Source organism: Oryctolagus cuniculus, chromosome 12 (assembly GCF_964237555.1).
Source record: "Oryctolagus cuniculus chromosome 12, mOryCun1.1, whole genome shotgun sequence".
Lineage (NCBI taxonomy): Eukaryota > Metazoa > Chordata > Mammalia > Lagomorpha > Leporidae > Oryctolagus > Oryctolagus cuniculus.
This window is the reverse complement of record NC_091443.1, coordinates 5,276,830-5,348,918: the sequence shown is the minus strand read 5'-3', so window position 1 is coordinate 5,348,918 and position 72,089 is coordinate 5,276,830. Positions and strand designations below refer to the sequence as shown.

At 40.6% G+C, this 72,089-nt stretch overlaps 2 long non-coding RNA genes across 2 annotated transcripts; both read right to left on the bottom strand.

The window, feature by feature from the left end:
• Positions 1–17,653: 17,653 nt before the first annotated feature.
• Positions 17,654–19,923, bottom strand: LOC138844521 (uncharacterized). Its single transcript, XR_011380415.1, has 2 exons — positions 19,804–19,923; positions 17,654–18,119 (listed from the first exon to the last, which is right to left on the bottom strand). It is a non-coding gene; the product is annotated as an uncharacterized lncRNA (long non-coding RNA).
• Positions 19,924–39,673: 19,750 nt separating this feature from the next.
• Positions 39,674–52,107, bottom strand: LOC108178853 (uncharacterized). Its single transcript, XR_011380414.1, has 4 exons — positions 51,990–52,107; positions 48,306–48,474; positions 46,699–46,795; positions 39,674–43,473 (listed from the first exon to the last, which is right to left on the bottom strand). It is a non-coding gene; the product is annotated as an uncharacterized lncRNA (long non-coding RNA).
• Between the last annotated feature and the right edge of the window lie 19,982 nt (positions 52,108–72,089).

The window sequence follows — 72,089 nt, the reverse complement described above, 5'->3', positions numbered from 1 at the left end:
ATGAATATTGAACTGGCCCATTCTGTTTGTTGAAAAATGTGTCTTATTTTTCTGTTGAATTATCATTTTTGTCAAAACTTTACACATGCATAAATTTATTTCTGGATTCTTTATTTTCTACTCTGTTCTATTGATCTATGTATCTAGTCATTCTGTTATTGTTATTAAGATGGAAGCTACTATCATTGTTTTTTTCACATAAGTATATAGTCCTATATAACCACTTTCTCTAAGCACTATTTCTTAAAATCTTTAATATGTTAGTGCTTCATATTTATTCAGTTAATAATATTTTCTTATTTCCATATTAACTTCCTTATTTACCAATGGGTAGGCTAGGAAGTGTGTTTTAACTATATATATATATTGGCATTTTTCTATATATACTATTAGTAATTTCTAGTTTACTTACCACATAATTTTAATTCTTTTAAATTTGTTGAGAATTATTTTGTGTCCCAGTATATAATCTCTTTTGCTTCAAATGTTCCAAATTTCCTTGAACACTTTTTCCTATTTTAGATGGAATATTTATAATTTTCAGCTAGGTTGATTTGTTGATAATGATATTAAAATATCCTATATTTTTACTGAATTTCTGTCTACCTGTTGATTATTGAGATAGGATTGGTAAATTTTTCAAAAATAATTTCATAATTTCTATTTCTGCATTAAAGGCTATAGCTTTTGCTTTATATGCTTTGAAACACAATTAACATCCTACACAGTAATAGAATTAAAAGACAAATAATGTGAAAACTAGTTCTGAAAATAATGCATTTAAGCATTTCAAAGTATTTTAAGTCAATCAGAAGAAAATAAAACTATATTGCTTATCCAGTGGAAAAATAAATAAAGCATATAACCAGATTGCTGAGAGAAGAAATACCAACAGCCAATAAACTTACAATAGTGTCCAATATGGTAATCAAACCAAAAATTAATTTACTACTTTATTCTCATCACATTATGAATGAAGATGAGATAATATGAAGTGATAACATAAATGTGGTGAAATCAGCAGACACATAAATTGCTAGTAATTAGATTGGTATACTCTTTATGGGAAACAATTTAATAATATTCTTAAAAACATTCTGAATTTGGTAGGAAATACCTATAAATATAAACAAAAAATATCTCTGTAGCCATGTAACCTAGCTATGAAATTGAGAGTTTTCTGGTCACTTACAGCACCGTTCCTTATAACCTAGTGTGACATGCCCCTCGTAAAGCTGGGACCAGGAAAATCTCCTGATCTCGCATTAAGTTGATAAAGAGGCCCCAGTCATTTAAAACATGCTCAGCAATGTTTGTTGATGTGAACACAGATAGGCAGTCCCATTTCAAGACCAGGAAGAACGGACCTCAGCAAAGCTGCATGCCTCCGCGGCCTTCCTCCAGCCACAGCTCCGAAGGCATCTCCAGCTGCACAGCTCTTGATTCAAAGCACATGTTGCCGCAACACCAAGGCGTTTTTAAGTTTACTGAAAAGTTGTTCAGGAAGTTCAGACAATTCCTTGATAGATCTGCCTCGAACTCCATATTCCCCTATTTACATTTTAGTAGAGTGCTATAGTTATTATCATTGATAAATCAACATGGGTACAATATTATTAACTAAAGTCCATAAATTACAGAAGGATTCTTTGTGCTATGCATTGTACAGGTATTGATAAATCGATAATGGCAAATATCCCCTATTACAGTATGTAGAACACTTTCACTGCCTTAACTATACTTTACACTCCATCTTTTCTTTCTCCCTTTCTCCAACCCTGACAATCATTGACCTTTTACTGTCTCTAAAGTTTTACATTTTCAAAATGTCATATAGTTACCATTATGCAATATGTAGTCTTTTCCCATTGGTTTCTTTCTTTTAGCAATATGCTTACAAGCTTCCTTCATATCTTCTCATGTCTGGGTAGCTTAATTCATTTCATCACTGATTAATCTCCCACCCTATGGATATACCACAAAGTTTATCCATTCACCTCTTGGTGACATCGTAGTTAATCCCCAAATTGTCAGTTCTGAATAAAACTGACATAAACATTCATGTACTAATTTTTATGCAGATGCAGATTTTCAAGTCATGTGGGTAATTACCACAAAGCTTGATTGCTAGATCATACAGTGAAAGTATGTTTAATTTTAAGAAAGTGTCAAGCCAGTATCATGGCATAGTAAATTAAGCCACTGCCTGCAATGCAGGCACTCATTTTGAGCCTGGAAACGCAATGGAAGATGCCTAAGTGGTTGGGGCGCTGCACCCAAGCTGGAGATCTGAAAGAAGCTCCTGGCTCCTGGCTTTGGCTTGGTCTGGCCCAGCCACAGCCATAGTGGCCATCTGGGGAATAAACCAGAGGATGGAAAATCTGTCTCTCCCTCTCTGTGTAACTCTGCCTTTTAAATAAATAAATAAAACTTTAAAAAAAAAAAACTATCAAACTCTCTTACAAAGAGATGTCTCATTTTGCATTCTCACCACCAACAAATGAGTGTTCGTTTTTTCTGCATCCCCCTCAATTTTGTTGTCAAGCATTTTGGATTTTAATGATTCTAATACAAATGTGGAAGCATGTCATTATCAATTTGATTTGCAATTCTCTAATGAAATATTATTTGAGCATTGTTTCATATGTTTATTTGCCATCTGTGTATCCTCTTTGGTGGGGTGTCTGTTTCCAATTTAAATTTTTAAATTACTTTTTAATTTGTTTGAGAGGGAGAGAGAGAGAATTCCCATCTTGTGGTTCACTCCCTCTTTGCTCGCAACCGCTAGGGCCAGAGCCAAAAGTGGGGAACACGATGCTGGTGCTGTGTGAGAGACAAGAAAGGAACCTGATTACTTGGTCATCACTACTTCCCCACAGGATCTGCATTAGCAGGAATCAGGAGCCAGAGCCGGGAATGGAACCGAGACATTCTCAAACGAGACACCGGTGTCTTGGCTGCTAGGAAAAAATGCCTGTTTCCTTCTTTGCCTCTTTTAAAAATTAGACTGTTTATTTTCTTGTTGTTGAGTCTTCAGAATTATTTATATATGTTGGACAATGGTCTATTATCAGATATTTTTACAAAGATTCTTTTGCAGATTGTGATTTGTGATTTCATTCTCTTAAGATTGTCTTTGGAAGAGCAGTTTTACTTCCTAATGATTTCTAAATTATCAGTGTTTTCTCTTTTATGAAATGTGCTTTTGATTTTGTACCTAAAACATGATCAAAACATCCAGTGTCCCTTAGTTTTTCTCTTGTGCTGTCTTTTATTAACCTTAAAGTTTTGCATTTTATATTTCAATCTACTTTTGTGAGATGTAAAATCTGAGTCACTTTCATTCATTCTTTCTGTTTGTTTCTTTTTGTGGATGTCCAGTGTTCCAGCACCGTTTGTTTAAATGAGTATCCTTTCTTCACTGACTTGTGATCATGACTTTGTCAGAGGTCAGTTGACTATATTTTCATGAGTCTATGTCTGGACTCTATATTGTGTTCCACTAAACTATGTCTATGTACCTTCTTTAATACCAGTGTCTAGGTTACTGTAGCTGTACAGTAAACCTTGAAGCTAGGTGGTATCAGTCCTCCAGCTTTATTCTTCTTCTTTAATACTCTGTTGATTAGTTGGAGTCTTTTGTCTTTGCATTTAAACTTCAGAACTAGGTTGTTAATGTTCATAAATAGAAGAAGCTTAATGGGACTTTACTGATAATCCATTGAATTGTAGATTAAGTTGGAAAGAAATGATGTCTTAATTATATTGAATTTTCCTAGCCATGAACATAAATTATCTATTTATTTAGGTCTTTTTTGATGTCTTTCGTGATAGTTTTATACTTTTCCTCATATAGAACTTCTATAATTTTGCTAGGTTTACACATAATCATTTCATTATTTTTTCTTTTGCGTATTGTTTTTAATTTGAAATTCCAATTATTTAACACTTATACCCAGAAAAGGCTAATGGATTTGGTTGAAATGTATTGTTCATTTGTCTATACTGTGCATAGAGGATGGAATGAGAAGTGGGCGTTGTCCTGTGCACCTCCCAGGTGTACCAGTGGAGGAGCTGAACCCGGAAATGAAGACTCCGTGGTGTTTTTTGCCATCAATGATCCTTCCAGGCAGAATGCATGTCTGCGGTGATTTAATACCCAATAATTTTGTAAAATTGACCCTTAATTTTTGACAGCTATTGTTAGAGCCCATCAGGTGAATATTTGCATCATCAAACAAAATGTAATTGCTTTTAAGGAGACACCTTTCCATGACCCTGAAAGCATTTGCTAGGATAAGCTGACCCTTGTGGTCTCAGGGCACCTCTCCTTGCCATGTGTGAAACCACCCAGGTCTGAACCAGCAGTAACCACAAGACTTAGGGGGAAAGTCAATGCACTGACAGCATTTGAAGAATGCAGTCTCATCACTGGCATATTTAGCCAAAGTGAGATTTATTTCTCCAATCCATGGGTGTCTGCCTCAAGCAATGTGTTCATTCTTCTTACCAGGATCCTTTCACTGGAGGAGCAGAAAGAACTCAGCCAATTGTAGGCTGAGTTTTCTTACACGTAACTGGCAACCATTAGGCTTTTGGCACACCTAAGCCGGAGAGTGTGGTCTGTAAAGTTAGTAAGAAAATTCTCCCAAACACTGGATAACGCTAGCCCACCTGGGGCAGCACATACACACCATGAAATGTAGTTTTAGGAAGAAAAAAGAATGCAGTAAAATGAAATCAATTCTTCAAAACTGAGGTATTGCCAAAATAATATAAAAATTCAAAACTTTCTTGTATTTATGCTTCCTGTTTACGGCATAATCCTCAGGATAAGTGGTCGGTGCTACACATTAAAGAATGAACCAATAGCATTTTTTCCTGAAGCTTTATTATGAACCTGAGCATCCTCTATTGATTTTTACTCATACTAATTCCCACCAGGTGGGTTTCCATGCATTTAAGAGTCTAATGGATGTCTTCCCAACAGTAATCTTACAGTTTTCTAGTAACTGAGTTCATTTACAAAATTTCTCTTGTAGTTTCTGTTCACAACAATATTTTGAATAGCTCAAAGGCACTTGGAATCATGGTCAGCACTTAGAGACAAAGATAAAGCAATGTTCCCAACCTTAGTGTGCTCAAATCTTGGCAGACCTAACTTCTCAGGCTCACCTGTTGTAATTCCTCCAGCCTCACACTCACCAGTGCAATGGTAGAAGCAGGCAATTGCTAAACGGTCCCAAGTTCTCTGAACATATTCATGTATTAAAAAAATAAACACAAAGTAAAGTATACATGTTCTCTGTTATGGTGCACATTTAACGAGATAAAAGTGGCATTTACCAGTTGCTAAATTTATGATTTCAGTGGTCTTTCAAAACATTATGTATCTTCCATTAGGTTTGTTTAAAAATTCACTGAATAGAAATGGAAAATTTACAGATTATTCCTAAATTTCCAAAAAGATTATATTGTTCACCAAACTATTTTTATAATTAGCAACAATTTGAAATTTCATGATCTCATGGGTAAGATGTGATCTTTACATATAAATAATGATATATTTAAATGTAGAGTAGTGTTTTTACCTATAGGTAAATTATCTTACTAAGATAATCGAATCTGGTTGTCTATGCAATGATGGTTGACTGATGTGCACATCCTGACTACATGTCAAATGGATTCACAATATGGACTGAAACAGGCTTTTCCACAGTTCTGAGCTTTGCCGCATGCAGAGAATAGCTCAATTTTCCAAGACCAAACTGAGAATATTAAGGTAAATGTCATAGGTCTAATTTAGTCAATTATCTACTACCCACTCAGTAAGCCACATTCAGAGTAGGATCAGGCAGGACAGATGTAGGTGCTAAAGATTTACCTCTGAAAAGGAGCACCAGGAAGGAGGGATTGTGATGAAATGAACACACAGCTAGAAAACAATGACTTCATTCCCCAAGGAAGGCAGGGATGGAGCTTTCCAGTCTGCCTAGGATATTCCTTTCATTTACTTCATTGACATAGAACAATTAACTTCTCTATGTGGAAAGTGTGACAATTCAATACACATAGGCAAGGCATAATGATCAAAGTAGGGAAATTAGAATTCTCATCTCCTAAAAATGCATAATTTCTTTGTATTGGGAACAAATTCATCTCTTCTAATTCTTTATAAAATATCTAATAAATTATTACGAATTATAGTCACCCTAATACGGATGAACATGAGAACTTATTTCTCAGTCATGACTGTATTTTGGTATAGGCTATCTAATCCCCCAATGTCCCATCCCCCAATGTCCCTTCCATAGCCTTTTAAGGAAATTCTTTATGTATGTGTTTATTATGGAAGACAGAGGGACAGAGAGGGAAGTGAAGATGAGGGTGGAAGGCAGAGATCTCCTAAGCCCTGGTTCACTTCCCAGATGGCTCTTGCAGCTCCAGATAGAAGCCAGGAGCCAGGAATTCCATTCTCATATCCGACATGGGTGACAGGGGCTTAATCACTTGAGCCCTCATCTGCATTCTTCCCAGACACATTAGCAGGCAGCTGGATCAGAAGCAGCATAGCCAGTGTCGAGCCACCACTGCTATGGGATGCTGGTGTCACAAGTGGTGTCTGGACCAGCTGTGCCACAGTGCTGCCAGCCCCTCCACAGCCTTTTCACCTTCCATTCCAGGAGATTGCTATTGTACGCCTAATGCTTTCTGTAGTTGCTGACGACGCCACTTTAACTCTTGAAGACTATGCAATCATTTGAACAAACTCTTTTTGCTATGTTTAAGATTCAGTTACATAAACTTATTTGTACTAAATCTGTGGTTCATTTTGTCTCTAAGTGATTATTAATAACTTGCCATGTAATGAGGCTGTTTTTAAGATTGTGGTCTATCAAGTGCATAAGGAATACCTGTAGATATGGGTAGGCAGATGAAAATTTAGATGATCAACAAAATATAAAACAACTTCCTCCTAAATTATCCATGTATAAGTTGAGATTAAACAATATGCCTAGTTATTTAAAACATTTAAAGCTTATGGTTGACCAGATGAAGCAAGGAGATGTTATAGCGCTGATCTAAAGCACTGTGATTGTCACTGATCTTTTAGGCTTCAGGGATGGACTTTCTAAGATGTGTTTTCAAACTTCATTGTCATGGATATCCCTTATTGAAAACAACTTTCATTAAAATAAAGGGTTTCAGTGAAGAGTTTCAGAGGATGCCTTAGTTTTGGGAATAAGTAGAATTTTATCCTGTTGTTACTCTTCAAGGTCAGCATACTCTGATTTTAGAAGAGAAGGTTTAGTTAATGAAAGATGAGCAATTCGTATGAAAGCTCTAGACTCAGAATGTGTTAAACATAAGGGAAATGTAAGAATGTACACCTTAGAAAATTGCTCTGCAATCTTTTAGAGAGGTGTTGGCAGCTTTTTAATGGGTGCTAAAGACAGAAGTCTCAGAGTCCTCCCATCCCAGGCATTGCACGCTGTCATTTATGAAGACCTGAGCTAAAAAGATACCGAAGCTCACTGTGAAAAACTGACTCCTTGACCACGGTACTGTACATATTCCATTCTTCCTGTATGTCTTTGCTGAAATGTAGAGAGGGGAGACCCAGATATGCAAATTGGAACCAAAATATAAACAGGGATCAATCCCAGGGCACAATCTTCAGAAGAATGAAAATGCCAGGAAGAAAAGAAGTTTATGAACTCCATGTTCGGTGGAAGCAAGCTACAAAAGAGTTTAGCTGTCCTTCTAGAAAACAAAAATTAATTTGCTTTGGCCAAATTAAAATTAATTAAAATTATGCAATGTTGCCCTTGTGTTAATTTTAACGGTGAGGTTGTTGTGATTTAAGGCTACAATTAGTTCTAGTGTTTGAAAGAGAAGCTCTGTAATCGAGACAGGACATTTTAATAATCCTGGTTATAAACATTTAATACATCATCTTTAGGGACTCACAAACACATTGTAATTAACTTTTACAACTGAAATAAATCAGATTGCATTAGCATATTGCAAAGGAAAAAATCATTTGCATGATTGAAAACAGCTTCAGAAAATTATGTATAACAGGCTTCGTGCAAGCACCAGAACAACTTTTACCAGGTTTCCTCTATGGGGAATATTTTTAAAAAGTGCAGATCAGAATTCTGCTAATAATTACAACTTTTTCCATAAAAGGAAATATCCTGATTCTGAAGAAATAGCAACAGTCATTCCGTGGTCAATGGGACCATGTCCAACTTTGCCGTAAGCTAATTAGGAAATATCCAAATAGAAGTGTGATGTACTTTCTCTGTAACCACTACTGTGCTATGAACAAGTAATTCTTTCAGAAGAAAACAACTTTTATTTATGTGTTATTTATGTTTCTAGTGCTAAAGTCATTAGTGGGAGGAGGGACGCTACGAATGGGTTCACAAGAGGCGCTGTGGCCAGCACCCAATCTGCTTCCTTAGAATGCCAGCCACTTCTTCAACGCGAGGTTGTGATTGAAAGAATGGCCACCTGTATGTTCTCTTCAGACTGAGCAAAGGAAAGAAGGTCACACTGGCTGTTAGTTTTATCAAAAAAAATCAGGTTACACAGTTGGACTTTTCATCCTTCGGTCAGTCGAGGGACCTACAGAGTCGTCACCATTGTCTGGGTGTTGTTGAAATGGCAGATTATGTGCTCATACTCCCTGAGTTTGAGTCCTTGTCCCATCTCTTAATCACTGTGTCATATTAGGTTCCCTGCCTCAGTTTCCACTTGTGAAACGAAGAAAATAAAGTGTGTAGTCAAAAGTGTTTCTGAGGATTAAAAAATGCATGCCATTTATTGTAGACTGGTGTCTGAAATACAGCACTGAATAAATTCTAGTGTCTAACCTGGAAGCTATTGTATCTGTGCACTACTCTTAGGTCAAAGCCTGAGAGAAGAAAAGTAGTATAGTTGGGAGATTCTGAGTTTTCTTCATAGAATTTAATCAGGACTTTTCCCAAATACTCAATTTGGCTCCCAGCCTTCCATTCATTTATTCAATCAGTATTTTACCTCTTCTATGTGAAAAAAAATACAGCAATTTTTTGAAAAGTGGAAATATGTGAGGCATTAATGTTGAAACCAGATCTGCAATAAATTATGGTGTCAAAGTGTCACCCGCTTATAATAATGGATGCAACCAAGTTCAGTTTCTAAGTATTCAGGTACAGTTACTCTCCATCCCTGATCTGTCCTTTTTTCTCCATCTTCCACTCCATGCCCAAAAAGAAAACAAACAACAAGAAGAAAAAAAAAAGCCAAATAGAAAAGGAGAAAAGTCAACATTAGTGGATCCATCTTTGGTCAGAAGCAAAGGGACCAGCATATGAGTAGCGAGGATGCTCTGACTTGCATTGAAGTTTGATGCCCAGTACAGTTTTGGAAACAGCCCGCCTTCTTGGTAGATCAGGTTAATGCTTAAAATATTGCTAAAAATGACACCATTGTGGAAGAAGCTGAGTCCTGGGTGCAGATTGCTAAAAGGCAGGGCCAGTTTGTCAGTGTTAAATCAAAAGAGAGATGGACAGTTGGGTTTTCCTAGGCAGGTTTGCAAAAGGGTGGGTAGTAATTTCTTTTCAAAGAAATATTGGATGCAGATTTTTGTTTAATTCCAATTCTAGAATTGTACAATGAGTGAACTGGAGAGACAATTTATTCTTTTAAGTTCTCCCACTGGAAGCTTCATTTTGAAGGGAGACAAGGGACTTCACATTCTGCTCCTGGTTTTGAGGACCAGCTTGGACGCTTCCACTGGGAATCCTCTCTTTTCTCCTGAGGCTAGCTTATTGACTTAAGAGAGAAGTAGCTTAATTAACAGAAGGAATAAAGCCTATTGCATAATTAACCAGACATTTACCTAAAATCAATAATCTAATTGCCACACCTACATAGGGGATAGTGGTTATCCTACTGAAAACAATTCATTTATATCTGCATGTTAACAAGGTGATTGGTAGTTTGTTTTAGAGACTAACTCGATTTGTAAAGTGATAATTTATTGAACAATCAATTAATCTTTTTAGTAATGCAAACATAAACAAGCATTAGAGAGCCACCAGTGTGTCTACTCAGGAAAGGTCAAATTCAGCAGAATCTCATCTTCAATTCCTTCTCAATCAGCCCTAAGATTTGTAGAGAGTGAACAGTATTTTATTTTAAAACTATCCCTTTGGAGGTATTTCTTTCACAGGGGAGTAATAGCATTCAATACAATTGTAAAGCACTCATTTAGACAGTATCCTGTCTTTACAATGGATTCCTAATCTAAATTATTTCCCTAATTGCAGACACACATGAGTCTGTCATAAGTTGTTTTGATACACCCAGCTATGGATAAACCCTCTGGTCATGTAACGCAACAATGTGAAGAATTGTTTCATATCTATGAGAATGAATTTATTTTGCTTATCAGAAAATAGGAGTCAATGTCAAAAAGCTTTAATGTTTATGTTTAATTAAGTGTCCCCAGTCTGCGTCCGGCTGAAGTTTATTTTGACCTTGCACAAATGGATATGAGGTTTCCCAAGACTTAAGGCACTATATGCTTATGATTTCTTAAAACACATTTCATTTCCTAAAATATTGTCATAGTTTAATCTGAATTACCTTGTGATTACCTTCAAATTTCACTACCACTTAAATTTTAACTTTTTTTTTTTTTTTGACAGGCAGAGTGGACAGTGAGAAAGAGAGAGAGAGAGAGAAAGGTCTTCCTTTTGCCGTTGGTTCACCCTCCAATGGCCGCCACGGCTGGCGCGCTGTGGCTGGCGCACCGCACTGATCTGAAGCCAGGAGCCAGGTGCTTCTCCTGGTCTCCCATGGGGTGCAGGGCCCAAGCACTTGGGCCATCCTCCACTGCACTCCCTGGCCACAGCAGAGAGCTGGCCTGGAAGAGGGGCAACCAGGAAAGAATCCGGCGCCCTGACTGGGACTAGAACCCGGTGTGCCGGCGCTGCTAGGTGGAGGATTAGCCCAGTGAGCCGCGGCGCCGGCCAAATTTTAACATTTTGCCAAGATATTGCAATCCACTGGAAACATAAATCCTATGAAAATTATGATAATAATCTGATAATTGATGGGAGGACAACTTAAGTATCCATAGGAACCCATAAGACTTTAACTTTTGAAGAATTTACAAACTTCAATAATTGAGAGTATTTGCTGAAAGTCATAGGTGGAGGGTGATTTTGTAAAATTACAATATACTAAGATGATTAAGTTAAAATAAGATTGTAGGTTTGAGACCAGAATTTCTTAACATAGAGTTCCAGTATAGAAATTCTTTACCTGGTATTCTAGAGTAATTGGGCCATGAAATTGGTTGAACAAAATTTGCACCTTTATTTTCACTAATTTCTTTTTTTAACTTTTTTTTTTTTTATTTTTGACAGGCAGAGTGGACAGTGAGAGAGAGAGACAGAGAGAGAAAGGTCTTCCTTTGCCGTTGGTTCACCCTCCAATGGCTGCCGCTGCAGCCGGCGCACCGCGCTGATCCGATGGCAGGAGCCAGGATCCAGGTGCTTTTCCTGGTCTCCCATGGGGTGCAGGGCCCACGCACCTGGGCCATCCTCCACTGCACTCCCTGGCCATAGCAGAGAGCTGGCCTGGAAGAGGGGCAACCGGGACAGAATCCGGCGCCCCAACCGGGACTAGAACCCGGTGTGCCGGCGCCGCAAGGTGGAGGATTAGCCTATTGAGCCACGGCGCCGGCCCCACTAACTTCTTTTTTTTAACTTTTTTTAACTTCTTTTTTTCATTTCTAACTTAAACTTCCTTTCATTATAAATTTGGACAGCATACTATAGCAGTACTAACAATACCTGTGATTTGTCACCAAGTGCTACAACAAAGTTTATATTACTTTACATGGCCACAGATACTTCAAAATATAAATATGTAGCTGCTTTTGACATGATGGCAATTATTAGGCCTGATACAGGTCTAATTATTTAATGTGTGAATAAAGAAACATATTATAGTATCATGGATTTCTATTTTATAATTTCAATAATTATGATTTAGCATGTGTTTTACATTATTCACTTAGAATTATTTTTTCTAAGGTACATTTATAGGCTTCTTCAGATTTCCAAAGGAATGGGCAGATTCCTCTGGAAAGACCATTACCCCAGAGTAGGTATGGAGTAGGAACAACACCAGGCCACCCTGTCGCTCCCCCTCTTCGCGGAGGAACGACACAGGACCCTGCGCTGTTCTTTTGTCTGTTCGGCCCTTCCTGGGTTTGCTGCTGGTTCTTCCCAGGTTGGCTACTGACCCTTCCACCTCCGTGGAAGGGCGGTTCCCCCTGACACTTTCCCCACTTCCGCGGGGGAGCGGCACACCGCCGGCCGGCTCTCTCGGGGGCTGCTCAGATGTTCCTCAGGTGTTCCTGGTGCATGTTGTCTCTCTCCTCCTTTATAGTCCTCTTCCACCAATCCCAACTCTGCTACCCACAGGCCAAGTACGCTGCTCTCCTCCAATCAGGAGCAAGATCAGCTCCTGCAGCTCAGTCAATCAAATTGGCGAGAGGCAGCTGTGTAGAAGCTGTTTACTCCCTTCTCAGCGCCATATTGTGGGAGAGCAGATGCATAGAATAAGTCTTAATTCCAGTAACTTAGTCTAGTCCGAGTTGCTCCCCACACACCCCTCTCTGGAGCGCATAGGCCCCACACTGTTCATGGGTCACAAGTTCACACCCCTGAGTGTGGTTTCAGACCTCAAATCCCCCTGAACAAAACACTATCACCAAACAGTAAGGCACCCATTACCAACTTACAATTGCTCAGCCTATCCTGCTTGTGGAAAACCCTAGGGTAGAATCTTCTAAAAATAATGATCCTAACGAAGTGTTCATTTCTTGAGTGCCTGGTTCTTTACATATGCTATTTCACAGAGCTTTACCACATTCATGTGAGCTGGTTATTCTCACTGTTTAATAACACAGAAACTAGCTTAGAAGTTGGCCTATTCCCAAGCCAGGTACCCTCATGACCTAAATACCTCCCAAAGGCCCATTTCTCACTCTTGTTACACAGGGGAGTCGGTTCCTACATGTGAATTTTGGGAGACACAAACATTCAGACCATAGCAGAGCAAGGAAGAGTGTACTTATTCTTTTTACTCAACATAGTTTGTGCTTAGTCCTAATATAACTTAAAACATTCAAATAATTGCAGCTTTTGTAATTTTTTGTAATTTTCCTATTGGAGTTCTGAAGGCATCTGTTGTAACAATACTGCTGCTATTACCCAGTGTATGATTTTTCTTTTTCAAAAAGATATTTAGGTCACATGTTGTGATGCATCATGTTAAACTGCTACTTGGGACCACCACATCCCATCTTGGAATGTTGATTTGCATCTTAGACGCTTCACTTCTGATCCATTTTCTTGCTAATGCATCCTGGGAGACAACAGGCATAAATCAAGTGTTTAGGCTCCTGCCACTTAACATGAGACCTGGACTGAGTTCTAGAATCCTGTTTTTTTCTGGCCCAGTCCCAGCTTTCACAGGTATTTGGGACAGGAACCAGTAAATGGAAGACCTTTCTCTCTCTGTCTTAGTCTGTCTTTCAAGTAGATGAAAATAAAGAAATAAATATTTAGAAACAGGAAATGACCATTTTTGCTGATTTAAAAACTTTGATGGGGGGTAGCATTGTAGCATAGTGGGTTAAGCCACTGCCTGTGTGGTGGTCATCCCACATCAACATCAGTTTCAGTCCCAGCTGCTCCACTTCTCATCCAGTTCATTACTAATTCACCTGGGAAAGCAGCAGAAGATCACCCATATGCTTGGACCCCTGTCACCCAAATTGGAGACCCAGATAGAGTTCCTGGCTCCTGGATTCAGCCTGACCAAACCCTAGCTATTGTGGCCATTTGGGAAGTGAACTAGCTGGTGGAAGATTCTCTCTCTGTCTCTCTCTCTCTCAGTCCCTCTTTCTCTGTAATTCCGCCTTTCAAATAAATAATAAATCTTAAAAGCAAATTTGATGAAAAACAAGCAGAACACTCAATGTTATGCTCCACCAATAATAAAAATATTAATTTTCTAACTGGAACTTAGTCACTCAGATGGGCCCTTACAAAATTTGTGCTTGTTTAGGTTATGCATCAGGCTGAGAAGTATCACAATGAAGTTCACGTATTGGGACAGGATAGGGTTTCTCTGTGACTAAATAGAGACCTACTCCTGTTCCACAGTGGAATGGGAGGCTCCCCATGCGCTCAGTCACATTCATAGTAGAAAAGTCACGTACAACCAGTAGGAGAAGTCAAGACGGAACAAACAGCAGATAAGCAGGAAATCTGAAATTCAAGTTTACAAGGATTGATAAGATGGAACAGGACAAGGGAAACTGTAGTTTGTTTACTGGAAACCCAAGAAAATTCATTTAGACCAGATTTTGAAATAAGGAAACCCCTTTCAAAGTTCCCAGACCAGCCTGTGAGAATGTTCCTCCCGACAAGTACTAAATCATTTTTGTTGAAAACTATACCCAGGTGTGCCTTCTTTGACATCAAATTCTCTTTATCCACATCTATGCCACAAATAGGTCTTGCAACTCTCTAACTCCATAAAAGTGGACCAAGGGGAAGTTGCTGATATCAGAGAGGCTGGAATAGAGGCCAAGCTGCACAGGTGGATGGTATCACTTTTATTTACTAGAAAGGGCATAGTTACCCCAGATGTTTCTGTTGAAAAAAATTTACTTCAACTCCCCCCTCCCCCCCCCAAAAAAAAAAAAAAAAAAAAAAACTGTACTCTATCATTTGTTTCCTGCAATTTGCCCAAGATCTATTGTTCCTTGCTTTACTGCTTGCAGGAAAGTTTTCTTTCTGTGTTTAACCCTTGCTCAGTTTCACTCCCCCTTCCCACCCACCTCACTTTTATTTCACTGGACTTTAACCACTACACACAAACACCCCAGCTAATCTTTCCAAATTACCATAGCGCCAGCTCTGGAGGCTCTCATTAGATGTGCAGCTGAGATTTATCAGATCTCATTTGCCTAATATGGAGCCTACCTTTGGGCACCTGGCCCTTGCAGTAGGGGGTAAGGGAGAACAGGAATGGGTCTTTTGTCACTGCTATGCAGACTCACTAATTTGCTCTGCCTAATAAAATTACAAATGGATACAGCTTTATTCACATTGCCTTTATAGGTTATAATAACCTTGGTACCCCATAACCTCCTGCTAGCTGAATTAATCAGATCATATTAATATTTCTTCTTACTTTCTTTTAACTGGTTCTTCTCTTAATTAAAGGGGCCAAAGACGTAAACAGGGTAGGTGACTGGAAACATGGCGGCGGGTTATAAACAAGGCTCATTAAAAAGATGGATGTGCAGGCAGACTGCAAAAATTGCTTACTTCGCAAGTGTACATTTTGTAATTTCCTGACGACTAAAAGAACTAATGCCAGGCCCCACCCCCTCCCTTTTTCACATGTATAAAAGATGATAATTTTTGAATGCTGGGGTGGGAATGGCAAAACCAAGCAACCTATTCATCAACTGGAATACGGTCTTTCGCATTGTGAGGCTGAGCCTCCTCTCCCACAAGCTGTCTGATGTGAAAAGCATCGAAAAGTGGAGGAAGGAGAACAAACAAACCAGGAAATGAGCTCAAAAGGAAGGAAAAAAAAAGATGAGGAACTTTTAAGAGACAACACTAAACATACTAAAAACCGACAGTCCAGTTTGAAAGAGAAAATGAGGGAGTGCTTAAATGGCCAACACATCTTTAGAACCTGAATATGTTCAAGGAGGCATGGATGTGCACATATGTGTTTTCCAGGCCACAGAGGGCAAACAGAAGCTGAATCCTCATGCCCAGGAACAATCATGTTAAAGCCAACCATCCACAAACCCACCTGCACACTAAGTTAGAACAGCAATGGTGCAGGAGCGCAGAAGACAGGCTGATTTAGAAAATCTACTTCAAGTTTATCTCACATTGTTATACTTTTTTGCATCCATTTCTACCTTGAATTGAATGTGTGCTCATACAGTATGATAATGGAATGCATACATATATAAAATAGTGCATATAGTATGTTCATAATGAATAAATATTTATAATGCACATCTCTGTGTATACACTTACACACACGTACATGTTAATTCAGTCCTCTCCCTCCTTTTTGGAAGTTCTCCTCACATTCACTTAGCCACACAAGAAGGTGCTGGTGCTTTTACTCTCACACCAATTACTGGGAGTGCCAGAGCTCCCGGGGTCCTGTCTTTCCGTCTGTTTCTCCATGAGAAAGAAAGTCATGCTGACAGCATGATGCACTGCCCGGCCAGGCAAGACCTCGCTCCTTCATGAATAAATTAGAGATGAAAGTTTCACTGATCCCCTTGCATTTTTATGGAGGGACCTCATCCTAATTTACCTAAATGCTTTGAGTCGAAGCAAAGAAAATGTAAGCGGCTAAGGTGGAAAGGTTAAAATCTGTGTTTAAGTGGAGATTTTTTTTTTTTCAATACACCACAACACATGGGTGCCTGCAATGGAATTGATCGTTTCTTACTCAAACATTTAAAGGAGAAGCCAAAGACAGGAAGATCTTTCCTTTCTCTGCTTCTGTTTCTTTTTATATGAATCACTACAGCAATTCTTAGCCTAGCAAATTCATACTGATGGGAAAGTGTGTGTGTGTGTGTGTGTGTGTGTGTAGTGAAGAGAGACAGTGAATACAAGAGTAGAGAACATGAACAATCTATGTTTACGATATTATTTTTCTCAATGGAGCTCAAATTCTGTGCAAATGGTATTTTTCTTAAAGCACTTCCAGGCCACGCTTCAGCGAGTGACCTATTACAATATGTTCCTCACCAGTGCGCTTTTACTACCAGGCAGGCGTGCCATGAGATGGGGTGTGTGGTCACAACATTAGGCATTTCCAGACACGCTCAAAGCTATGGGATGATGGTTTTGGATTCCTGCCTCTGGCTGTGGCCATTACCTGATGCTTCAGAAGCCAGGAATAAATTTGCATGACCCCAGCCCCTAAGATATCCCCCGTGGAAAAATAGGAAATTGGCAAGTAGGATCATTTCACGGATGTGCTGAGGCTGACATGCCTAGACATCTGTGGCTTCAGCTCTATGCCTGATAAGTTCACCTGTGAAGGCAGCACGCGCTGCTCCCATTTGCAAACTGTGCTTTCTGAGTGCGAGGGCCCTGGGTCCATTCTTAGCCTTACTTGCCTGTAGCCATCGGAAAGGTTGCTAAATACCACGTTCTGATAATATTGGGGTTGAATGTGAAAACTCCTCGGGCATGAGAGAAATAGTGGGTGTAGCAATTTTAAAGAAGACCTCATGGAGGAAATTAAATCATTTCAGGCCAGCAGTCTTTGCTTTGCTTTGTTTTTTGTTTTTTGTTTTTTTTTTTTTCATGATAATTTGGTGTTGTCTGTAAAATGACAGAGGGAAAAAAATAAGTGAAAAATGGAAGCAAGTTTGCTCATTTTGTGATTTTGCTTTCTTTGCAACTTAAGCAACATATCCTGTTTGTTGTAAATACGTGTTTTTCCAGCATAAAATCAAGTTGACATCTTAGCTTACTTAGTTCTAATAAAGAAAACTCACAAATCTCATCCATGGCACACAACATAAACATTTTTATATGAAGCCTTTTAATTTCACTTATTTTTTCCCATAATTGTCACAGTCGTAGCCAAGACAAGTCAACTTTAAGAATAAAATACATTTTTCATCCTGGCCCTGAAAATTCAACCATTCTAATTGAATGTTAAGTGGAGGAGAGTCTTATTTTACATTGTAGTATTTTTTTTTTTTTTGCTTAAATTAAAGCTTCTGAGATATTTACTACATTGTACCACTTAAAGATTGTGACATCTTAATTAGCAACGCAGTGTACCCTGGGTATTTCTACTAGACAGAAGAACAGCTTTTTTCAAAAGTCCAATAGACTAGCTATTTATATTTTTTGAATGTTGAAACTCTTCTCTTCCTCCATTTCTGGCCTTTTTTTCTGGTCTCATCCTCTCACCATTTGTCACCAGAGGAGTGTAATTTCATGACCGTTTTCTTCTACTTGCAACTTCCTCTAAACAAAAGGACACGATAAATAAACACAAGAGATAAGACAGTCTCTTCCCCCAGCCCACCCCCATCCTTTGGATGTCTGAAGCAGCAGAACCACTGGAGGTCTTCAAATACTGTCCTGCATGAGTGTCCACACTGATGCATGGAGGTGCAGTGCACAGTCTTAATAAATACCAAATGGGACCAACTGTAACCTGTGAACTGATGTGTGTGTGTGTGTGTGTGTATTAGTACTTTTGGCAAACCTATCTTGCTGACTACACTGATGAAGGTTGCAAGTAATTGTGTACGCGTTTCTGTGAAAGATAAATGACCTTCCTTCCGAAGGACGCTTGGCCAGACCTTAATCCCAAGTGTGTGTGTGTGTGTGTGTGTGTGTAACTGTTTTTTGAAGGCCCGACAGGCATCTTGATCATTTCCTCATTTTTGAGGCCTACCCACAGCCTAGCACACGGCCCCCCTCTCTGAAATGTTATTATTCTGTCGCAAGGCCTCCTTCGGCCAGGATGTTACTTCATTTCCACCTTTTGTCTCAGCCTGAATGTGAATGATGCTCTTTCAGCAATATACAGCCGCTTAAACTCCCTGCTGCTGCCTTGCATAAATATACAACACCCGTCTCGCCCTATAACTCACTTCAGGCCTGGAAAAATAGTGACTTCCTTTATTGGTCCGATTCTCTCGCAATTCCCAACAGCTGCATGTTCTCACCTCAGAGGATCCTTATCTTCAAGTTTCCATTCGTCTCAGCACTATTCCAGTGGATTGCCAATAAAAATGATTCCCATTTTTATAACCCCTGAGAACACAGGAGCCAGCTTTCGAGAGAAACCCACGTTTCCTCCCACAAGTCAACAAACAGAACCTCCGGACACTGTAACAAAAAGGGGTATTTTGTCTTCTAGAGAGGAGACCTCTGAGCAGAGTGCACAGGATTCGCAGTGAACTGCAAAACACACTCTCCAAACACATTAATTACACTCAAAGAAATCTACGTTTACGTTTTTCTGTAAGAGAATCAATTGGGAGACATGCCATGCAAGCCGCAGAAAAGCAAGCATTGTAGGTCTATTGAATAGCCATTTATGCAAGAGACGACATCTAAAAGGGTTACTGCATTCACGTTAGATTAGGCTGCCTCTGTTAATAAAGTGAACTGGGGCCCACGGTGTGCTATAGCAGGTAAAGCCACTGCCTGTGACACTAGTATCCAGTATGGGTGCTGATTTGATTCCTAGCTGATCCACTTCCAATCCAGCTCCCTGCTAATGCCTCAGAAAGTAACAGAGGAATGGCCCACGTGTTGACACCCAGATGGGAGACCCTGAAGAAGCTCCTGGTGCCTTGTTTTGGCCTGGCCCAGCCTTGGCCATTGTGGCCATCTGGGCAGTGAACCAGCAGACGAAAATCCCTCTGTGTGTGTGTGTGTGTGTGTGTGTGTATGTGTCCCTCTCTCTGTAACTCTGTTTTTCAAACAAATAAATATATCTTTAAAAGATAAATTTAATCATTTCACTGTGCCTTTAAATTCAGGGTGATTTAAAATTTGTGTGGGTTCTAAACGCAGTTTTCAAAGAAGAGCATATAGGAATGACAGAAAATTATTTTTGAAGGTTGACATGCCAAGTCATTATAAGGTCATTTGAGGAATTGAAATGCTTTATTTTGTCATAGATGGCACTTACCTGTGAACTTGGGTGTCCACTGAAGCGGCATTTTGGGGCACTGTCTATGGAAGGCAGAATCCCAGTAGCCTCATCCACCAAATGGGATTAAATCCTTTCCTCCCAGAGTGTTTTTACACTATGGGAAGAAAGCAAGCAGAAAGAGTCACCTATGGAGGACTGTGTACCTGGGATGTCTCATGATATATTCTCTCCTCTACTATAGAGTTTTCATCACTCAAGGTAACTTTTAAAGAAAGGTTTTAGAAGATGAAGACAGTGACTATATCTGGCCATTGTGTTGTAGACGGCATACTTAAAGAAAAGAAAGAATGTTAAATTCCATTGTGTTAAAAAGCCACACTTTGGCCAGCACCGTGGCTCACTTGGCTGATCCACTGCCTGTGGGGCCCCCACCCCAGGTTCTAGTCCCAGTTGGGGTGCTGGGTTCTAGTCCTGGTTGCTCCTCTTCCAGTCCAGCTCTCTGCTGTGGCCTTGGAGGGCAACAGAGGATGGCCCGAGTGCTTGGGTTCCTGTACCTGCATCGGAGACTGGGAGGAAGCACCCAGCTCCTGGCTTCAGATCTGAGCAGCGCCAGCCGTGGTGGCCATTAGGGGAGTGAACCAACGGAAGGAAGACCAAAAAAAAAACAAAAGAAAAAAAGAAAAAGCCACACTTTTAAAAATATAGTCAAGGGACAAGGAATACACCTGGTGAAAGTGTGCTGTACGACTTCATAGCTCTCAAAAAAGAAGAAAGACCATTGCTGTTGGGACACGTCGTGTTCTTTAGCATAATTGCTTGCGGAGGAGCTTGTGTGCTGAGTGCAGACTGACTGTTGCAGACATTCTAGGCAAAAGTGGCTCTGAAAGTGATCTCCCCTTTCTGTTGCTCTGTCCAACATCCCCCCGACCCATGTCACGGATGATATCTTTGTAAACCACGTGGTTGTAGTCAACACATTGCACTTTCACCCGAAAGATAGTGTCCCAATACACTCAACGATTCTGGGGAACATGCCATCTCCTCATTCCTAGTCTTCATCCTGAGGTCTGTGGGCACAGGTAGCTTTAGAAAAATTCTCCTCTCCACGCTCAAGTCTGACCAGAATCCCCAGAACCTTCTTCCAGCTGGCAGATGGGTGTGACCCTACAGTCACAACACTGATAACACCCCAGGCTCTTGCACTGCCCATTCCCTCCAACAGCCATGGGTAGATGTTTCCTGGTCACTGGGGATATTTTCCTGCTCTAAATAAAATGTTAAAAAATACACCTCCCCCTCCCCCGAACCACCACCACCAAGCTCTGGACTCAGAGATGTTTTATTTTTCTGCCTGCGCTGAGTATTCTAAAACACGTGCTTTCGCGTGGTAACATCAGATCTTTTCTAAAGTAAGTCCTGAGTATTCACAATTGTTATCAGGCCAAGGAGTACCCAAGTTTCAGAATGGCTCAGATATGCAGAAGTAATTGGCTCAAAGCTTTCTAGTTGAAGTTTGCAGCAGAAGCATTTGCTCATCTTACTCCTTCCTCTGCAGCCCACCCTTCTGAAAAATCAGTTGTGATGGTAAAAAACGTGTTGTCCATGATGCTGATGCTGTTCCCGAGTGGAGCAGGTGCTTGTTTTGGTTGAGGCTTTTGAATGAGTGGGAGCCAGTGGCAAAAGTTAGCTGGGAAATGGAGACAAGATTAGTGAAAAAGAGTGCCAGAAGTCGACAAGCTTACAGGGTCTTGGGGAGAAAACATGTTCTCCAGTGAGTTTTAAAATTACATGCTGAGGCCTTTTCTGTGGTGTATTAAGTTAAACCTCTTCCTGTGGCGCTGGCTACCTATATGGGCCCTGGTTTGATTCCTGGCTATTCCACTTCCAATCCAGCTCATTGCTAGTGCCCCTGGGAAAGCAGTAGAAGATGGCTCAAGTCCCGGGGTCCCTGTACCCATATGAGAGTCCCGGAAGAAGCTTCTGGCTCCTGGCTTTGGCCCAGGCAAGCGCTGGCCCTTGGGGCCATTTGGGGGAGTGAACCAATGGATGGAAGATTTCTTTCTTTGTCTCTGCCTCTCTCTGTACCTCTGCCTCTCAAATAAATAAATATTTTTAAAAAATAAAATAAAATTATACGCTTGAAAGCCAACTTACTTCTCTCTTCTAGATCTGGGAACTTTAAAAGTGGATCCGAGAAGAAACATACATAAAGGCAGTTTCTTTCACTGCTTCTATGGTGTGTTTGAGAGAGAATGAATTGGATATAACTAAGAAAGGAAACCAGGTGCGATGCAACTGAGAAGAGGCATGGGACAAATCCATCTGTGTTCTTAACAACCGTATGATCAGTACTTCTGGTTCAGGACAAAGGGAAAAACCAAGCAAAAACAGAAATAGGTGGGTCATCTACCCAATGCAGTGCACATTGAAGAAAACAGCACAATTCCTTCATGACCCTTGCAGGAAATCAGTTTAAGCCCTGAAGCATGAAATTTGATTGTAATTATTTTAGCTTGCTCGGCTACATATGTTATTGATGATCTTTCCTAAAAATCACCAGCCTTTTAGAAACCCTGCCACAGTACTTGACTCAACGACCTGTAAGGTATACATAATAGAAAATAAACCATGCAGGCTTTCTCTATCGATTGTTCCTTGGATCCACTCTTCTTAAAGAGTGGAGAACCAAGGTTACACAGCAGCAGCGTGGAAAACAAAATTACAGCTACAAATGTCTAAATACGTGTGAAAGGTGCCAAGTCCACATGAGTTAGCCCACGTTCCGGAAATCTCATGTATGTTAAAAAAATACTCCAAAGCTCAAGCAGATATTTGGCTCTACAATTATAAATCTAAAAGCCGGACAGAGGAATGACAAGTTGTGATCATCATCCAGGGCACACAGCTGTCCAAGGATATTTCAGAGAATCCATGCAAGATGAAGACTCCCACTGGGCATCTGCATTTACCGAAGTTTAATAAAAAGTCTTTCCAATTGCTCACTGTGCTTTCCTGATGAATAAATGAGTAAAGATCCCAGATGCGCAAATCAGTTAGATGGGTGAAGTACTACAACTGAAAAAGGCATGTGGTGCTTGTGGAATGGCTGTAGGCTCAGAACCTTTCTCCAAGCAATGTATTACCTTAAGAAAATCAAAGAGGTTTCCTGGTAAGCAGAGAATTTTTTTTCATAAAGCAGGGAATACATAGTACATTTATCTTCTGTGTTACCTTGTTCTATGGAGATCTTTCCTTCCATCTTAAGGAAGAAAGTCCAATCCAATTGGAATTAAATATTGATTATACCTTTGATCTCTACCGAAACATCTTGCAAGAATAAGATGTACTGAGAAGTTCAAATACTTTGGGCATGTTTCTCTGTTTGTATTTACACTCTGTCTCCACATCCTTAATACAAATCTACGGTGCATGTACACCAGCCTACAACTGTGTGTGCCTACCTGAACACCCTTCCTTGGAACTTTGGTCTTTCCAAGGAAGACTAATGCTTTAAGCACTTCTAATGAAACTAATACTGATTACCATTGGAGCAGGTGTAAAAAGGGACCAATGAAGGCTGTGTTTCCAGAGAATCCCAGAAAGTCAGGATCCCAGTGGTGAGAGGGAGAAGGCACTTTTCTGAGAGAGAATCTCTTCAAGAGGACATGGGGCTCCAGGAGTAACTAAGCGGTCCAGTACATGGGTGGGCGAGGGGAGAGGCAAAACTCATTTCTTGCAGAGGTAGCTTGTCCTTTCTCAGCCAAGGGCATCTGCTTTTACTTGGAGGCCTGAAGTCTTCATTCAAAAGACAGGTCAGCATGGGCAAGGGATGTGCAGGTGATCTCTCCCATGAGTCATTCACAGGACACTGCTAATCTCAGGACATCCCCGTGACTCTTTTTGAGTCTTCTGATGGTGCTGCCATGGTCTTTAAATGGGTTTCAGTGAAGCAGCAGGAAGCTCCCTTGGCATGAGCTATGACCCTCCCAGGCTACAACTCAAGCCAGGCTAATTTCAGAGGGAAGAGGTTAGGCTATAAAGACAGCACACACCACCCCAACAGCATCCGAGGGGAAATGGCAGATAAAAGAAGAAGAAGGAAGTCTCTTCTCTTTTGAAGATGCTTCCTATACTGTTGATAAAATAAAAAGGCACCCAATGCTGAAGGGGATTATAGCAGGTAAATAAAAGAGAGAAAGCCAGAGAAAGCATGTGTCTTTATATGGGAGGCAGCTGTTTTCTTACCTCCCACTTCCTGCCACACACATCTCACACCCGGTGAGATGGAGCAGGCTGTTCCCCACCCCCGTGGGAGATGATTCTCCCCTGCAGCTTTTGTCCTGCAAAGTCAACCTGGCTTATGAAAATCAAGTTGTGTTCTGTATATTTAATACATCATATCTAAGGATAATCATTCTGGAATCTGAACTTGTTTCTGTTATCTAGCTCCGCTTGACAATGATTTATGAACCAGAAAACAAGACAGCTTCATTTTCATAAAGCAAACGGAACCTTCTGGACCAGGAGGAGCTGTGGAACTTGTTGCAACTAGTAAACTGAAACAAACATGACATAAAAGTCAATACAACTGCACCACTGGGCTCTCACTTTACGGAATCATTTTTTCCCCACTCCAGCAAGATGACAGTTGAAGCATTGCATTATCCAATAGTAATTTTTATCTTCACTAATTACCAGCCTACTACAATGAAGAAGGACTCTGGAAAATGGAAATAAGCCCATGACAATCATCTCCTGGAAATGTCAGTCTCACCCAGAATGCAGGAGCTTAAAAGTGGTTTAAAGGAAATATTTTACAGTTTCTGTTAAAAACCCTTTGTTGTCTTCACTAAAAGAGACGGTAATAATATTTGCTTGGTGTAAGCATGATTTACCTTTAGGAAATGCTACTCATAATGAGAAATTGCAAAATAATTTAATAACGTGCATGAACCATGGTAAATACCATGCAATGCCTTTTGCCTATTTGCAGGCATAACACATGTAATGTTAAAAAAAAATCAGCCTTCTGCCCATTTGTGTGACAGGAGAATGGGAGTGAGGAATGTAGGGGGAAGCCTGCTACACTTCATTCTAAAGCTTGTCCACCTATTTTGGGTGAACTCTTTACCTTCTTTGTGTATCAATCTTTTTTTTTTATAAGAAAGGGAGAAATAGTGGTTATGTGAGCCTTTCAGGGTTGTTGAATGATGATTCTAGAAGGTATTATGCTTTGTATGCTTTTTGTGTTTACTACAGGGCACCAAGTCGTGGAGCACCTGACACCTCCTTCTACTTCCTTTGGTCAAAAAAGAAAATGGTTTAAGAAAAAAGCTATTCAAATAATTTCAACTATTCTAAAATTAAAAATAATATTTACCTAAATATCCTAAAGTTATACAACCATGATGACCTTACAGTAATATTGGGGACACACTGAGATGATAGTGCCTCATGTCGGTTGTAGCCTGAAAATTATCTTACAGCAAGACCAGAACAGAAAACAATGAGCTACATTTGGCTAACTTTTATGTCTGAATAATTGATTGGCAATCATGCTCAGATATACTGTTAACCATTGAGCATATTCTGAAACTACATAGAACATAAGAAATGTCATATATATTCACACTTATTACATACTGTCTACATAGCTTTAATTTAAATCTGGTATGTTCCAAAATACATATTTACTTGTGACATGAACAGTTTAGAGGGCAGCCTGTTTTTTCCTACACCAAAGAATATGAGATGGTCATTGTGAAAGTTTCATGGGATTTTTAGTGAAAACATGAGAAAGAAGAGATGTAACTTCAAAGTCACCTTCCTTTGCTCTCTGCCTCTATTTACCTAAGGTTACTTTTTGAAATTTTGAAATTTTCACAAAAAGACATGTACATGATCTATGCACACTTTAAATAATGTATTTTTGGAAACATCATTATACTTGGATCCCAAGGTTAAGAAGTATTTCATTGCCTGTGTCTTAAGGAATACCTTTACTTTACACTCATCACACTGCCATTCCTCAGGCTGCTCATTCATAGTACCACTATCCTGTACTTTGTGTTAATAATTCTCATCCTTCTGTTTATTATTTTTTTACTTTCTCTCCTTTTCCTCTCTCTCTCCCTCTCCATCTCTCAGAGACACACAAACACAGATTCATACATATTAACAGTTTGAAATTTAGATTTGCTTGTTTATAAATTTTGTGTAAATTGATCATGCATGCATATCTTTCTCTGTCTTCCTATTTTATTTAACAGTAAGTTTTTGGGATTCATTGATGTTCATTTATATAGTCATTTATTCCTTTTATCTAATGTGTACTTTCCCTTGGGGGAAAAAAAAAAACATGTACAATATACATTTCCTTTCTACCACTGATGAACTTTTGGGTTTTCTAGTTGCAAACTGTTTTGAATAGTTCTGGACACATGTATAAGAGTGTCTGTATGTATATATCTAGAAATCAAATTACCATGTTGAAAAGTACACACATTTCCAAGTGATTAGATAAAGTCTAAGTGTCCTACAAGATGGCTCTATCAACATAGTCTCCATTTGGTACAATGCTGAATTCTCATCCTTCTTTTTCTTCACCAGGTAACAACAATGAGAATACTTGTTGAATAAATAATTAAATCTAGGGCCATAAATTATCAAAGTAACATTCTGATTATAGAATCATTTGCCTCGGAGTCTTAGAGTAACACTTAACTAAAATGTCTTTAACTAACTTTAGGGTTTTTGGTGGAATATTCTAAACAAAGCCAGGACAGTTGACCAGGAATTTTTCCAGAGCAATCTCAACCATTGGGAATGTCCTACAACCTTAGGAATTTAAAAGGTGAAGTCGGAGAGGTGCATTAGAACATGAGACTGGAAGACAACAAGAACCCATCTTTTCTCACTGTATGCATCATTTGGAATATGGAAAACAGAATCTGGCAGCTCTTGTCCAGGAGCAACGCCAAGGAATGGAGGTTGTACAGTGAAGTTCTGATTTCCTCTTCCTTGTTATAATGATTCAGAAAGAGCAGCATGTTAATGTCAGAATTTCCTTCTATCTCTAAATTCTGGAATATTTATTCATGAATTTGATGTTATTTTATGTAGTGATCAGCCAGGTGTCATCACAAGAGGAGGCAGAGAGGAAATTCAAGAAAGCAAAAATGGTATGCTCACAGGTCCTAAAGATGGGGAGCATGGCACCTGCTGCAAAGGGTCACAGGAGGAGAGACAAGGGAAAGGCTTAGGCCAAAGCCTGTACCAGGAGCTCTGTGGAATTCGAAGGTAGAACAAGAGGAATCATCAGGGATTAGCTTATTTGAATAATTAGGTAGGCTGTAGGCTAGTGCAGTCTTCGGTTGTCTGGGCCTGACTCTAGGATGGTTAAGGCAGAGAACAGTGTCCCTTGCCGTATGAGCACATACTGGATAGAGGAGCTGTGGCTCTAGATTGCTGAGTTGGTGCCTCAAAGTCATTTTCCTGACTGAGACCTTTGCTATCTCTAAGAATTGGCTATCATCTAGAGGCGCAATCTCTCCCCAGATAAAAACGTTTGTTTAAGGCATTCAGTAGCAACAGATGGTGCAGACCTGTGATTCTTCAACGCAGGTTTTCACAGTATTGGCATAACTGACTTTAAAAATCTTAACCTTTAATTAATACATAATAATTTTACATGTTTATGGGATACAATGTGATAATTCAATGCATGCTTTAAATCCATTTCCTTATCATTTCTTTGTCTCAGGAATGTTTTAACAGCTTTTCTTCTAATTCTTATAAAATACATAATAAACTGTTAATAGCTATAGTCACACTACTGTGGAATAGAACGTTGAATATCATATTGAATAAGCATTGAATATTCCTTCTGTACAACTATCTTGTTATCCATCAGCTAACTTGCCTCTTCTTCCCTTATCACATTTCCCAGTCCCTAGTTATAACTACCCTACTCTTTATTTCTATGAAATTAACCACTTAAACTTCCACATGTGACTTAGATTGTGTGGGATTTGTAAATCTGTGCCTGATTTATTTATTGAATATAATGTCCTCCAATTCGATCTATGTTCCCACAAAGGATAGTATTTCACTCTTTTTTATGACTTAATAGTATTTCATTGTATATGTGTACTACATTTTCTCTATCCATCCATCCGTCAATGGATACATTGACTGACTCCATATCTTGGTTATTGTGAATAGTGCTGCAGTAAACATGGGAGTGGAGATTTCTTTTTGTATACCATTTCATTTCGTTTGGATATATACTCAGTAATAGGGAAGCTGGATCAGATAGTAATTTTATTTTTAGCTTTTGAGGGATCTCTTTACTGTTTTCCACTGTCCTAATTTACATTTCCACAAACAGTATATGAATTCTTTCTTTGCATCTTCACCAGCATTTGTTATTATTTTTGAATATTTTTATGACAGCCATTGTGAGGTGAAATGATATCTCATTATTCTGATTTCTACTTTCCTATGTGGTTGAATATTTTTCATATACTTGTCGATCATTTGCACATTTTCCAAAGGGGTTTTTGAGATGTCATGACATTATCCTATATAGAAAATAATATATGCATAGAAAAGCTATATAGCTGCTTGGACATTCAATTGGCCAAAAATCCTCAAAGATATTAATTAGTTACTCAGGTTTCACATAGACCTAATAAAAGGTATTTTTTTCTCATAGAATTCAATGTTAAACATTTGGTAAATTTACAGATTTAAATAAGTCTAATTCATAATGATTTTTAGCAAAAAATAAGCTAAATGATTTTATGAGTATCTATGTGACTAATGGAAAACAGTCATGTGTCGACAGATATTAAAAACCTATTTGTGTTAACTAGACTGTGTGAATAGGAGCACGTTCACAGGACAATTTCTCAGCCATCAAATTAATGGTTTTCCTTCAGATGAAAAGGCATAAAATAGTCCAAAAGAGGTTAGGTTAGGTCCTCATGTAGAGACCAGACCCTACTGAAAACTGAATGATTTAATCATTTCCGTTCTAAGAAAAATCAGCCTGTTACTATATAATTAATCCATCACAGATAATTATTGTATTGACTAAGAAAACAGATAGAAATATGGGTTTGACTCCTTCCTGTCTTCTTCTTCAGGTAGGTAGAGAAGTGGTCCAAAATATGAATCATGTCTGTCATCTATATTAGGCAAAAGAAGCAGAGATATAAGGATGTTGGCGAATATTTCCAAACTGAAATAAAATTCTTAAATTGAAAACTCTCACCTGATAATGCCATTGGGTGAAACATACCTTCGAATATTTGCACAACCCAGGAATTTCAAGATCATATGTATAGATGGAGATGAATGTCAAAGCTCTTCTCATGCTTTTTTTTCCTTGTCTCCCAAACTACTAATTTAAAGTTGCTAATGATAAGTATTGTAGACTCCATAACATAATTTGTCGACAGTCATTTTTATTTGCATCATGGTGCCCATTTACTTATGTGTTGTGCTACTGACTTGAGATCTTCCACATCTAAGATCAAGATGCCATTGCTAGTCCCCATGGGGCGCTTGTTTGTTTTTCAGAGAGACACTCATTTTGAGGCCACATGGCAACAGGGACAGAAATCTACATACAAGATGGGGGAAATGAAAGATTCATTTGTCCAACCTTCTAAATCTTGCATTTGACTCTTTCTTTTGAATTATAAAAGTAGTTGATTCAGGCTTTTTGATGATAATAAAATCCTATTTTTATATGTGTGTGTGTGTGTATCCATATTATTTCTGATTTGATTTAATACTATTGTTGGCCATAATTGAACTTTTATAATTGAAACCATGTATAAATGAACTTTTATGATTGAAACCATGTATAAATATGGGAATATTTATAATGTTATCAAGATGGGTATCCTATCTAAGGAGATAAAAACAAAGTTTATAACTTTATTACATCCACGAAGCAATAAATGCTTATTTTTGAAATTTAAAGCACTTGGGGCTAATGTTGTTGCATAGCAGGTTAAAGACCCGGCCTGCAGCACCAGTAACTCATACGGGGAATTGTTTTAGTCCTGGCTACTCCACTTCCAATCCAGCTCCCTGCTAATGCATCTGGGAAAGCAGCAAAGGATTGTTCAAGTCCTTGGGCCTTTGTACCCACATGGGCGACCACGAAGAAGCTCCTGTCTTTGAATTCACTCAGCTCAGGCCATTACGGCCATTTGGAGAATGAACCAGCGGATGGAAGACACCTCACTCTCTCCTCTCTCTCTCTCTCTCTCTCTCTCTCTCTGTAATTCTATCTTTTAAATAAATAAAATAAATCTAAAAAAGAAATTTAAAACATTTATGAAACTCTTGTACTCTTGAATGAACTCAAAGGACTTCTGTCTCTGCATTTTTAAGTCAATACACTCATCTCTGAATGCAAGAAGCAGCCCTACAGGATTTACCCAAAATAAACGTGAGGCCTTTAGAAATACACCATGAACTACAGAACAGATTATAACATATGCTAGCTTATAAAATGGGAGACATGGATGTGCAGAAATGTCAAAGGCGTCTAACTTAGCATTTGCCTGCCTGAAACATCCTTGGAGTGTGAGTTCTGCCTGGGTCTCCTCTCCCCTGCAGGTGGAATCCCCAGAATGCTGCATCAAGAAGCGCAGAATGGAAAACCTTCTGGCACAAAACAGATAACCTGAAGTAAGCGGGCCACAAAATTACCCCAGAAAGCCATATGTTATGCATTTTCAATATCCTGTAAAAGGGTTGGCCACCCCTAACTACATATTTATACATATTTACTTGATAATCAATAAAGGAAAATGGCTGCATTATTTTGATTAAAATATCAACTGTACATGTTACCATAAGATCACATTTAAGCAGCCAGAAAAGGGAGATTGAGGTTCACGCTCCCCTCCAGCCTATGATATATGATATTTTCAGGCTGCGAGGAGAGCAGACACATTAAGAAAATAGTGCTAATGATATTAAAGTACTTTACAAGGCTTGTTACTAAGAGCTGACAAACCTGTCAAGTGTATAATGTAGGAGGCTATCGTAACGTTCTCAGAAAACCATACCTCTACCCCATTTCACTGCAATCTCCTAATAATGCAGATGCTATAAATTCTAGCCAGCAATGGGACAGAGCCATGGCTTCTCACCCCAGTGTGAGGACATGATAAATATAAAAGAAAATGGCTGTCAGTTTTGGCGCCCGAACCTTATTACAAAGTCTTAATCTTACTGGCCTCAGCACCTTTTATCACCGCCTTGTTATGAGCTGATGGCTTTTTTATTTGCTGGGAGATGGAGGATGTGTCATTTGATGTCCTTTTATGTAGCCACTGCTCTGTCCTCTCATGAAAAAAAAACATTTTATATGTTTATTACAGTAACCGATTAAATGCAAGACTCATGCTGTTGGCTCAGGTACTGTGAGCTTGGGATTTAACAGAGTCTGGGTTTAAATACATCATTATGAGTATTTATGAGATGGGACTCAAATAGGAAATTAATTTTTCCCAGCACGAGAGATAGTGCATTTGCAATATTCATGATTGTTTATTCTTGCTATTATTGTTATTGGGATTGGCCATTCATGGTTCCAAGGTCAGCTGGAAATCCCAGCTCTTGCCTTTCTTTCTTTGGAAGCCTAGCTTTGAGGAAAGAGGCTTGTAAACACCATCTAGTTCCAATTCATCTCAGGTTCAATCAACTTGATCCTTAAGATGAGATAAACTGTAACCATTTAAATACTAGTCAGAAAATCTCACAGCACACTTCCCATCGTCTGCGTTGATGGCAAATCAGAGAGCGAACTCCCCTGGAAACACTGGCCCTGCCAGGACCTTTTTCCATCAGAAACACTGCAAAGTGGTGGCATCCGGGACTTAACAGAACCTGACACTGATGGGCTGGCTTCAAGCTGTGGCGGGAGACTCTATAGCAAGATCTTATATTCAATATGTGTCCATAAATGCGATGGCCCGCGTGTCAATGCATGGAGGAGCTTTGTCCTCTCTGCTGTGTCTGCCGGCTGAGAATTACACTCCAGAGGGAGAAAACGCCAACTGCACTCAGGGGTGGGACTTGCTCAGCTCTGTGCAAGGTGCACAGAGGAGCAGGTGCTCAGTGCAGGCTTTTTCCTCCCACGGCTCCTACATCTCAGAGTCAAAGGCCAAGGGGGCCCAGAGATTTATTTCTCTGAATGTTCTAGGAAATTGCTAAGTTGCTTGCTTCAGCTATTGGCTCTGCAAATCGCCCATCTCTGAGATATGGTGTATGTGAAGCTAACAGAATTGGTTTAAAAACAAAACAAAACAAAAAATAGTTTTATGGTTGATAATTCCCTTAACTACAGCCTACCAACTAATGGATTTCTCTGTTTTTGACAGTGCATTATTAATTTTTCTAAAGGGACAGAATCAACTAATAAATTGTGGCAGTACAAGTTGTATTTTCCCCTAAATTATTTTATAGCAAGATAGTGCCTGAGTTACACAGGAGACCACTTTTTTGTAGCATTTCTCTGGCTAGGAGAAGATATGGGAATAGCTTATGCTCTTTTCTCTGAAAATAACAGAATTTTCTCTTCCTTTAATGTACCTGGTTTGTGACAGCTCAGAATCTCTTTAGGACTGGCATTGAGGCTAGCGGTTAGGATACCATGTTCTACATAGAAATGTCTGGGTCACTTCCCAGGTCCTGCTCCTGACTCCAAGTTTCTGCCAGTGCAGCTCCTGGGAAGCAGCTGTGATGGCGCAAGTATTCAGTCCCTGCCACTCATAGAGACTGACTTCCTGATTGCTGACTCTGGTCTCGGCCCAGTTTGAACTGTTGTGGCATTTGGTGGTGAACCAGTGGACGAGAATATTCTTTCTCCCTCTGTCTCACTCTCTCTCTCTCTCTCCCTCCTTGTCTCTCTCTCTCTCTCTCCCCCTCCCTCCCTGTCTGTCTCTCTCTCTCTCTCTCTCTCTCTCTCTCTTTCTTGCTGTCTGCCTCTCAAAGAAACAAAAAAGTTAGTTTAAAAAAAATTTTTCAGGGGCACTGTGGTGGTGCCAGCATCCCATATTGGTGCTGATTTGTGTCCCGACTGTTCCACTTTAGATCCAGCTCTCTGCAACGGCCTGGGAAAGAAGTAGAGGATGGCCCAAGTGCTTGGGCCCCTGCACCCGCGTGGGAGATCCAGAAGAAGCTCCTGGCTCCTGGCTTTGGATCGACTCATCTCAGCCATTGCGGCCATTTTGGGGAGTGAACCAGCAGATGAAAGACCTTTCTCTCTGTCTCTCCCTTTCTCTGTCTTAAATACCTCTTAAATAAATTTTTAAAAAAAATTTCTTGAGTCATTTTAACAAGTTGACTTTTTAGTTGTAATTCCCTGTTGAAAGAATATTTGTGCTTAAAATGCAGGTTTGGCATGAGTGGGCACCCAAACGGCTCCTCCTATGATTGTTCCTGTAATAAGCTATTTGTGATTTGCCACTATATGAGGAAAAAGCTGATGAAAATCTTCATATATCGGAAAAGGCAAATTGCATGTCTAGAAATTTAATTAAAAGGAAATGACCCTGCCTGTATAAAGGTTGGCAATCCCCTTCACAATCCTCGTCATACTCCAAGTACAAAAAGTACTTACCAGTGAGATCTACACCTGCATGTTAATGAGAAAAGGCAAGCAGCTGAGGTAGGTAACTCAGAGGTGCCTGCTCTTCCAAAGAGGTGAACAGGTTAACTGGTCTGTAACGTGCAGTTTCTCCTCTCTTTCACTGTACATTCATCACCCTAACTTGTGAATCAGTGAAGGCTACAATACTCATGCTAATAATAAGGGCATTCCCTAATGTCTGAACTACAGGTTACACTTTGCCAAACTCTTGCGTGTAGATGTTTATGGCTTCTTCATCATCACCCTGTAACGGATCTGCAGTCTTTCATCATTCAAGGTTGCCATATATAATACAGGATGCCCAAATAAAGGAAGAAAATATTTTTGTGCAAACATATGCCAAATATTGCATTGGACATTAGTCATATCAAAAGTAATTTATTGTTTCTCTGATCTACAAATATAAACAAATATCATGGGATTTTATCTGGAAATCCTAATTGAAGCTCAAAGGAACATTTACTAGTTCATGTAATAAATAGTAGAATTGCCACTGGGTTTTATAAAAATTTCCATTATAAGAAATATATATGTATATATACATATTTAAGACATTATGTATGTGTAATGTCATTTAATTCTGACAATATGAACTTATTCTCACCATTTTCCAGATTAGAAAATTGAGGTGTCCAGGGCAGGGAGCAAGTAACTTGGTCATGGAGTTGGCATGTGGCAGACTCCGGGTGCAGTTAACAATCTCTGGTGTTCTCCTCACTCTGCTGTGTCTGGGTTCTGGGTTTCTTGGTTTGCCTTGCCACATCCCATTCTATTGCTTGTTTCAGGTCACTGCTTTGCGGCTGTCAGCCAAACTGCACATCTCCAACTGGCACTGCAGGACTAACACTCACTGATGCCTAGGGCACACTGAGGTGCCAACTTCTCTTAACAGAACTGTTCAGGTGAGATACTTCTGCTAGGGAAATCTTCATAAAACTACCACTGGCCTTTGCTGACAAAGCCCCCATCATGAAGTGAATTCTGAATTTCTCCAAATGAGAACTCAGGTGTGGACTACAGGCTCCCTGTGGAGCTGAGTCAGGCCATGGGAGAAGAGAGCACCTGAGTGGCAGGTTCACTTGCAGTCGAGTTATAAAATCTCTGAAGCCTCCAGGAAAGCACTTTCAAATAAAAACAAACAACAACAACAACAAAAAAAAAGAAAACAAGCCAGTGCCACATTCACAAAACTAAATATTAGTGTTGTGTCAGGAATCAAATTGCTGTTATATATAACATACAAAATACTCAGAAAAAGATGAGAAGAAAAATGAACTTTAAAAATGAAAATGTGGAGGCCAGTGCTGTGGCTCACTTGCTTAATCCTCCGCCTGTGGCACCAGCATCCCATATATGCGCCAGGTTCTAGTCCCGGTTGCTCCTCTTCCAGGCCAGCTCTCTGCTGTGGCCTGGGAGGGCAGTGGAGGATGGCCCAAGTGCTTGGGCCCTGCACCTGTGTGGGAGACCAAGAGGAAGCACCTGGCTCTTGGCTTCGGATCAGCATAGCTCCGGCCGTGGCGGCCATTTGGGGGGTGAACCAATGGAAGGAAGTCCTTTCTCTCTGTCTCTCTCTCTCTCTCACTGTCTAACTCTGTCAAAAAAAATAAAGAAAGAAAAAATGAAAATGTGTTACAATTTCTAGATCTGTGCAACATCTTTACGCAGAGGTTAACCTCAGAACCCTTATTTTTGCTTTTCCTTCCAAGCTCCAGATCCTCTAACCTGTAAGATGCCCACAGAATGCCTGTATGCCCACATGCTGAGACGCACAGATCACATGGTCACTTGGCTCTCCGCTGGTTCACCTGCCAATACGTCATCGAGTCCTTCATGCATCTGTTTCTAAACTCCAGTTGTGTAGGTTCTGGAACACTTCCAACTCACTTATCAAATCACCAGTCCTTTGTCCCTTTCTTTCCTTTGTAGCTTCCTTTTAGCAATATCATTGTCTTGATTGATTGTTCAGTTCCCTTTCATGTTTGGATGACATTTGGGACACAATTCTCCCCTGAGAACCAACTTCTCATATTCCCAACCACTCCCTGAGATGGTAAGTCAAGATGAAAATTAGCATATCCCTTAGAATCTCTGCCCTAGTGAAGTGGAGCATCTTTTAATTACCCTGTTGTGACTACCTTGTAATCACATGACTAGCACTATGGCCATACATTAGCACAGTGAGAGAGCACTGACAACAATGCTAAGTGCTGTGCTTTGTGGCTATTTACGAGAAGGATCATAATCTTCCTCCAGTCCTGTGTTCATTGTAACTGAATACAGTTTCCTCTATGACTTTAAACAGAGACCACTGTAAATATGTATTTTAAAACCAGTGAAATATTTTTTTTTGACAGGCAGAATTAGTGTGAGAGAGAGATACAGAGAGAAAGATGTTTCTTTTTCTATTGGTTCACCCCACAAGTGGCCTCTATGGCCAGGGCGCTGGGCCCATCTGAAGCCAGGAGCCAGGTGCCACCCCATGGTCTCCCATGTGGGTGCAGGGCCCAAGAACTTGGGCCATCCTCCACTGCCCTCCCGGGCCACAGCAGAGAGCTGGACTGAAAGAGGAGCAACCGGGACAGAATCCGGCTCCCCAACCAGGACTGAAACCTGGAGTGCCGGCGCCACAGGCAGAGGATTAGCCTAGTGAGCCGCGGCGCCAGCCAAAGTGAAATATTTTTAAAAAATATTTATTGATTGATTGATTTGAAAGTCAGAGTTACAGAGAGAGAGGGAGAGATAGAGAGAAACAGAGAGATCCATCTTCCATTGGCTCGCTCACTCCTCAGATGGCTGCAATGGCAGGGTTGGGTCAGGCTGAAGCCAGGAGCTTTTTCCAGGTCCTCCACATGGGTGGTGGGCATTCAGGCACTTGGGCCATCTTTCACTGCTTTTCCCAAGTGATTAGCAGAGAGCTGGATGGGAAGTGAAGCATCCGGGACTCAAACCAACACCCATATTGAATGCTGGTGTCTGTGGCAGTGGCTTTATCCACTATGCCACAATGCCAGCCCCCAGTGAAACATTTTAAACAGTGTGCCATTCTCAAGTAGTACCCTCTCCCATCCCAACAGAGGTGATGCCACAGCCCTGAGACTGGTATCAGGAAACAGGAGAGAATAGCAAGAAGAGGGAAGGTCCTAGCCCTGTAGTGCATGGGAGAAAAGACAGCTGCAAGATCCAAGAGGAAGGTGGCCATAGGAACCCTAATATACCTTTTCCAAGTTATACCAAGAAAAACTAGATCTGATACATTGAAGGGAATGCAATTACACAGGTGCTCTGGTGCAGCTCAGCATTTGGGAATGGAAGGCGGTCACCTCACAGCTCAAAAACCACCACCTCAAGGGCTTCCAGTTCATTTTGGGATAGTAGCAGAACTACAGAGTAAAAAAGCATTGCTGACTTTTCTCAAGCCATTTTTAGTTACACATGGAGTAGAACCAACTTAGAAATGCTCCAATGTGCCCTGGAGAGGGTGCAAGAAGGCAACTGAGTGAGGGACAGCCAGCTGTGAGGAGATGTGCAGGGTCCTGGAGTGAAGTAGAAGCTACCAGGTGCACAACCCCATCCTGGACAAGATGAGCCATGTGGCAGTGACTCGGAGGAGGGCATGTTGCTCTCATGCTGGGCATTGTGTGATCAGAAAACAGCCCAAGGCAGCAATTTGTTGGGAAGAGAGGTGCTCTTAGTTCAGGGATTTCAGCTGTCCTGGAGCCTTGACTGTAAAATCAGTGGTGCTACCATGGGCAGACACCAATGTGGAGAAAAGGGTGTAGGCGTATCTCTGGAAGTACGAACATTCCCAAGATGATGGCATCATCAAAGAAGAAACTGTCCAAAGCATGCTGTGGCATGGAGACTCACAGATGGTTTTCAAATGTATTTCCTTTCTCCTCCATGAAGCAGGGGGAGCAAGAGTTTACAAGACAGGCAAACATCAAGAACATGCATCAGCTCTGCACAGAGGAGTGTTCTGTGTATGGCTTCGTGAGTCATCTGCAAATGTTTACTCAATAATGTGAAAAGGAACACTTTATTTCATAAGTGGATCTTTATTTAAGGATCTGATGCACCAGCTTAGCGTTTCCAGCCAATTAACAGGGCAGAATCTTCCCGAGCCTTAGGATCTTCTGCCCGGATGCTGCCCTGTGGGAGCCTCAGCTGCAGCCATTTTTGCGTTTTCACGAGTTCTTTAGTTTTTTTTTTTTTTTTTTTTTTTTCTTCCATGGCGGCCTGATAGCTTCTCTGGTCAAGCCACTCTAACTTCAGGTTTCTGATTTATCTTGGCCATTATATTAACAGCAGAAGCACCAGTGATGGCCCTTTGCAATTTGACTCTACTGCAGGTTCTTCTCTTTGAATTTCTTCCCACTGTCCCTTTTTTTGTTTTCCAGAGGACAGTTCAGTTTATCCTTCAAGGATTCATGGTGGGAGACCTGGCAGAAGCTCTTGGATCCTGGCTTCAGCCTGCCTCAGCCCTTGACTTTGTGGCCATCTGGGGAGTGAACCAGCAAATGGACGATCTCTCTATAACTCTGACTTTCGAATAAATAAATGAATCTTTTCAAAAAAGGATTTATCTTGGAAACAAGTGGCAACTTGCATTTTCGTTAAGAAATTGAATAATTCTGTCTGTCTTGGTGTAGCACACCTGTGTCTGAATTACAACCTGCACCTGCTGGAACTGCAAGTTTGACTCATAATGCTGATTCCCAGGAAGGAGGAAATATGGTGAATGAAAAATACAAAAAATTAATTAAATTTAATAGTGTTTATCTGAGCAAAGCAATGTAATGCATGAACTAGGGGGCATGCAGGACCAGACTCAGAGGTTCAGTGAGCTCCCCCTACAACGGTGGGCAATAATTTATATTCGTAGGCAGCACAGAGGAGAAAAGCATAGGAGAAGCTTGATTGGCCACAGGTAAGTGTTTGCTTGCAACTGGTTGAAGCTTGGCTGCTTGTGATTGGCTGAGACTCAGTTTTGTTACACAAGTTATACTCTTAAGTTTCTGTTCATTTTCTGTAGATAGGTTATGTGTCATGCACTAGTCCAGCTTTAGCAACTGTCATGACCATAAACAGGTGATATTGGCTTAGAAGTGCTCTGAGCTGTGTCATCTCCCCATTCATTCTAGAGCTGTGTCTCGGGGAAATCTCTCCTCTACAGTCAGCAGCCCTGTGTCCTTCAAAGTGCATAGTCCTGTGTGACTCAGCTGTGGGGAGCATAAGACTGACTTTAGACTTCTCTAGCCCTCATTTCTGCTTTTGTCAGCTCATTCTTGTAAACCATCTTTCTCATAGGTCCCTTGGCAGTTCCAAGCTCACACATCCCCAGCCGTTTATTTTGCTTACCAGCTATGTCTTAGAAATTCTGGGGGAAATCTATCTTTTGGGTCTAGCTTGGTTGACATGAGCACTCTGGTATTTACTATTTTAAAAGGATCTGACACAATTAGGGATGAAGCTGACATTGAGAGTGGCAGTGTTCTTGATTGCATGTGGAAATTTAAGATTTATCCCACCCACCTGGCCTATTGTATTTAATCTTACTGTACTGTTTTTCAAAATTTTTCTCATACATTAATTCATTTCTTTCTTATGACAATACTTCGAAGTAAGTAGAACAATCATTATTGTCCCTCAGTAACAGATGTGTCATTTCATGGAAGCTTGTTCAAACTTGTAGTAACTCCATCTCTGTTTTATTCTAGCATTAACTTTTCTTTCTTCTTTCTTCCTGTGTCCCTACCCTTCCTCGCTCCCTTGTTTCTCCCTCCCTCCCTCTCTTCCTCCCCATCTTCCCTCCTTTCCTCCCTCCCTTCCGTTTCCTTGCCTCACCAACTTACCTGCAACTTTCTTACATGAATCTCTCTTTTCTAAAGCTGACTTCTTTGCCAGAGTGTGAGTTACTAGAAGGGAGAAATCTGTATTTCCATCCTTGGAAAAACAATTTCAGTGCTCTACTTGTGGGCATGTACTTTACGTTCATCTATCATTGCTCATTCACTCATAAGTGAATCAGAGAAATGATGAAACATGAGAAGCAAAGAAAGTTTAAACATACATGATCTAAACAGGGTTAAACTTATATGATCTAAACACTACAATACAGTAACTCAAACTTTTAAACTGGAGAAAGAATGAATCAACAATGATAAAGGCATAAGTTAGATTACATGAGGTCATTATGTACCCCGTCATGGCAAAAATAAAAATTACAGAAAAAGTGATTGATTTATTAAAAAATGCAAAGTATCAAGACAAGAATATCTGAACACACCAATAATAACTGAAGATGCCTAAAGAGATTGCCATCTAAATGTCCCTAAATGTGATTCTATAGAACTTTAATATAAGAATCGATGCAACAGGAAGTGCCCAGAGGCATAAAAAGATACAAGAATTTCCCAATTCATTAAATAATTTTAGTATTGTCTTGATTGCAAACTTGTATAAAGATCACACACACATATGAAAACTCACTCATTCACAAAAAAGAAAACCGAAGACCAAAAGATCTATTACAAAACATATAAAATCATGAAGTACAGCAGAGAATTAAATGAATCATGTCCAAACAGTTTTGCATCAGAAATGTAAAAATGGTCTAACAATAGGAAATACATTCATAAAAGTCACTACATTAAGCATCAGTGAAAAGTATATGATCATTGTTATAATAGTGGTAACAATAATAATGATAATAATAATAATAGAAATAGTAATTTTTATTGAATATCATATACTCAGCACCATTTTAAGCACTTTCATTGTGAGCTCATTTAATTTTTGAAATAACCCAGTGGAAGTGATCTTACTATTTCCTCAACTTTTCATATAAAATAAATGAGGCAAAAGTGGTACAGCCATTGAAGACATATAGAATTCTAACTCCAAAATGCATTCTCTGAACCAGTGGATTTTGTTATTTCTAGAAATGACTTCGATGGTTTCAATGAAAAAGAGCAACACAATATAAACTAAGAAGAAGGAGGAGGAGGAAGCTGAGGACAAGGAGGAGAAAGAGTGTATCAACCAGAAATGCGCAGTCTATATTATAGTCAGCTCTGGAATATTGCAAACATTCCCATTAAAATCACAAAAAGAAGCTGACTATCTGGGGCCAGCACTGTGGTGCAGTGGATTAAAGCCCTGGTCTGAAGCGCCGGCATCCCATATGGGTGCCAGGTCTAGCCCCGGCTGCTCCTCTTCCCATCCAGCTCTCTGCTGTGGCCTGGGAAAGCAGTAGAAGATGGCCCAAGTCCTTGGGCCCCAGCACCTACATGGGAGACTTGGAAGAAGCTCCTGGCTCCTGGCTTAGATTCAGGGCAGCTCCGGCCATTGTGGCCATCTGGGGAGTGAACCAGCGGATGGAAGACCTCTCTGTCTGTCTCTACCTCTCTCTGTAACTCTGACTTTTAAATAAGTAAAATAAATCTAAAAAAAGAAAAAGCAGCTGACTATTCTTGTTGCTATTTAGCATGGTATTAGAGATTATGGTTTGTGTAGTACGTGAAGAAAACATGACAGAAAACAATATTAAAGTGGAAAAAGCAGAGACTTATAATTTAGAGAGTATGATCATTTACCAAGAATTTATAAGAGAAGAACTTAAAACTCAGCTGTGAGAATAATATAGTTTGTGAGATGATGACCAGATACAAGATCAATATTGAAGAAGCATTATGCTTTCCTAAGACAAGAGTGATCAATTAGAACATATAATGTACGTAAAAAGGCCATTCATAATAGCAATAAAAACATAATATGCCTAAGAATAAAATTAATTGGAAATAAGAAATGACTATATGAGCAAAACAATGAAAGGCAAGTTTGAGCAAATAACCTAGAGGAATCTCAATAATGTGAAAACTATTTCAGGTAGATTAATTCAATATTTTAAAGATAACAATTCTTAAAATGCATCTATAAATACAATTAAAATTAAGTTGCAATAGGGTGTTTAGTAACAAATTGATTCTATAAAACAAGTACAGTGAGGAAAGCTCCACAGAGTAATGACACCTTGTTTTTAGATAGTAAAATATAGAGGGTCCTACAACTGAAAAACGTGTGTTATTTTTTAATTCCATTCTCTCCAAAAAAATTTGAAATACTCTAATTCCACAAACTTGTAGTTTAAACACTGTATTAGTCACAAAATAATAGAAAATGTAATAATGAAGAAAAGTATAGAAATGTATAGAAATAGACCTATGTGTATATGATAATGTATTCATGGAGAGTGTACATTTTAAATTCACAGAAAAAGGAAAAGCGTCTGGTAATTTTTTAATTGAAATATTTATTAATCCTTTTTTAAAAAAAATGTTAAACTTCTGCTTCACAGAAAAGTATGGTAGGTATATAGAGGTACAAATATTTAAGCCATAAAAATACTATAATACAATTTTGGACAACATTTTATAATCTTGAAATGTTGGCGACCAGAAACCTTAGGAGATGATCATATCATCACTGATGATGAAGATTTCATAGTTCCAGATAATAGAAGGCATAGAACAAAGAGCAAGGGACAATTTGGAAGAATGTAACATATATTGCCCAAGTGCTACCATGTGTCCTGAATATGTGAAGAATTGCTACCAATCTCGAAGAAAATTTTGAGATTCATGAATAATTTAAAATAAGACATTTTCATTATTTGAAAAACTATATTTATTTATTTATAGAAACACAGAGAGCCCACACACACTGGTTCTGTTGTCAAATGCCCACAATGGCTAAAGCTCATAGCTGGGCACTCAGTCCAAGTTTCCCACAAGGGTAGTAGTGAACCAGTTACCTGAACCATCCCACTGCCTCCCAGCTACACATTAGCAAGAAACTGGAAGTGAGAGTGGAGATGTAACTCAAAGCCGGGCATCCTCACTCAGTATGTGGGCATCCCAGTGGGCATATGAACAGCTAAGCATAAGTCACCCTTCTGTGAACTAATTATTGTCCTCTGTGGAGTCCATCTCAAATTTGCAGGTGTAATACATCAGTAACAACAAAGAAGAAAAAAATTAGCTATTAAAATACAATGCATTGCTGACATTCTTATTTTTGAAAGAAGGCTACTTAAAGTCTTACAATTTTTACTATCACCATTACTTAATAAATAACAAGGATATTCTAACACTGAACTCTTCTCCTCAAACATGAGAGGCTGCAGAGTACTGGAGCCCACCCTGGCCTCTGACTGGGGCAGCTTCTCCTGCAATCCCTTGTCCCTTCCACAGTGTAGGGGCCTCTCTAGCACCTCAGGGGACACTCCACCTGCTCCTCCAGGTCCTGTCACTGTACCCATGGGTGAGGTGCTCACTTTCAAGTATCTGGACCGGAAAGCTTGAAGGACTAAACTCTTCAACTTTACTTTTTAAGTGAATACAATGCAGTGAAATGCTTGGTTTCTCTTGGGAAGTAGGGGGCTTGAGCAGATCTGTGGTGGATGGCAAAGTTCCATACCTGGGTTGTCCCTTCAAACTGACTAAGCCACATGTTAGTGCGATGACCCTTTATATCTTTGCGTTGGTGTTAGTCTTGTAGTGACTAAAAATCAGATTAAAATCATCCAATATATGATGGAATTTCAAAAGTTTGTGAAAAAATTGAGTTAAAAAAATGTTTGTTTCCATGAAAAATAGTTTTGAAATCATGTGTGGATTTTTTTTCATAATACACATTTTTCATAAAGTTCTTGAAGATATCATCTGTGCATTCATAGTGGCAATTAAGCAAGCAGCCTCATTCCTCCTTTTCAGAGATAACAGTACATTTTATTTTAAAATTAAGAAAGAAGGAAGGATTTAATAAAATGTGACCCAAATCTCCCTCTATGTGCATTATAAGAATAAACCTAGCCTGAAGATGTGTTGCTGAAACAGGCACACCTTAAGGTTCAGATTCAGCCCATCCATCTCCTTATGACTTCCTCCAGCACCAGGGGCTGATTAGTGAGCCGTGAGGGCCAGGCAGACCACCGGAGTTCAGCTTCTCCTCAGTAGGCGCCACTACTGGAAGGGAAACAGAATGAACTGACAGAGGTGAAAGGCAAGAACTCAACTCTAGATCAGATCTATTCTGAGAAAGCTCAGAAGAGAGAGATTTGCATATTTTGGCAGTTCCCATCAGGCAATGAGGGTCCTAGATGAGGCAAAATACTGGAATCATGCTCCAAGAACTACTTTGATGTTCACAAAATATGTCATTTGGGCTCTTCATCTCTAACACTTTTAGTCTATGAAACCCATGACACCAAAGTTCTATGAAGGTACTTTAAAAAGTTTTTGGAAAATGGAAATGAAAGATGAAATTATCTTTGATACAAAAATATGTTAAATTCATGCATAGTTTTTTTGCAATATGCATTTCCTATGGGAAATGCCCCAGGACTCTATGAACTTTAAGGTTTTGCTTTTAATTTTATCTACTTGAAAGGCAGAGAGAGAGAGAGAAAGAGAGAGAGAGAGAGAGAACACCTTCATCTACTGGTTTACCACAAATGCCTGAAACAGAGGGCTGGGATAGGCCAAAGGAGCATATAACTCCATCTGAATCTCCCACATGGGGGTAAGGATCCAAGTGCTTGAGCCATCACCTGCTGCCTCCCAGGGTTTGCATTAGTAGGAAGCTGCAGTCAGGAATGACCCCAGGACTCCAACCCAGACACCCTGGTTTGGTGTGTGGGGTGTCTTCACTGTTGCACCACATGTCTACTCTTCCATGAACTTTTGAATACCATTCTTAATCTTATCTGGTAGAATACTTCCCGGTGAAACTGTCAATAGGACAAGGCTTCTCTGGTTATGTATGTGCTCTCTCATAGCTCAGGATAGCGACACATGCCTCAGTGACTTCTGGCCAAGGCCAGTTAGCATCTCCCTCTCAGAAAGAAGGTGACTGGTGACCACAGACAGGCTGAGTCACTTGCTGAAAGTAGAAGACCTGGGATTTGAACCCAACCGTGCCCAGCTCAGATCTTTGGGTTGATAAACACCAGGGCATACCCCTTCTCTTAACCACAACCTCAGGAAGAAGTTTCAAACTGTGTGAGAAAAAAATGTTGGCATTTAATTTCCAATGATAAAAAATCATTTCTTCAAGGAACAGAGCCAGCACTTAATCAGTATTTGCTGCATGCCACCTGCCTCATTCTCAGGATGGTAATATCTATTTGACAACCAGGGATAGAAGTGACATTCCTTTGAAAACGAGGCCACAATCTAGCTTTAAAAAAATTGTCTGATGCAAGGTAGACTTTAATTTAATTTAAGTCTTGGGAAGCAGCTTGCCCAAAAATGACTTTTGCAAGTCACGTACAGTATTTCAATCTGTCATTTTGTATTGACCTTCACAGGCTTAAAATATATTGCACTGGACTTGTGAAGCTTATGAGAATGATATTAAAGTTGGTAATATTTTCAAAATCTTATTTTATATCCACTTCAATTTTTACTCCACTATGTACAACTCATGAAAGCAATGATATTAGGGAACATTCTTAGATACCTACCACTTTTCTTGTTAATTAGAATTTATTGAGTTTAATTCAATAAGTCACTCTAAAGTTAGAAGGCTTACTCCAATAGAATATAAAAAAATCATATCCAGAAGAACAGTTGCCTCCATATTTGACACTGAATAGTGACTTTATGTTAATCTTTTATGTGTTTTTTAGGTCTAGGTCTCAGTGTATTATAGTTTGTATACACAATCTGAATTTGGAATAACTTAATTTAATTAAATCTTACATCGTTGAATATAATTCTTCTACAATCTATTTTTCCTGTTTCAATTTTCACCCTTCAATAATCTCATAATAGAAATTAATCTTCTTTAATGTGTGATGCTTTTTACTTTGTTGGCCAGTGCAGAACTGAACTCTGCATCACTCATTCTGCCTATTTTGCTTTATTTTCAGTTCTTCTTTGCCCATGTTAGAAATAATCGATTGCTGAAATAATTAATTACATGTTACTTCAAAAACAAGCATTCAAAGTATAAATATTAAGATAATCTTAAGAAAACACCAGGACATGTAATATGCAAACTCAAAATCTTTCAAGAAGGTAGAAAATTATAAATCACAGTACTTCAGTATAACTGACTATTTCAATACTTCAGTGCTTTTTAATCTCAAATAATCAGATTCTTCTCTTGAAAAATGTCTTTTTCTTTCCATTGTAAAAGATTAAATAAAGTACATTATCACCTATTTGTAACAAGAAAAGATACAACTGGTTTCATGATGAAGATGATGTGTGACTTGAACACATACATATAAAATCACTGCCATCTGAAAACTATTAAAATACATCTAAAGATTCTGTTGGTTTGCTTTGTTTTGATCAACAGTATTTCTCAGGAGCAAATAAAGCAGAGAAAAGACAACTAAACTACCAAGCAGAAAGCTGTAAGTGGTAGACAGAAGCAAGAGTGCTGAGTGACTTAGTGAGGCTGAAAACACTACCCCCGAGCAGATCAAACAGCAAGGGGAGCTGATGGCACCAGGTGCCTCTGGAGGCACAGGCTGAATGCAGGCACTGAACTGCAGAAGCTCAGTTGGAAACTGTTAGCGAGGCAGTGAGCCCTGCAGACCCTCTTTCACTGAGGGTGCTGGGTAACTCGCCTTTCACACCCCAAGAAAACACTGAAAACTCCTGGCTAGAGCAGAGGAGCCAGGAGATGTCTGTTTATCTGGTCTGGAACAAAGAGAAGAAAGAGGAGAGGGGCTCACGTGACCACCAATAGGCTGGATACAGAACACATGAGTGCCTTCTCCCGTTGGGAAGCAGAACTCGGGAACTGGGCCTTTATCTCCAGCGTCTTCCCTTGTGAGGTCAATATACAAGGGGCTGATAGTGAGCTCATCAATGCAATGGCTCTGCTAGACCTGGCCCTAAAATGAAGCATAAACTCCACACATAGGGCTAGAGCTGTCACTTACACTTTTAATCCAATAATCACCTGACATTTTACATGAATACTAGACTAAAACAAACACAGAGAAAAATGTGCGTATAATCCTTGAAGAAAGAGAATGTGCAAGAAGAAATGCTTCATAGCCATCATTAGTATCCTTGGGGAGACATTAGAAGATGCTACCACCTCCAACTATAAAAGGTGTTATAAAGATGAGAGTGTCCTGTAGATTTCTCTAAGCAAAAACTAAAAGAAAGAGTCTTGAATGGTTTCACCACAAAGAAATGTTAGAAATTTGAGGAGTACAACATAACTACCTTCAGAAAACCAGGACACAGGCACCGTTGGGGGCTGGGTTCGAAAGGAAGAGGGAAATCCGCTTCTTTAGTGAAAGCCAATAAACAATTCCTAAAACTGAAATAACAACATTAAGAAGGAGGAGAGGAGGAGGAGGAAGACTAGCACAAAACTTAGAAATAGAGAAGTGAATTCTGAGAGAATACAGTTAAAATAGTTGAAGCGATTATCTTTAAAAGAAAAAATAGTAAGATGAAAGACAGAATCAGAGATCCATATTATTCATAGTTTCTTGGAACTTAGTTCTGCAACTATGGTTGGTATAATTATACCATAAACAATCTGCAACGTATATAAATGCTTTTAGTGAGGAGAATTCAGAATTGTTAATAAACGCTGCTATTCTTTCATCAACTACTAAGACAGTCTCTTGCAAATAATATAACACCATTTCCAAATTGTAGAAAATATGTATCTAACAGCACCAAGTTTTGGTCTCATAAGCATGTTAACAGTTATTTAGCAGTGACAATGGAAGAGAACACAGGGTCCAGGGTCTCAAACTGAGTTTTACTATCTCAATGGGATCATGATTTTGTGAATGAGATATGGAAAAAGAAACGTTTTGCAGTTTGGGGAGTAAGAAGTCAAAGCATATGATCTACCTTAATTAAAACCACCTAATACTTATTATAAAGCCCATAATTTTCTTACCTTTCAATCAAATGACATGACAATAAGCCATCAACTGCATCCATTTGTGCATTTCTTGAATTAAAAAAAAATTCATTTGAGTGGCAGAGAGAGAGAGAAATAGAGAGAGAGAGAGAGAGAGAGAGAGAGAAGAATTCAGAGTCCCCTTCACCCAACAGATGTCCTCAGCAGTCACTGGGGCCGAAGCCTGGAGCCAGGAATTCAATCTGGGATTGCATGTGGGTAGAAGGAACCTGATTATCTGTGCCATCACACTGCCCTCCCAGAGCCTGCTTTAACAGGAAGCTGGAGTCGGGAGCTCAAACTGGGTTCAATACCTATGATATGGGATGCCCTAAGCACTTGGCTGTCCCGCACCCACCCATTTATGCATCAATTCAATAAAGACTGGAGGCATTTGGCAGATGCCCACCATGTGGGAATTCATAGATGGGCCGTGCAGTCAACTTGTCTGCATCAGGAGTCTGCTCATCCAGTAAGTACACATTCTTAGAATCCTCGGAAAAAAATTTAAAAATTCCCTTACCCATATTTTATCTTCTTTAACCAAACAGTGTCCTCAGATTCAGATCATATGATCTGTCTCATTGATTAAAAGTGGAAAAACCTCCTTTAATTTAGGTGCAATTCATTAGCAAGATGATAAGAAGAAGATAAGCAGTTCCATATTCATGAAAAGACTGCTCTCCAAAATATTCTTAATGCATCTTACTTGGAGCCTAGAATTCGTTTTCCTCCAGAAATAATACTCAAATCAGAACAGCTAACATTTTAAGTGTGTTTGAGATTGTTAGGATTCTTGGCCTCCTTGAGTTCTGTTGGCAATACCTACATGGGTATATCTGCTCATGCAAATGTACGCAGATCATGTTTTGTGTGATTAAAAAGTTGTGTTGTCAAGTGGCGTACTTACCAGTGTTCCTTTATTGCTTTCTAAAGGCACACAGTCAAAGTACTAAAAATATAGACGTGTGCCCGAAGGCTTCATGGTAGCTTTTGTTTCAGCATGAAATTCAGTATTTGATGGCGTATTACGTTCTCATTCCCATCAACATTTTTGCGTGAACTGCAATATGTGAAGCCTAGGAGTTAGGGAACAAGGGATACACATTAAATCCCATTATTATGGATGACTTGATTCAAGGTAATTTTTTTTAGAAAGACTAGATTTTTATGTAAAGTCATTTTAATGTGAATATATGATAGGAAAGCTCTTTGAGAAAATAAACTTTTTAAAAAGACATTATTTTAAAACAGAGACAATATTTTGAAATAGCTGAACATGCACAAGCCCTTTCCTAGACATATTATTCCAAATGTCTGACATTATCATTTCATGGGAAAGGGACTGCTTTACAAACATCCTTTCCTAAAATGTGGAAGAACAATTTCTGTCACAAAGGAGGTTGCACAGATTCTCTGTGAAATTCCCTGAAGTATAAAACTGGCTAATCAGTGCATTCTCTTCACAAATAATCCTAGTCCATTTCCAAAATTTCACTCATTATTAAGCAGTAAAATTTTTATTTTTTTAAATAAAAAAGGAATTAAATCATATCTTTGTGTAAATGTCTTACAGAAGACATACTATATGGTGCAAGCTATTTACAACAAAAGTTGGTATATTTCACTTGGCACAAAAGAATCTGGTCCATAGCTCAATTACACGTACAATCTACATTTTGTAATAGGACAAAAATTCTACCCTGAAACCCACCCCAAATATGTTTTTAAAGAAGCGTAATCAGGCTGCCTGCCTTAAATCCTTTGATGCCTTTTTAGTTCATTTCTTGGTAGAAGGATTCTGTTTCTTTGTTAATCAAAGCTACTTTGCTGAATTGGTTTCCATGAAGACCTGAGAATATTAGCAAAGTCTATTGCTGGCTTTGTCGCCATTTGAATATTAACAGTCATAGTTTTACAGCCGCTCCACTTTGAGAAATGCGGTGCAACTCCCACAATCCAGCAGTCAATTTTTCCCTTCCTTAGCTGGCCATGGCCCTCGAAATGTTTTCGTGGTGTCACGGTGAATGTGCTCCGAGCAGAGTTATATGGCATCATTTGGAGAAACATTGCGTTAATAACCAGAGTTCAAGGGCAAAAGATATAAACGGAGCAAATTACAAGTCTGAGCAGATATATAGCTTTTGCTAAAAGGGACACGGGCTGCTACTTTATTTACTGGGCATTGGTGCACTTGGAAGGTGCCGGAACGCAGGCAGGCATCTTTAAATGATGGCATCACAACTTAAGAAAACAACACACATTTTCAGACCAGCGACTTTCACACATTAGCTCATTTTAGGTACCACCATGGAGGGAATGCCAAGGATTCCTGGGAACGTAAATCCAATGGATCATTCAAACTGCAACTCCCCTTTTCTTCTTCTTCTTTTTTTTTTTTTTTTTTTTTTTTTCAGGATTTCTTGCTGTGCAAATCGTTAACCATCTTAACCAGCTTTACCACCCTAGTTCAAAATGAACACCATGGAAGCCTGATTCGTGAGAAAGCTGAGTTTTATTTTTACATGTTGACATCAGAACTGTCTCAATAATTAAATTAAAAAGTAGCCACACATTCAAAAGATTGAAAGGAAAACTAATGTTAAATAAAGAGAACTGAGGGACAACATCATTAATGGCCCAAAAAAAAATGAGTAAGAAAGAAATAATTTCTACCTGCTTCCTTACCAAATATTTTTTCCTAATCCCTAAAAGTCTGAGATTATTATAACATACTGTAGAATATGTGATACATATCACAATGCAGACTTGTATCAAAACATCACTTGTCCAATTTCAGTCTTTGTCAACTAAAGCTAAAAAATGTGATAAAATACTTTTCTATTGGCAGAATGGGATCATACAACTTTTTTGCCAAATTGCTTGAAAGCCATCGCAGAGACTATCAAAATGTCATAAAGCATGGCCCATTCATTCTGATTTAAACATTCTTTGAAATCAGTAATTCAAAATGTGAAAATCTTGCCTTAAGATGTTCCTAGCTGTATTATTTACTGACACCTAGAAGCAATCTAAATGTCCAACATTGTATACATATACACTGAATGGAAGATTAAGCTTTTAAAATTGATTAGTATGTACGTGTTGGGGCATGAATGAATTTTCTCTACGTGTTTTTATTTATTTATTTATTTATTTTGGTATGTGCTATGTTGCCCTTTCGAGGTTATTGGGTTTCTTTACATTTTTTCTTTTTTCTCAATGTGGCATTTGAAGGAGAAATACACACACTCGAGCTGCCACTCTGAGCCACAGTCAGGTGACGCACACCTGCGCTGTGCCGCCCTGGCTCTCCGCTGTTGGAAACACGGGGCGCCCTCTCTTACAGCACGGGTCGTGGTGAGGGCGGTGGTCGCGGGTATTCTAAAGCGAGTTCTTGTGGGAAACACGGCTGTGTGCTCTGTGCTGCTGTGGGTCTGCGCAGCTGCAGGCGGCACCCCACTCCTGGCAGGCGAGACGTCCGCGAGGCACCGGGAAGCACCTGCAGCCGCGGCCTGCCTTGGGGACAATAATCCGCTTCCCCGCCCCACCTCTGGGTGGTGCCGAGTGTGTTTCCCCTGCTGCAATCCCCGCTCTCTACCGAATGAGTTTCTGGAACCAAACTGCCTACAACCGTGCGCCCTCATCTTGTCCCAAGGTCAAACCAAACGTGTTGGAATTGCACAGCACTTTCAAACACGTAAAAACCAAATAAATTCTGAAATGTCCCACAGTCCGACGTGCAAACTGGGTATCAGAACATAGCCTTCCATTTTATTTTGGAAAAAAAAAAAAAAAAGTTCTTTTGGATTTAAAAGCCGACCGCCTTAGATTTCCATCCTGCATAGAGCATCCAAGACTTATTCTCCGCCTTCTCCCCCTTCCCCGCCCAATTTTTTTTAAACCTGTTTTCCGCGGTTTCACTGTTCCCTGAGAAAAGGAAACGCAACTGCTCCGGTCTGACATCATCTTATTTCTCAGACACGGACGGGCATCATTCGCATAAATGATAGATAAGACTGCAAAGCCGGCTTGCTGGGACGGCGCAAACGTCCGCCAGGAAAGCCGCGGGCGTCTTCCGTCCACGTCCCGCGCGGCGTTGCCCGGTGTCCCGGGAAAAGAGCGACCCTCCCGGTCCTGCGTGCCGGCGGCTTGGGCCCCGCCCGGGCGCGCGCGGCCAATCGCGGGGCAGGTGGGGCTGCACCTGCCACCTGCAGGCGCCTGGCCGCTTCCCTCCGCTCTCCGCGGCGCGCCCGGCGCGCTGGCTGTGCCCGCGGAGCCGCCGTGTCCTCCCGGGGTGCCTGCCCTCTCTGCTTGCGGACACGCGGGGCCCCCCTCCGGGTGGAGCGTATTGGAAGCTGAAGAATTCCTGCTCCACAGCCCCAGGGTCGCCTGCGGTTCGCAACGACGCGGTAGACACCGTGTGGAGGACTGGGGGAGGGGAGCTTGTGGGCTCCCCGCAGCGGGGCGGTACAAGAAGCACCTACTGCTGGGTGCCTGGCCTGGCTTTGGCCTCCACCCCATTAAAATGTGCAGACGCTAAGATGCGTCAAGCACTTGGAATAAAAAGATGTTGGAGAATTACAGTGCTTACCTTTGGCGGGGAAGAATAACTGGGAACACTTTGAAGGGACAGCACGCGGTGCCTCTGGTGGAGTCTGCAGAACAGGCCCTTGCATGCTTCAGCCAACCATCCCGCCCCCAAGACCTAGATATTAACACACGGCTGACGATTACACGGTCTCCTCTGGCTATGAGAACGACCCCAAATGAAAGCCTGTGGTGGAACTCAAGGGCCGGAAAGACAGAGTGCAACAATTCAAAAATGGCAAGGGACCCCCAGATCACAAGCACACCTTCGCTTTACAAACAGGCAAACCATCTGCAGCGCAACCCTTGCTTGGCGGCGCTAGGGGTAGCAAGCGCTGTGTTCTGCAGCTGCTCCAAGGGCAGCAACCGTAAGTCCTGACAACGTGTTATGGATTTTGTAGCTGGGCCCCGTAACTCCCTGTGGCCTAAAGGATTCAAAACATCCACTTTATCATGTAATTTGAGGACAACTGAGGACAAGCATAAACCCCCTATATGCTGCGTCTGCGTAGATGTTGATTATGGTGGAACCAGACCTTGGAAAACAGACCTGCGAGCAGCTTAAAGCCTATTTCTTTTAAAATAATAATATTAATAACAAGAGAAACCGCAGCAGCAACCTTCACCCACTCCTCCACCACCCCCCAGTCCCTGCTTTGCTTCTGAATCATAAATCATGAAAAAGGCTTTCCTGCCTTTACAACTGGAACTGATAAAGCTTAAGAGAAGAGAAACAAACAAGTGAGCTGTGTTCCTACAGCCGCAGGGGGAGGGAGGCCGTGGGAAGTTCAAGGTCCCTGCGGGGTTAGGACCTCCCATGGCTGAGAAGGTGCTCCTCTGACTTGGTGGCTGTGGGACCGAACTTCCTCAGAGACCCACCCGGTGCTTCTGAAAGGGACACTGAGGCTAGACCACTTCTCCGACTCCATCGCCCGGGGTGTGGCCTGGACCTCAGGACTTTGGAAAACCTTTCCAGGCACTGGAATGTACAGCCCTCCAGCTGCACATTCCAATTTTGTTCTGTTTCATGGGATACGTGAACGGGATTCATGGGATATTTGTCTTATGTGTGGCATGAGCTATGATTACGACCCCCACATACACCCTCTCTCCTTCCCCCTCACTCGTAGACAGGGATCCCACGTTGGTAAGCAAATTCTCTCTTCTCTTCTGTGACTCACTCATCCTCATCTGTTTTCTGACTCATAAAAATTCACCATTCCTCTTTTAAGCACTTTGATAGCAATTTGTCTTTTTTTAAATTATTCTTTTTGCTATCGATGGATTTCTCTTTGTATTATTATTTGGTAGACTTGCTGGGGAACTTTGAAGTCTAAATGTTCTTCTGAGAGTGAACGGAGGCACCCACCGTGGTGGAGACATTCTCCCTTCAGCAGGTGGCTTTCATCCACCCACTTCGGGTGCACCTGAGTGGCCGTGGATGAAGGCAGAAGCACCGCACACATTTCATAGCAGCGCAGCGTACTCTTGCTGCTCGCCAAAGCGGAACCGGGGTTGCTCTCTCCCTCGGTTTCCTCACTCTGCGTGGCCAGCAGCACCGTGTTTCTGGCTCATGCTGTACACTTTTCCTTGAGAGATGGATGATCTGTCCTTTGATCAGACATCCTGACCTTTTACGGGTGTTGATCATTGATCTCCATCTGGGCTGGATGGGAAGCGCTTGACTCTGAAAAGTTCCTCTGCTGCCGACACTGCAGGGAAATTCAATTTCTGAGTCATCGCAGCCGCTGCTGCCGGATTCCTTCTCAATTAGGGCTTCTCTCGTTATTATTTTACTTTTATTAAGCAAGCTGCAGCCTCTGCTTTCCAGCCCTAGCTTTTAGTTACAGTAATCAATTTTTCAGTGTAACTGGCTGTAATTGTTGGCTTGGATATTGAGCCTTCATGGGGCTGAGACATAGTGTGTTCCCGTGAAGAGTCCTGCATCCCTCGCAGACAGATGGGTAATAATACAATACATTAATACCTCCACATTGGCTTATGTGTGTTTGACCACAGTGCAAGCATAATTATTTTTGCCCAGTAAAAGCTATTAGAGATCTATTTGGTAGGTTTTACGATCAATAGCTCCTGTGATATTTGTGTAGCAGCCACAGAATAATCAATTGAAGGTCATATAAAGTAAATTACCATCCTCCTATAATGATTCTTTTTTCTAGATGAGAATTGGGTTTTATTATTTCACCAGGAGCCTCTCAGGACGCATGCTCTGTCTGTTGGAGAAAGAGAGGTAGAAAAGTTGTGAGCATCTTTTGAACATAGTATTAATATCCATTACTTGAATTTATGTTATTGGATTATTGAATTAGTGAAGTCACACTGGAATTCCTTCAAAACCCTTTCTTATGTACTCAGTGACACAGTTAATAACAGTAGGGAGCAAACCGACACCTTTGCTGCACGGTAGAGTGAGTCACTTTGCAAAAGTCAATCTTCATAGCTGTCTCTTTAAAGCAAATTTAGAGACGGTTAAATGTGTTATATTGACAGTGTGACCGAGCTTCTTTCTGCACACCTTTTTGGCAAGTGACTGGTGAACTAAGCAGGAGACGGAGTCAGAAATGCTGAATACTGATGCGTCTTCCACCAGCAGCTCAAGGGGAAACCAGTGGGGAGGGGTGAAGTGGAGAGACTCTGCACCTGCTTTCCTGCCAAGCTTCTTCCTCAACTGAGTTGCCTAACCTGGATTTCAGACTCACAGCGCAAGCCGAAGTGTTGGCTGTGCCTCCATAAAAGATTGCAATTTTCCAACCGGAGGTATGCAATCCCTCAACTGTCTTAAAGGGACCCATTTTCAAAGTTTAGTCCTTCCTTTTGTGGGTGCAATCAGTTGTGCACTGAAAAACTGCAGCCACAGTTGGATAACTGCAGGCACAACAGGCCACAAGAGGCCTCTTTGCTCCAAATTTTGTACCTGCAACTAATTGCACTTACAGAAAATGGGAGTGTGGAAGGAGCTTTTATAAAAATTTGGGCCAGTAAATTCTCCATGGAGGAAATAGGCAAGGGAAGAGACAGCCACTCATGTTCTTAAGGACAGAGACAAATGGAGATGTCTTCTCGTCACACACTTGCTCGGGTCTGTAGGGCATGGTCTGGAAGCTGAACGCCAGGTACCACAGTGCAATCTGGCTGGAGACTCTGATTCTTTGCAAATGTAAAGGAAATAGCCTACTGAGAGGCAACCAGAGAAGATGCTACGGAGTTTGAGACTGTCAAATTGGTGATAAATCAATGAGGTGTTTTAGAATAAATGGTAGATGGATTTTATTTTTTAAAGAAATTGTTACTAGTGTTGTCACTTCTTATTTGCTTTGCAGACAAACAGCACAAAAATTAAGATAGCAGTGATTTTAGATTTTAATCAAAAGGTAACTCAGGAAGCACTTCAAAGTTATACACTCTTCAAAACTTTCATGGAAAATGTGTATTATAGAAAAACTATGTGTGGTTTAAAAAATTTTAGTGCCAAAATGAGGTTATCCTTTAATTCTATTTTTCCATGAATTTTTTGAAGTTTTCCAATGTCAACATACATACTACATTTATGTATTCATATATATCCATGTATATAAACCTATTTGTACAAATATTAGATGTTTAACTGTGTGTACATTAATACATAGACACAATCACACACCTGTGTGTATTTTTATACACACACATGTAGAATTTTTACTTCTAAAAAAATGAGCCTATGTAAAGGGTGATCTTGCTCTTGGGGCTTGTGAAGCTACATCCCACCTTCTCCACTGTTCAAAATGGTGACAAGCAAGTTAAGGTGGAGCCTAAGAACTTAGTACCACCTTTTTTTAAGACAACTGTACATAAGCTCAAATCCTGGGAAATAGAAGTCAAATGCAAAGTACCACTGGCAACCTGAGAAATATTCTTCCAGAAAGAGTTTGAAATGTAATTGTATCCCAGTGACAAATTTAATCACGCAACAAGACAGGAAAAGGTCTTGGTAGTACTTAAAATTTTCAGAAAATTGACAAGGAGTAGCCCAGTAATAGTTCATAAGAAGGCAGATACATGGAGCAAAACTGGATATCTACATGCAAAAGAATTATATAGGACCTCCATCTTACACCATGCACAAAAATCAACTTAGAATGAGTTAAAGACTTAAAGGTAAGGCCAGAAACTCTAAAATTCCTAGAAGAAAAGGTAAGGGAAAATGTTATGACATTGGTGTAGGCAAGTATTTTGGACAAGAATCCAAAAGCATAGGCAACAAAAGCAACAATAGAAAACTGAGACTGCAACAAAATCAAAAGCTTAAGTTCCGCAAAGTAAGTGATCAACTGAGTTAAAAGGGAACCCAGGGAATAGGAGAAAATATTTATAAGCTGTGGACCAAATAAGGGATTAATTTCCAAATTGTGTAAGGTGCCCCTACAACACAATAGCAAATACTAATGACCAAATTTCCAAACATGGTTGTACTAGTCCATTTTTTTTGTTATCATAATTAAATACTTGAGGCTGGATACTTATAAAGAAAAGAAGTTCATTTAGTTCACAGTTGTGGAACTCCAGGACTGAGGGGCTACATCTGGCAATGGGCCTCTTGCTGGTAGAGTTCCCAGGCACTGCAGCAGTGCGGGGCACCCCAAGGTGAGGCCCAGCAAGTATGTGTCTATATTCCTGCCGTCTCTCTCTCTCTCTCTCCACCCCACCTCCACCTCCACCTCCACCTCCACCTCCACATAGAGTCGCTGGTATTCAATCATAAAGCATCACCCTGATGAATTTATCTAATCCTAATCGCCTCCTAAAGGCTCCACCCAATCAGACTAAGTTTTCACCCTCTTAATACCTCACAATGGAGATGAAATTTCAAGACATAAACCCTTGGGGGATGCAGTCAAGACAATAGCAGTGGGCTAAGGACATGAGTAGACATTTTCTGAAAACATACAAGTGACCACAAGGTTCCTGAAGTTAGTGTCACAAATCATTAGGTAAAGGCAAATTATAACTCCAATAGAGCAGCCACTCCACTTCTGATCCAGCTTCCTGTTCATGTACATCCTGGGACACAGCAAGTGATGACTCAAGTACTCGGGTTCCTGCAGTTCATGTAGGAATCCTGTACTGATTTTTCAGACTCTGGGCTGCAGCCTGGCATAGTTCTTGTCTGTTGCAGGCATTTGGGGAGTGAACTAGCAGATGGAAGATCTCTCTCTCTTCTCTTCTCTCTCTCTTCACTTCAAATAAAATTTTGAGAAAATTTAACAATAAAACTTCAGTGAGATTTCAGCTCATTGATGGTTATAGGTTCATGTTCATTAGAATAGCTATTGAAGGGTAGGCAATGTGGCCCAGTAGGTTAAACCTCCACCTGCGGTGCCGGCATCCTATATGGGTGCTAGTTCTAGTCTCGGCTGCTACTCTTCCAATCCAGCTCTTGGCTATGGCCTGGGAAAGCGGTAGAAGACGGCTCAAGTGCTTGGGCCCCTGCACCCATGTGGGAGACCCAGAAGAAGCTCCTGGATCCTTGCTTCGGATTGGCCTAGCTCTGACCATTGTGGCCATTTGGGGAGTGAACCAACAGATAGAAGACCTTTCTCTCTGCCCATCTTCATTGTCTGTAACTCTACCTTTCAAACAAATAAATAAAAAATTGTACAAAAAAAAAGAATAACTATTGTAGAAGAATGTAGTGAACGTTGGCAAGTATATGGAGAAACCAGAGCCCTAATGCAGTGTTGGTAGAAATGAGAACTTTATGCTGAATGAGATAATCTGGTCACAGAAGGACAAAATGACATGATTCCATTATACAGGGTAGAATAGTATTTGCCTGGGACAAGAGGAGAGAGAAATGAGAGTTTCTAATGGATGAATGGAAGGTTCCAGTTATGTAAGAGGAGTAATTTTTAGAGAGCTAGTGTTTAACATTTTCCCTAGAGTTCACAACACTGAATCGTACACTTAAAAATCTGTGAAGAGGATAAATTTCAAGTTTAGTGTTTTTATCACAGTAAAATAAAAGTATAAACAAAAACAAGAGAAATGAAATGAAAAGGAAAGAAAAAAGAAGCAGTGAAGCCTGAGACACCATGGCAGAGGGTTTTGGGAATAAGACAGTGAAGGGCAGGACAGGGGTGTACGTGGGTGCATCATGACGTGGGTGACCATCACATTAGAAACTTGGGTCCTTTTCCCGACAGAGTGATACTGAAAGAACTTGCTAGGTTTCTCACTTATCTACTTCATATCTGGATGTTGATGTAAATATGAATTCAACAACACACACAGAGTGTATTTTGGCATCAGTACCAGAAATTGTTTTCAGCTCAGGTGCACTGGCCTAGGAATTGAGTCTCTCCGGCAAACTGTTTCCAGAGACTGAAGTGGCTCTGGAAGTGCAAATAAACCCCCAGGTAGGTTATTAAGGGCCTCCAGACCTTCATCATAATTGGAACATCCACGGCTGCAGAACCCGCTCCTCTTCTTTCTTTTCTAAACAGTCTCTCCCATTACCATGTGGGGAACCTATCAAACATGGAGTGTGTCTCTCACAGGCATTCCAGTGAATCCCTGCATCTAGCTTGGGTGTTGCATATCCAAAGAGGACAGAACGTACAGAGATTCACAGAAAAGGAACCCAAATATTATCAACCAGAACACTGAGACATGTTCAGAAAATTGTTCTACAGAGGTAGACAGGACAAAGAGGACAAGAGTATGAAGCAATCAATGAGAACATAGCCAGACTGTTCTTCAGCGGTAAAAGAAATAGCACCCATGGAAGTGAACTTCAGTTAGGAGCAGTTTCTATGTACAGAAAAATATTCTATTAGCTGTAGGAGCTAAATGATAATTTTAATGAGCATCAAAAAGAAGTTATAAAACATCAATCCCTATAAGTAAAAACAAAAAGCTCTATATAATTGAAGCATTCAGAAATACTCTGCAGTTAGAACGATAGATAATGGTCACAGTGAAGGTCATTGGAATGACTTCCTTGTAAATGTCTGGAACAATTTACACCATCCAATCTCTCAGCACTCACCTTGACAAACCTGGATGCTGTTCTAACGCCATACTTTCCCAATACCTGGTCTAGGAGCTTCCTTTCATAATGTTGCTGATCCTACATCATCTTGGTTTTGCTTTAAAATAATAAAATTCAAGACCTCAAATGAGCTCTGTCTCTGCCCTAGAGCTCTACAAAGTTTCCCCATGAAGAAGAAGCAACAACACTGTCCTTCTCTGTGTTCAGAAATGCAGCTTATTCTATGACTGGTTTAATTCTGTAATTATCACACAGTTATTCTTGAGTGTTGAAAATTAACTGAAATGTGATCCCTGTTGAACGTAAGAGTGGGAATAAGAGAGGGAAGAGATGTGTAATTTGGGGCATGCTCGGGCTGACTTGCCCCAATTGGTAGAGTTGGAAACATACCAGGGGATTCCAATTCAATCCCATCAAGGTGGCATGTGCCAATGCCATCTCGCTATTCCAGGTGATCAATTTCAGTTCACAATTGATCATAATGAAAGGACTGAGAGTCAAGGGGAGCACATGGGCAAGTCTAGTATCTGCTGACACCAACCGATAGAATGGATAAAGGGGAGGGTGGTCCAGCATGGGAAGTGAGATGCTCAGCAGACTCATAGAATGGCAGATGTCCTAAATAGCACTCTGGCCTCAGAATCAGCCCTGAAGGCACTCGGATCTGGCTGAAAAGCCCATGAGAGTATTTCAGGCATGGAAAGCCAAGACACTCTGGCAAAAGATCTCTGTGAGTGAGATCCCAGTGGAAAGAACAGGTCTTCAAAGAGGGAGGTGCCTTTCTCTGAAGGGAGGAGAGAACCTCCACTTTGACTATGACCGTGTCCAAACAAGATAAGAGTCGGAGAACTCAGGGGGCTTCCATAGCCTTGGAAACTCATAACTGGTGCATAGGGAGATTACTGATGCCATAAACAGGAGTGTCAATTTGTGAAGTCAACGGCAGGAGTCACTGTGCACTTACTCCTCATGTAGGATCTCTGTCCTTAACGTGCTGTACACTGAGGCTTAATGCTATAACGAGTACTCAAACAGTATATTTCACTTTGTGTTTCTATGGGGGTGCAAACGATTGAAATCTTTACTTAATGTACACTAAACTGATCTTCTGTAAAAAAAAAAAAAAAATTATCAATTCCCAACTTGACTCTCACTGGGATTAAACGTGACAATAGGTCTGATCTGATTTCATCATCATTTAAAAAAAAATCATCTATTATTTTTCACTTAATGTTTCTGTGTGGGAGCAAACTGTTGAAATACTTACTTAAGGTATGCTAGGCTGATCTTCTGTATATTAAGATAATCGAAAATGAATCTTGACGTGAATGGAGGGGGAGAGGGAGTGGGAAGGGGGGGGTTGTGGGTGGGAGGGACGGTATGGGGGGGGAAGCCATTGTAACACATGAGTCGTACTTTGGAAATTTATATTCATTAAATAAAAGATAAAAAAAAAGAAATGCAGCTTATTCTAAATGGATCTTGATCCAAATCTCACTTGGAAACAGATTCTATTTTTTGGGCAACCCCTCATCTTTTACATGAACCTTTAAAGTGATCACAGATCATTAAAACTATAGTAGCACAACATTCTTAACCATTGGTTTGCCAAAAGTATAAGAAAAAGTTTCACAAAACTATATTTGCAGCAATACTAATACACACAGACATTTCTTCTTTCTTTTTGTTATTTGCTTATTTAAATTTTACCTTCCACATATGTGGGAGAACATGCATGATTTGTCTTTATGGGTCTGGCTCATTTCAAGCAACATGATACCTTCTACTTGCATCCATTTTGGTGCAAATGGTAGAATTTCATTCTTATATGGCTGAATAGTATTCCAGTGTATGTGTATGGGGGGATGTATACTACATTTTATTTACCCATTCATCTGATAATGGACACCTTGGTTGATTCCAAATTTTGGCTATTGTGAACACCATAATCATGGTGGTGCAGGTATTTCTTTGGTACAGTCTTTTCAAGTCTTTTAGGCATATACCCAGTAGTGGGATTGCTGGATCACATGGAAAATCTATTTCTAGTTTTTAGGAAAACTCCACACCATTTTCCACAGTGGTTTCCACTAACACTGTGTAAATGTCCCCTTCGTCCACATCCTTACCAGCATTTGCTACTCTCTGTGTTTTGGATTTTAGCTATTATGCAGTTAAGAGTGGCTATGCAGATGAGTAGAGATCCATCCTTTCAGTCTCGTGGACATATCCTCAGTAAGGAAGTCTGAACCTTTCAGCACTTCCTTCTGTATTGATGTTGACATAGTGGTAACGTAGAAAGATCTAGGCCACTGGTGTTCGTGGGGCCACCGTTGCAGCTCTGCACCACTGTCCTCCTATCATTGATCATGAAGGATGAAAATAGACACCTCTCTAGTGCATGCTGCTACTTTTTCTATAAGTTACAGCCCAAACAAATCCTAACTGATATAGTAAGAGCTCCTAAAACTCATCTACTTGAAACCACTCTGCACCCTCAGCTTCTCTTCATAGGCAAGGATTTTAATCATATTCATAGGCAATCCTTAATGCCATCAAGCTTCCAACCCGCCTGCTAGGGCCTCTACCATTATCTATATAGAAACTGCTTGTGTCAGGCCCACCAATCTCTGTATAGTTAGTTCTTTTTTACCCAATATAGCAACAACATTTGACATCCTACATTCTCTTTCTCAAAAATCCCTCCTATGTAGGATTCTATGCTATCACATGCCCTGACTTTGGCTTGGCCTCTCTAGTCACTACATTCCACCTTGCTGGATGCTAAGTGATGTCTCTCAATGGCCTGTGTCACTACTTCTCTTTCGGTTCTGTAGGCGTTTTAAACTTAAGGCCGTTGACATGCTACTATTGCTTCTCTTGCCTCAAAAACCTGTTCCTACCTCAATAATTCTTATGTTTACAGTCACCAACTTGCTGTATATAGAACATGGGAGTCAATACAAGTTCATTCTCTACTTCTCTTTTTAGAACTTGAACCTCAAAGCAATCGTGGTTGGGTTCATCTCAAGCATAAAAATTGCACCTGTTCCTGTCCATGTCACTTCTAACACTGTGCGCTGAGACATCACCAGCCTTCTTCTGGGACATAGAGCAGCATATGATCTGATTTTTCTTATTGTCACTCTTTCCCTGCTCAATCCTAGATTTATCTAAAGGAATAAAACAGCTCAACTGACCCAGCTCCACAATGGACTTCAGTGGTCTTCTAGTCTACTCTGGGAACACAGTCTGAGCTCATATGCAGTTAGAACATCCTTATCCTGTGCACAGGTTTCCTTTCAATTCCTTGGGAAGCTGAAGTAATTTCCCACCACTCGACCTTTGTGCAAGTTGGCCCTTCTCTCTGGTAATTTCTCCCCTTTCCAGTGCTCATGGCTGGCTCTTTCTCATCCTGGAATTCCATTGTCTAGACAAAACTTTCACTGCTACCTCATTTAAGGAGATACATACACTGCATACTAATCCTTTGTAACTCTTCTCTCTTTCATTCTTTTAGAGCAAAAATTCTTTTTCAAGTAATAATTCCTGGAGTTTATTGACCTAATTGATTCTTAAGGATTTTAAGAGCTTCACTGAGATTTTATTTATTTATCATGAATTTCACAGCAGTTTTAAAAATGTATTCAGTGTTTTACAATTTAAATAAATTTACAGAATTTTTGCAACCATCATTCCAATTTCAGTTGGGAGACATTTCCCTCATGTCTGCTTGGAATCACTGTCTATTCCCACCCTGGACCCCAAAATCAACTCATCTACCTTCTGTCTCTATAAACTTCCCTTTTCTTAACATTTCACAAAAGCAGAATCTTATCATATGTAGTGTTTTGTTACTGGCTTCTTTCATTCAATGTGATACTAAGCATGCTGCAAACATATTTAAACTGCAGTGTCATAACCTGTATCAGCACTTGATTCCCTTTCATTGACGTGATGCTCTGTGGTATGGGTTTAATCCACACTTTGGTTCTCTGTTTACCAGTTGGCAGTCATTTGGATTGTTTACAATGGGTGATATGAATTGTGCTGTAGAGCACTTATTACTTCAAATTAAATGTTTTAAAACTTGTTAGTTTATGTTTGATTCCTCAGCCCATGAGGCTGAGGGCAGTGGCCTGCTTGCTTTGTCATTGATGTGTGCCTGAGACCTACACCTATGAAGGAGCTGATACTCAGGGCATATATGTCAAGTAGATGAATGATCATTAACTTCACATTGATTTCCAAATATGTTTGTAATGATCAGAGGCCATGCTGGGTGATTGTTGAGACTGGCAGAAGGGCAATTTTCTAATTGTGGGGTGTCATCAGCTCTGAGCGACATCATGTTTCAAATGTGCTCCTATTTCATCTTGTTGTCCAATATGGGTAACATGAGAGTGCTCGAAAAAAAAAAACACAAAGCTCATGGAAAATGCAATTGAGAAATAAATTCATTTTGGTGAAAAATTTCTGAAATACAGGCCTAGTTTTTTCCAACATGTATCTTCCATGGACTCTTTGCATACACCTTGTGGTATTCTGGGCTGGGAGGAGCCCATGATCCCTAGAAGATTATCGCTGTGTGTCTGTCTCTGACTCTCTGGAAGTCTTGGAGCCATGCAGAAATCATTGCATGATGCACATTTATCTTGGGTACAGGAAGAGGATTTGTGAAGCCTTCAGGGAAGTTCCTTCCATTTAGTGTGTGAATTTGTACCAAGATGGAGACTTAGGAAGCAGTTTCTGGATGGGAGTACTTGTGACTCTTGCCAGATCCAAAATCCAGCTTTAGGCTCTAGTCCAGGTAGTTTAATTCAGCCTCTAGCATGGAAGTTTAGGCAGATTTTATTTCCTACTACTGAACAAGGGACCCTTGATTTCTAGAAACAGAGACTAGAGAGCGGAAGGGTAGACGCTGGTGTCAGCCATTATGAATATGCTGCAGTCTCATTCACAACAAAAATAAGAGTGCTTTAAACATGCTCTGGGGCTGGTGCTGTGGCATAGCGGGTAAAGCCACCGTCTGCAGTGCCGGTATCCCATATGGGCACTGGTTTGAGTCCTGGCTGCCCCACTTCCAATCCAGCTCTCTGCTATGGCCTGGGAAAGCAGTAGAAGATGGCCCAAGTCCTTGGCCCTTGCACCCACGTGGGAAGAAGCTCCTGGCTTCGGATCGGCGTAATTCTGGCTGTAGCGGCCATTTGAGGAGGTGAACCAACAGAAGGAAGACCTTTCTCTCTGTCTCTCACTGTCTAACTCTATCTGTCAAATAAATTAAAAAAAAAAAGATTTAAAAAACAAGAGTGCTTTAAACATGCTCAGGGGCTGGTGCTGTGGTATAGTGGGTAAAGCCACCGTCTGCAGTGCTGGCATCCCTTATGGACACTGGTTTGAGTCCTGGCTGCCCCACTTCCAACACAGCTCTCTGCTATGGCCTGGGAAAGCAGTAGAAGATGGCCTAAGTCCTTGGCCCTTGCACCCACATGGGAGACCTGGAAGAAGCTCCTGGCTCCTGGCTTCAGATCAGCTCAGTTCTCATCATTGCAGCCATCTGGAGAGTGAACCAGCAGATGGAAGACCTCTCTGTCTGTCTCTGCCTCTCCCTCCCTGTAACTCTGCCTTTCAAATAAATAAATAAAATAAATCTTTAAAAAAACATACTCTGGTGTCAACTTCTGCAAAATACTATAATTGCCATTGCTTTTTGGTGAAACCATTAAATAAAATTTGAGAATTTGTGAATTTCTTATTGGAAGCTACAAGTCCACAAGAACTCTGGTAATTGTATCCTGCTCATTGGGAGTGAGAAAAGCCAAGAAAAACAGAAGCTAAGGAAGGCAGGCTAAATGACTATGTCCTGGGAGGAGATGAAATCAGGCACTAGAGGCCCATCTAGCAGGGGCTGGGAAGGGTCCAGGTTCCCAACAGCTTTAGAGAGAATGGAGAGTTGGGCGGTTTTCTTCCCACGCAGGTAGGACCAGCTCTGGCTTTACTCAATAATTTAAGTGAAACTCTAAGAAGAATGTGACAAATAAATCATCCTCCCACAAACATTCTAAATTTACTGGAAAAAAAAAAAAAAAAACAAAGAAAACCTTCAAAATAAAAAAAAATGAACTGGTTTTTGTAAAGGTAATTGGAAAAGGTGTTGGATGTGTGGGACCTGCAATAAGGGCTGGTTGGGAACCTGCACATTGAAAATGAATGAAGAACAAAAGGGAAGCTTAGAATAGAACTAAAGGTGACAGCAGGGTGAGTTTCTGTGGGCTGCTGGGCAAGTAGGAGGACTTTGACTGTCCAGAAATGAGTCAGCTGGAAATCTCTGGACAATACAGAGCAGCTCCTTAGACCTTGCCCTGGGGAGGACAAAATGGGTTGGACAGAGAGCAGGGAAGAATCCAGTTGAAGGAAGGGATAGTTACTGGGAACAGGTGAAGTTAGCTGTGGACAGAAGGATGATGACCTGGGTTTCAGAAGGTAGACTTGAGAGAATGAGCACCCCCCTTGGCTGCAGCTGAATCATGATTGCCAGACAAATAAGTTGGAGGCACACAGCGTCTCAAGCAGCAGCATGTTTTAAGATGTGCGGACTTGGTTTACGTAGTAAGACTCAGCATCTCCAATATGTTCCGCAGGGCACAGCAGCAAAATTACACTTAATTCCCAAGAAAACTGCAAAGTAATTCTTTTTGCAATGTCAAAAATCAGGTTGATTGACTCAACACTGATTTGGGTTTTGTTTGCTTGTTTTTAACTGAGAAAAGAATATAATAATCCTAAGAAGCAGATAACATCTCTAATGTTGTCTCGTGTCTCCCAGGATTTCTACAATAGAAAGTACTACCTAGAGAACCCATCTCATATATATTTCCTTATACCTGTACCCACATACCAAAAAAAAGAAAATTTTTCTTTTGGGTGGCATCATTCATTGCTTTTCTTTCTCTTTTCAGTTTACAAACTCACTCTTCTTTTCTCTCTCTACAAACATGAGCCCGTTCTCAACAGAGAGGTATAAGAATAACTAGTGATGATATGTCCATGTACTTTTTTTTTTTTTTTTTTGACAAGCAGAGTGGACAGGACAGTGAGAGAGAGAGACAGAGAGAAAGGTCTTCCTTTTCCATTGGTTCACCACCACCCCCCCCAATGGCTGCTCCGGCAGCGTGCTGCGGCTGGCGCAACCTGCTGATCCGAAGCCAGGAGCCAGGTGCTTCTCCTGGTCTCCTATGCAGGTGCAGGGCCCAAGCACTTGGGCCATCCTCCACTGCACTCCCGGGCCACAGCAGAGAGCTGGACTGGAGGAGGAGCAACCGTGACAGAACCGGTGCCCTGACCAGGACTAGAACCTGGTGTGCCGGCACCGCAGGCAGAGGATTAGCCTATCAAGCCGTGGAGTCCTGTATAGATGGATATAGAGGGTGAGGATGTGTGTGTGTGTGTGTGTGTGTGACCACTTATTTTTGCGAATTAGACTAAATGCTACATAAGTATTTTCCTATTCTGCCATCCATAGGATTTCTTTTGAGTACATTGATGTGGTTATAATTTATTCTTTTCATAAATGCATAATATTCTACACCATTTTTGTACCATGCTCAATTCATCTGTACTTATTTTGCCATCACTAGGAAGAGATCAATAGCAAATACCCCATCACATGTTATACAGATGATCTGCAAGGGGAAGGCTTTTCTTGCTTGAGGTGGACTCAAAAGAGCAGGACTACTGAGAAGGATATATGCTCAAGCTTGAAATATGCTATCAGATTGATTTTCCAAAATGCAAAACACTTTATACTTTTTACAAAGCATACATGCAAGTACACTTTTCTGTACATTTCTGCTAGGTGATATAGTTTGTGTGTTTATTTTTAATGCTACCAGCTTGATGGATGTAGAGTGACATCTCCCTGTTTAGTTATTTTCATTTTCTGGCTGTCAAGTGAGTCTGACATCTTGCTTCTCCGAGGCTGCATGACAGTCTCATCGTGGTCTGGCCCCATCTTTCTGACTGTGCATCATGACTCTCACAAGAACTGTGCACTTACAGGTGTCATTAGCCTTTCTAATCTATTAGCTTTGTAATTTAATTTTTAAAGACCTTGTTTTAGACTCATAGAATGGCAGATGTCCTAAATAGCAGTCTGGCCTCAGAATCAGCCCTTAAGGCATTCGAATCTGGCTGAAAAGCCCATGAGAGTATTTCAGGCATGGAAAGCCAAGACACTGTGCCAAAAACAAAAAACAAAAAACAAAAAAACAAACAAACAAAAAAACCACCTAAATGAAAGATTTCTGTGAGTGAGATCCCAGTGGAAAGAACAGGACATCAAAAAGGAGTTACCTTTCTCTGAAGGGAGGAGAAAACTTCCACTTTGACTATGACCTTGTCTAAATAAGATTGGAGTTGGCAAACTCAAGAGGCTTCCATAGCCTTGGCAACTCATGACAAGAGCCTAGGGTGATTACTGATGCCATAAAGAAGAGTGTCAATTTGTTAAGTGAACAACAGGAGTCACTGTGCACTTACTCCCCATGTAGGATCTCTGTCCTTAATGTGTTGTACAATGTGAATTAATGCTATAACTAGTACTCAAACAGTACTTTACACTTTGTGTTTCTGTGTGGGGGCAAACTGTTGAAATCTTTACTTAGTATATACTAAATTGATCTTCTGTCTATAAAGATAATTGAAAATGAATCTTGATGTGAATGGGATGGGAGAGGGAGCAGGAGATGAGATGGTTGCAGGTGGGAGGGAGATTATGGGGGGAAAAAGCCACTGTAATCCAAAAGCTATACTTTGGAAATGTATATTTATTAAATAGAAGTTAAAAAAACTAAAAACCTTGTTTTATAAAAAGGCAGAAGATTGAGGAATCTAATTCACTCAGTGTTGAAAATGCTTAAAACGTGTCTTCTTATAATGATTTTCATTGTAATTGGTATCAAACTTGGAAAGAATGAAGAACCTGGACACCTCTAAACACCAAGGAAATGGTGCAAAGCCAACTTCTCCAATGACCTGGTTTGCTCAGGGGTGGGAGCTGAGAGCAGTATGGCGTTTGCATGCACATTTATGCTGAAAAGCTGAGAGTGTGTTGGACTCAGACTCATAGTGGGAAGAGGGCGAGAGAGCAAGATGTGGAGGGAAGCATCTGTGGAGGCCTGAGCTTCAGTCCACAGGTGACGGTAGTGGCCCTTAGTTTTATTCTTACCGACTTTTATTGTGGCAAGATACACATGATATGAAATTGACTGTCTTAATCACATTTGGTTTTAAGTTCATATTGTGGGTATTGAAATTGACCACTCTAATCTCACATACATGGAATCATACTGCCTTTTTAGTGACCAGTTTATTTCATTTAGCATAATGTCCCCAAGGTTTATCCATATCATAGCCCGTGTCAGAATTTCCTTCCTTCTCCAGGCTGAACAGCACCCTATGTGTGTCATGATGAATTGGATAATGTACCTGCCCAAAGTCTGAATATGGGAACCTTCCCCTCCATAGCACCATTTGGAGCTGTTGTCTTTGGGAGATCATGAGGGTGTGTGCAGCCCTCGTGTGTTGGGGGGGTGTCCTTACAAGAAGACAGAGAGCTGGGGAGTTGTCCTTCTGACAGGAAGTAAGACAGCAGGAAGTCGGCAGTCAGCAAGCAGACAGAGAACCCTCACCAGAACCCACCATACCTGCCCTGATCTTGGCCTTCAGCCTCCAGGACCACGAGAAGTAGATTTCCATGCTTTGGGAGCCTCCCAGTCTACCGGGTTCTTTTGTAGCCTCCCAGAGTGACCTTGAGTTCCAGCTGTTCTATTTTGCCTTCCCCAGTAGTCCATCGGTGGACACCTGTGTTGCTCACAAATTTCAGCTACTACAAACAATGCTTCTACGAACATAGGCATGCACAAATCTCTTTATGTTGCTCCTTTTCAGGTCCTTCCAGCATATTGCCCAGATGTGGTATAACTAGATCCAATACAAATGCTGCTTAATTTTTTGAGGAACCACTAAGATCTTCTCCAGAGTCACTATATCGTTTCACATCACTAGCAACAGCAACAGTGCAGGGGAATTTCAATTTCTCCACCTCCTCACCAACACTTACTGTTTCCTGGTTTTTTTGTTTATTTGTTTGTTTTTCCTTTCTGATAGCAACCACTTTCATGGGTGTGAAATGGTACCGCATCATGGCTTCTTGGCCATTTCTATGTCTTCTTTGGAAGAAGTTGCCAAAGGCTTGTTCCCACAGAAGGAGCAGACAGGTCCTCCCAGGGCCAGAGAAAATGCATTCTCCAGAATCAGCAGAGCACTCTGAATGGGTCGGGAAAGCAGACCACGAGTGACTTCCGGGTGGGCCAGGAAGGAGCACCGATGCTGATCTGCATGACTGAGAGGCAGCAAAGCAGCCACACAACATAGCCACCCAGAGGGAAAGGCAAGGACAGCTTCAGGGACCCTCAGCAGGTACTCTCCTCCAAGTCTGTGTCCCAAGGCCTTGAGTGGCCACTGTGGCGACCTCTGTGAGCTCTGCCATTGATAACTTGCATAAATCTAGACATCTTAGCTGCATATTCACTTTGTAGGATGCATCTTAACTTGACTTTCTGTAGGATTGGAAGTATACATCCAAGGCTTTGAGGAGGACCGAGTGTTAATAGCACACAAAGTGCTTTCAAATGTATTCAGAACCGGTGTTACTGCTTTGACTGCTTATCAAGAGAATACCTAACTTTGTTCTGTGAAACTGAAGTCCTGAAAAGGAATCTTAAAAGTCTTTCTTTCTGAGTGGAAATAAGATGGCAATGTAGTTCAGATCCTTATATATGCTTTATGTTATTTATATATAAATATGTTTATATATTTATGTTTATATTCCATGAAGATGGCAGAGATCTAGCCATGGTAATTACTCCACTCCAAAGGTAGGATTTGTAAAACAGGGAGCGCAGATGACCTTCCAGCCAGTGCACCCAGGCCCCGCTGTGCAAAGACCAGCCTTTCACAGATGTGCCGTGAGGTTCTGGAGTGACAGGGAGGAGTCTAGGCCAGACCCTCTGAATACGAAACTGCTCCTGTGTTAGCCAGGTACCATCAGCACCCAGAAACATTATTCTGCCATTCTCATCCCATTATAACCTTTGGAATAAAAGTAATAGAATTACATCTGTTAGAATGAATTGTGACTCTTATCTGTAGAATAAGAGCCAAGAGGATATTTTGGTTTGAATAAGAAGTATAATTCAGGCCAAAATGGCTTGCAGATTTGAACTTCCAAAGATGATGATAGCTCACCACTTCTCTTGGCTGACATAGAAATGATCCCAGCTCCTAAGATGAAGTTTCTAGGAAAAGTCAAAACCAGCCAGCACATTTTTAACTATGGATAGCAGGAAAGGAAAGGAGATGAGACAGCAATCATTACAGAATTATAATGTTAGTCATCCAAAAGCATTTTATAAAGCTTTGTTTCTATATTCTATAAATCGTATTCCAGCTGCACAAACTGTACTAGAATGTGCGGCAGCCTTCACAAAAAATAATAAATAAATAAGCAAACAAACAGATACAGAAACGGACTAGGGACCATTTTTACAGCAAAGTGGCCATAAAGCAGATTTTGGAATTTCATCAATATGACATCATTCCCAATGTGACACGGGAGAGGCCGCCCTCCGTCTCCCTCCCTCTCTCCCTCTCACACACCCCCTTTTCCTCTTAAAGAGATGATGAAGCTGACTGTGCAGCACAGGAGGATCATAAAAACCTGTATCCCTTAAGCTGAATTCAGCCCAATGAACTGCACAAACAGCAATAACCAAAACAAAGCTAGCAGGAAACGTTTGCACACAGCATCTGCTATGATCGCATAACCACGAGACAGCTGTTTAATCCCAACTGTTAACATAAGATCATTTGTGTGTTTGAAGAGCGAGCCCATTTGGGTTTTCCCCTTTATTTATTTATTTTCTAGCTTTTCCAAGAGCGAGGCTTTCTCAGCTGTAGGATGCAATTGTTCCTGGCTTTTTCCACTATCACCCTCAGCTTCTGAACGAGCCGGGTATGTGGTTTGCTAACTAGAAATACTCAGAGGGGATGAGAGTGGCTGTGTGGTCTCCTAGCTAAGCAGGACATGCCCTTCTCCTCCTCTGTGGCCCGTCTTCTGCTCCCCAGGACATTCATAAAGCGTTCTGGTCAGATTATGGGAAGAGGCCCTCACATGTAACACGTCTGGTGGTCTCAGCTGAGTTCTGGTGCGGCTGAGCTTTCTCAGCACCACCCAGGATTGGAACTGCTCCCTGAAAATTTCCGTTCCAAATCTGAAAACAAAGTCATTAGGCTCGCAATTGCCTGGGAAGGGCCAGGAAGGATGTCTGAAGTTTGGGTGGTCTGAGTGCCCGTTCTGGAAGCCTGAGCGCCCATCCAGACACCATGGGATGGTGAGTGGGACAGCCGTGCTTCTTCCTTTTCACCTATGTTGCAGCTGCCTGCCTGCAGCCCTCCCAAGAGCTTGGTGGAGATAGGCCTGCTAGGCTACTGAACTGTGGCCAGCCTGACACACAAGAGGCTGATGACAGTGATGAGCAGGACAGAGCTGACCACGTGGTCCTTGGGTAAAGGGACTTGGCCATGGCAATCAGACAAGCATTAACTTCGAAAGCTGCCTGAAATTAGCATGACATACATCTTTCTTCACATCCTCTGTCTTTAAATATTTTATTCCACTGAATCCTCCATGTTGATCTCAACGTGATGGCATGTAGTAGGAAGTTTATCTCTAAAGGAAAATTGAAAGCTGAAGTGCTTCTGCAAAAAAGCTTAGAAGTAAAAGTCTTAACCCTAAATCGTAGGACAAGTTCATTCCATACCAACCTTGGGAATCTAAGAGACTTTACACTCTTCACTCCTGCTCAGCTTCAATGTTTTAAACCTGTAAGCTGTTTAAGAGCAACTTTGCATCCTTTTGAAATGGAAAATACCACAGTCATGATTTTTGAAAGACCTATGGATTTCTCCTGAATTCAACATTTTTGTTCTCTTTTG